Source organism: Dipteris shenzhenensis, chromosome 30 (genome assembly GCF_047967505.1).
Source record: "Dipteris shenzhenensis isolate YYH24624 ecotype China chromosome 30, Dip_SZ_1.0, whole genome shotgun sequence".
Classification (NCBI taxonomy): Eukaryota; Viridiplantae; Streptophyta; class Polypodiopsida; order Gleicheniales; family Dipteridaceae; genus Dipteris; species Dipteris shenzhenensis.
This window is the reverse complement of record NC_141625.1, coordinates 17,717,153-17,789,241: the sequence shown is the minus strand read 5'-3', so window position 1 is coordinate 17,789,241 and position 72,089 is coordinate 17,717,153. Positions and strand designations below refer to the sequence as shown.

General features: G+C 41.7%; 1 protein-coding gene across 3 annotated transcripts; it reads left to right on the top strand.

Annotated features, from left to right (window-relative positions):
• Positions 1 to 13,387: 13,387 nt before the first annotated feature.
• On the top strand, positions 13,388 to 35,436 carry LOC147881793 (mitogen-activated protein kinase kinase kinase YODA-like). Of its 3 annotated transcripts, XR_015543916.1 has the most exons (14): positions 13,388 to 14,218; positions 15,690 to 15,924; positions 16,042 to 16,373; positions 17,309 to 17,396; positions 17,693 to 17,755; positions 17,871 to 18,031; positions 30,517 to 30,592; positions 31,803 to 31,862; positions 31,985 to 32,092; positions 32,296 to 32,520; positions 32,660 to 33,215; positions 33,370 to 33,624; positions 34,001 to 34,127; positions 35,081 to 35,436. XR_015543916.1 is itself a non-coding variant. In XM_087401191.1 (13 exons), the coding sequence occupies exons 1-13, from the start codon at positions 13,635 to 13,637 to the stop codon at positions 35,164 to 35,166; spliced, it is 2,826 nt and encodes a 941-aa protein (XP_087257317.1). In that variant the 5' UTR covers positions 13,388 to 13,634; the 3' UTR covers positions 35,167 to 35,436. The 3 variants fall into 3 exon arrangements, 2 of the variants coding, with proteins under 2 accessions (XP_087257317.1, XP_087257316.1); XM_087401191.1 differs by lacking the exon at positions 34,001 to 34,127 and having other exon boundaries at positions 16,045 to 16,373; XM_087401190.1 differs by lacking the exon at positions 34,001 to 34,127.
• The last annotated feature ends 36,653 nt before the right edge of the window (positions 35,437 to 72,089 follow it).

The following is a 72,089-nucleotide window of genomic DNA, read 5'->3' as shown; positions in this document are numbered from 1 at the left end:
CTCAATATTCCATTACCCCGGCCAGTACTATGACCTCAACCACCACCTCCATGAAATACTCCCCTGAATCAAGTATTGGTGGAAGAGCTACTAGTGATTGGGGAGACCCCAGAACTACCTTCAATGGACACAACTATCCCTGAAATGGTGACAATGCAAATTGGTCTAGCATTATAAGTCACTACATTATACAAGATGACCAATACATTTCGGTCTACCAGATGGCACCGATTCCTCAAAAAATGGGAGATAGGAACAACTTCACCAAGGCACAACCCATTCAATGCCATATGTGTCAAGGGCCACACCCTGCCAATGAGTGTCCATATAAGGGGCAATCTAAGCAACCAATCACATGTGCACGAGTGTCTAATACACCATCGCCATTATGCCCTAGGTGTGGTGTGGACCATCTTTTTAAGGATTGCTCGATGAGAAGGCCATCTAAGTCCACAAGCCTTAACTTGTTAAGCCTTGAGAGAGGCCAAGTGTCATCAGTATCCTTGAATGTAATCACGAGGTTACAAGCTAAAGCCCTTAATAAAGAACTTTGTAAACAAGCCAAAAGAGATAAAGCTAGCACGTCATAGCCTAGAGATGCAACTGAATCTGCATGAGTAAGCACCAAGGGTGCAATGAAGATTGGGAAGGGAAAAATTAAGGTCATCATCCAAGATGGGTCCGATGAAGATACAGCCTCCCTAGCAACATCATCTTCCTCTACTGATACTCTCTCAAATGGTACCAGCAACAACCACTCGCATGAGGCAAATGAGGCAATGCTAATGGCTTCAACCCATGGCCAAGCTACAACACCTAAGGGTCACGGTGAATATCCCAACCCATGGGTGGGGAAACAAGGTCTCATCGAGGTGCATAAATTGGTACACAAGTGCCAAGAGGAATGTTATCAGAGTTTCAAGGCAAGCAATAGTACTGATACAATTCATCCTAAACATGAGATAAATGCTCGACCCTCAAAAGCCTTGCAAATACCTGAAAGGGTAGAGGAAGAATGTGTGTCGTGCCCTTCAACAGAGGGATCCACTCTATTGCAATGGATGTTTGAAGAAGACGCTGCCTTGCAACAACTAAAGGAGGATGGTAACATGTCCTTATATGGCTTAGAAGAGTCTAAATCAATAGGCATGGAACCTATCACTAGTCCTCGAGACATCATAGGATTAGCCTCATTCTTGTCCACTGAAATCAAGATGTCCATCGCAACACTATTACGGGGTAATCCTACTCTATGGAGATACCTCTCGGATTGGATGAATGGGCAAATAGTGACACCCCAACCCATAAATCCTGATAATGTTGAATCTCCCAATCATGCTCAAGACCTTCCAAGGGTGCCAGTCAACAAATTGGGCCAATATTTTAAGAGTGATGACACGAATGCAGTGTTACCCATCTCCTTCCATAATAAAAAAGCTATGGCAATCTTAGACGAAGGAGCACATGTTAGCATCATCACAAAACAATGCTGGGAAAAGTGGGGAAGTCCTGACTGAGAGAGTACTTCCTTGGTAGTTAAATTAGCCAATGGAGGCATGGCTCATCCCATAGGAGTACTCAAGGACATTAAAATCAAAACCTGTGGTCTCACATACCGAGTGTGCCTTGTTGTAATGGATTTCCAAAACAACCCTGGGTATGAGGCTATTCTAGGGAGACCTTTCTTACGCATAGAAGGATTTATCCATGATTGGCGCTCCAACAACATTTATCTAAGGAAAGATCAACAAGTCCTGAGGGTTGATCTACAAACATGGAAGACTCACACTATGTCTAGAAATCTATTTGCAGCTGAATTGGATACCATCGATAGGTCTGTGCCAGTAAAGCTGGTTAAAAAATATGAGAAAGAGGATAGTGAGAAGAGTCTTGATGAACCTTGGTGTGCTCCTTTACCAAAACTAGAAGACTCACTTGATTGGATGCATACACTGGTGGCAATAGATCTAGTAACTGCTGAGGGCACTCAAATGATGTACCTTGATGATGAACAACTTAACTCCATTACACCTTTTTACACCATAAGAGCGGTACTCCCTAATCAAATTGAATTAGGAATTGACAATTCCCTTGATCCTAATGAGATAGATATGACTCCGTCTCAACTTTGGATAGAGCTCACATCAGCAGGTGTAACATGCCAAACTCATGCCATGGTAGATGGGCGAGCAGGCCACAACCTCATCTCCTGGGAGACATTAAAGCATCTTGGCCACATACACCTTCAAGTATGTGAATCTAAAATTCAATCCATAGAGGGTACCTCTATTAAGGTTATTGGTTCTTTAATGTTGAATGTTTCCTTGGACAATTACATTGTGCCTTGCAAGTTTTTTGTAGCTCCTACAGATACCTTAACGAAAGTTGCCATTCTTGGTAAAAGCTAGATCCAAGACACTTACAAAGGGTTATTTGGTGATGAATCATCCCATCAAGATACACCGATTGCTAGCCAAGGATCAACATCAGCAACTACTTCCATCTCCCCACCTCGACAAGGAATCCACCAAGGAAGAAGACAAAGACAAAAGGAAACCAAGCAAATATGGGTCCAAAAGGATCTATTAAAGGCTCAAGGATACATTGAGGGTGGATCATATTTTTGGATTCCAAAGAAACCTCAGCATATGAAGCCATCCCCTCCTCTAAACATCAAGCCTCACCATTGCCAACCACCCCCTCATGTAAACAACAGATCTCAACATCAAAGAAGAAGATGATGCCATCCAACAAGGAAGGTACATTACCAATGGGTTCCCACAAGACTACTCGAGGCCCAGGGATATTACCTTGGCAACTCTTATATATGAGTACCCAAGCCTCACCAGAGCAATCAATAGCCCGCACTAAGCCTAAATGTACACCATCTCCATCGTAAAAGCAAGAGTGGAGCCCCAAATCTATCAATACAAAAACATCAACGAGTGCAAATGCACCAGTAGTAGTCACACAAGAACCTACTTTGCAAAGATGCCAAGAACAGTGAGAACTTGCTTTCAAGGATAAGGGAAAAGCACCAATGCAGGAGGATCATACGCAAAGGAATTCATCTACCTCCTCTTGAGTAGTTACACAAGAACCTATCTCAAAAAGGGAGACAGTAACACAAGAACCTACTCAACTGCAAGTCTATCAGAAGGGATGTCAATTTATTGCATCATCTTCAAGGTAACTAGCAATAACACAAGAACATGTCTTGAAAAAAGAGATAGTAACACAAGAACCTGCCAAGACAAATGTTGAATCAACCACACAAGTAATGCCCATCACAATGGAAGTCCCACAAGAACCTTCCAATGTGAACAATGAATTATCTTCATCCCTGACAACTTTCTCAACTAAAACTTGGGCTCAACAAAAACAAAAGATCTCTTAGACATTGCAATCCTACTCACATTTAATACATAGAACATATATCACTTTATTACGATGAGTATCATAGAAGTGGTACATGTGGGAGATCATAATGCTCAATGATGCAACATTGACAATGAGAAATATACCAATAGTAGATCCACAAGAACCTACTTCTAAAAATGGAGTAGCTCCACAAGAACCTACTGTTGCAATCAAGGATCTCAAAGAACTCCAAGCAACGTTGCTACCAACGGGATGACAACTGCTCGTCAACAAAGATCTCTAGTAATGTCTTAGAAACTCTCCTTCAAAGTGATTATCAGACTTACTGGGGTCTACAAAATGATGTTCTTGTTAGGTCTGGGTCACAATTGGTCAATATGTCACTGCAATCACCTTCTGATGTACTCATAGTAGGCACTAAGGCCATTTAGGTGAATAGTAACTCAGTTCCAAGTTCTAGGTCTAGGTGTGTCCATAAAGAGCACTCAAGTTATGACATGTGGAAGTCCAACCTCTCTGCTCACATGTGGAAGTCCTAGGTGAAAATAGGTGATCAGTCCTCTTTAGGTTCTGAGCACGGCACACTCAGCAAATCACAACTACATCAACCCAAGGGCTCCTTGATCAGGAAGATAAGCCACAAACACTATGGAAATTCAATACACCAATCAACATCAACAACAAGTCCCATCAGTAGAGCCAAAACAGAACAGGGCACAAACTTATGCCTAAGTCATCAGGGTCTTGAATTTGAGTTCACACATGGAATGACAAGTGGTTCTCCACAAGTAGCTCTCGAGGATGCATTCAACTCCAAGATAAAGGTGATTACACTAATATGGGTTTGGATGAGTTTCTTGTGACCCTCAAAGCTTTTTTCACATTCCTTTACTAACATCACCATTAACTATCTAACTTCTACTCATCCTCTTTTCTTTATTTTTATTTTCTTTCAATTCTAGCTTCGAAGCCTTTCCTAGAATACCCTTCTATAAACTTCTTCAGCCATAGTCCTCATTTTAGGGGTTTGTATGGTGTATTATCAGACTCCGCTCGATTTGATGACACAAAACAATAAAGCTCCAAATGGTGCCATAACCTTATTGGGCTCAAATACTTCCAAGCAAAGCCCTCAATGGAATAGATTTTAAAGGAACTTCAATGTTGAGAAGCAAGACAAAATGTCATGCACAACTCCGGATGTTCAATGGCATGTCAAAGACATAGTCTGATGAGAATCCATTAGAGTCCTCACTCCAATCAAATATGGGACTTAAGAGGAGCATGAGAATGTGCTTTACTTACATTGCTAACACTAATACCACTAGGATCCTACATCAATCCCTACTAATACCTTCTTCCTAATAACTACCCCTTAGATTTTTCTTTTTCTTTTTCCTTCTTTGAATGGTCACAAGAACTCAACTCGGCTCATTCAAACCCTAAGGTGCTAGTTCCAGAAGAATCACTCATCCATACTTCCAACAATCATTCCATAACAAGGAGCCACTACATCCTCTGCTGCAATGGACCAAAACAAGATTCAGCCCAGTGCACACGAAAGACTACTTTGCACGATCTTCATTGACAATGCTCCAACAACCATGAACATTGCATGATCCAGAGGACTGGCAGGTAGGGGGGCATGTTAACAGATTAGTTAACAATATGCCACCGCTGGTCAAGTGATGTGATTAGATGGATAGTAGCAAGTTCATAGAGCCACAATTGTGTCTTGGAGCTAGATGGGCCCAAGAGGATGGTAAAATTATGAGAAGGGAGAGTGGTTGGCCCTCCCTTCAAAAGGTGACTTGTATAAAAGGTAAAATGGTTGAGTTTGGTCTTCATTGTTGTTTGCACAAGTTTGAATACAAGCTCCCTCTTCTCTTCCAAGAGTGTTTTGGGTGTTCCCTTGTTTCCATTGTAATGCCCTGTGTTTGCCACTCCATCCCCCTTCACTCTCCTCTTCCCTTCTCCTTCTCCTCCCTTCTCCCCTCTCTTCTCCCATCTCCCCCTTCCCTCTTTCTCTCATTGCAACACATTGCAACAATCCGAAGGCCGCTTGAGTGAGTGACAATTGCGGATGGCTCATGCCTTACATTGCTCTCACAAGGAGTAGCTTCGAGTGGAGGCTCCATTGGCATCTCTTCAACATCCCCACGACACGTGAGTCACTGTGAGACCACATAAGATTTCTAAAACGAATATATATATATAAGAAAACTCGAGGCGAATGGACCCTTAACAACTTCCCAATCAACATTTGTCAGCATCAGATTACTGAGGCTTGGATCTGCAAGTTGGATCCCCAATCTCATTAGTGCCACCCCAAGCTCTTTGACGTGGCATTCTTGAAAGAACACCTCAGTGCATCTCATGCCCCAAGTTCTATGTAGTTCCACGATGACATAAATGGGAGGCCAACATACACAATTTGGGGAATCACACCATTAATTAGCCAATGATTGAGCCATACTCTAGAATACAATGGAACATCCAAGGCACACTGATCCGAGCACTTCAACAAAATGATGCAATGTTCTACATGCAAGCTCTACATGTGATCCCTACATGCATATTCTAGATGCAATTCCTACATGCACATTCTACATCCACTTCCTACATGCAATTCCTGCATGCATGTTCTACATGCAGTTCCTATATGCATGTTGTACATGCAAGTCCTACATGCAGTTCCTACATGCAAGTCCTACATGTAGTTCCTATATGTGACTCCTACATGCAACTTCTATATACGCATCCTAGATGCAAGTTTCACATGTAGAGAGAGAAAGTCTTACAACTCCTCTCTCTGCATGTAAGAATTGTACATACGATTCCTACATGCAAAGAGAGAAGCTCTCCAACTTATATAAATATCTCATGATGGAATGAAGCCCACACACTTCAAGGCATTGCATTGAGTTCTATTTTGGTGTTCTATGCAATTGTCTCCAAGTGTCCATGCTCCCTTGCACTCTCAAGTCCAAAATCATGTCCTAACCTTGTCTCCTACTCCCCTCTCTTCCAACCTTGCAACTCCTCCCCCTCTCTTCCAACCTTGTAACTCCTCCCCCTCTCCTCCTCCCCTCTCCCATCTTTCCCCTCATCCCCTTGCTCTTACACCTTCTTTGTCTCCCACTCTTATGCTTCCCCAAAACCCTTACCCTCTTATATTAGTCCCTCAACCATTGACCTCAACCCTTAACCTCCAAGATCTATGAGGGAGATAAGTTCTCCACCATGTACTCTATTTTGGACCCTGGTTCCCCCTTCTAACTTGGAACGTCCTTCTAAACCTTAGAACTCCTTCTAAATGTTAGAACCCCCAATGGAGGCAAAAGCCTTCATTCCCCCAACCATGTTGATGAATGTTCCTTTCATGCAAGCATGCATGATGTCTGCTTCACACACTTGAGCCTACGTCTCTCACCAGAATACGACCCGAGGTCCTAAGCTACACTTATACTAAAACAATGATGATATCTATATATCTATAGGTGACCAAAAATCTTAGAGCCTTGCACACCCTGCACATCCTATGGAAGCCATGGGACAACACCCGTAATGGGAGAAGACTTGATATGACTCTAAGTCACTAAGGGGCCACACTTTATACCAAACCTTGTCTACAAAATTGTTCTGCACATCCTTTTTTTAAGAAAATTCTATCCATGGTCAAAATGGAACCAAAATGGCAAGCCTCTAAAATATGATGGTACAAGGATTCTAGGTGTTATTGCATTTGGAGTAGCATGAGGGTCCGTTTCCCTTCTTTTATGTGGTAGCTTGCATCACTGAATTTTTGATATGGTAAGGCTAAATCCATGACTCCATGACTTGTAATGGGACAAGACTTGGTATGAATCTATGTCATTGAGTTCCCAACTTTTGTACCAAATCTTTTCAAGAAAATAGTTCTACACATCCACTTTTTTTAGAAAACCCTATATGGCATGTTACTATGGGCCTAATCTTGGTACAAATGTTTTTTTCTTCACAAAATGATTTTGCACATCCATTTTTTCAAGAAAAACCATGTGTGGCATGCACTAGGAAACTTGTAGAGCATAACATCGCCCGATGCATTTACAACCATGCAACTGTTACCCGCCGATGGGCATGATACTTTCCAAAGTCCTTAAAATAAGTAATTTTAAGTATCATGAAGAGTATCATGCCCATCTGATACCATTTGCATGCAAAATGCATCAACATTGAAAAACATGCATCAGTGTGCTTCTAGCCATGCAAACGGTAGCCAATGGGCATGATACTTTGTAGACAAATTAAACTAACTGATTTTAAGGTTCGTGCAAAGTATTATGACACTCCGATATCATTTACATGGCTTGGAAAGAATATTTTCTTGTTCTTCACCATGCATCGCATCCGAAACTATTCATTAGTGTGATTCTAGCCATGAAAACAGTACCCAATGGGTATGATACTTTGTGTGAGCCTTAAACTAATTGATTTTAAGTCCCATTAAAATTACCATGCCCATTGGATATCATTTGTTGGCTTGGAAAGAGTATTTCCTTTTTTTTCACCATGCATCATGCATGAACATTGGAAAACATGCAACAGTGTGCCTCCAGCCATGCGAATGATACTCAAGGGGCATGCTACTTTGTGCAAGCCTTAAACTAAGTGATTATAAGGCTAATGCATATTATCATGCCCATAAGATATCATTTTCATGGCTTGGAAAGAACATTTCCTTGTTTTTCACCATGCATCATGCATGAGCATTCAAAAGCATGCATTGGTGTGCTTCTAACAATGCATTGAGCATAAAAAAACATGCATTGGTGTGCTACTAGCCATGCAAATGGTACTCGATGGGCATGATACTTTGAAGAATCCATAGACTAAGTCATTTTAAGGCCCGTGCAAAGTATTATTCCCATCGTATATGATTTGCATGACTTTGAAATAATATTTCACCATGTATCATGCATGAGCATTGAGAAACATGCATCGGTGTGCTTATAGCCATGAAAATGTTACTCAATGGGCATGACACTTTGAAAAAGTCTATTGGCCTCCTCTCTTGCCTCTGGCTTGCAACTTTCCTTCTTCAACTTAGCCTCCTCTCTGTGCCCGGCTTACAACCTTCCTTCTTTAACCTCCAACTTACAACCTTTTGAGCTTAAAATTTTCTCTCAGCGTCATCCAACTCGGCCTCCTCTCTACCTGAATCTTGTGTCCTCGAACTCAATCTCCTCTCTACCTTCGGCTTGCAACTATCCTTCTTCAACTTGGCCTCCTCTCTACCTTTAGCTTACAACCTTTCTCCTTGAGCTTATCCTACTCTTGCCATCATCCAAGTGGTTTAGAATCATGGGTGGTGTACTATTAGGACTACTCATAGTAGCCAAATGGTTTGGCTATAGTTCTATTGTTGATCAAAGGACCCCTTGACAACTACTATTCTTCTACCTCTTGGTTATGATCCTTGTGTATGTCACCCCTCACGAGTCATAGGAAGAGCCTTTGTGACTAGGTTCTTCCATCAACAGATATTGCCAAACCATTTGGCTATTACGATCACTCTTGAGGGTACACCCATGATTTTGAACCCATTGGCCTTGGTCCAATGCATGCTCCAATGGCTAGGAAACAAAGTTTCACCCTCCATTGGAAAATAGTCAGTGTATTCATTCCTTACCGAGGGATACCATAATGATATCCAATCTGCATCAAACTCTATGAGTACACAGTATGGTTTCCTCCACCAGTCTCATAAGGTAGGTTTGGTCATCAAACCAAGATTATAGAGTCCTAGTAGATACCAGTTTTAACACTTTTATCGATGCTATTATTGATGGAAATACCAACTCTGGTAAGTTTCCAGAGAGCTACAAAAATATTAATAGAATTAGAGTAGTGCCAAAAAATTTAGCAGTTTGGATCCATCTTATGCATTTCTTCTCATTGAGCTAGGATAGTGTAATAGAATAGTGTTGTAACAGGAAAGTGTTCTTTTTGTAGATTTCTTTAAGATCATCAAAATTTGAAGAAGAGACTAGTAGAGAAAATCTTTGTGAGATCTATATTGACAGGTCTTGTATGGTAGTGTACAATGCAAAGGACAAATAAGAAGACTATGCACCATATCAATCACACACATAAAGAGACATGGTCACTTCCAACATTCAACTGAGTTGAGTGATGAAATACAAATTCTATTTGGCTAGTTTGTGAGTAGATTCATTGAATTATTTTCACGTACTACTATAATTACACTCTTGTATGTGACTTTTTTGAGTCGATTCACTAAACTCTTTACATGTGGGGAGATGTACTTGTTCTGGGAAGTTTGAGAGCACATGCATGGTATAAGCATCCTCATAACTCAATGTTAACCCAAGGATATCAAAATGCTCTAAGGAAAGATTGAGAGACAAAAGAGCAATAGAATAGAAGCATTGAACAGGAGGATGCACTGAATTAGGATGATATAATGTAGGACACGACAAGCACTTACTTTGATGCTCCCTCACCTCAAGATAAAAGATATAAAGATGTGAAAGTGATTGGGGAGGACCCAACCCCAAAGGATAACATGATTCCTAAAGAGGAGAGCTAACTACAAGAGGGGGGTGCACCAAATGAGGATGATATAATGCAAGACATGATAAGAACTTACTTTGATGCTCCTTCACCCCACGATGAAGGAGATGAAGATGTCGAGCTAATTAGGGAGGAACCAGCCCCCAAGGATAACATAAGTCCTAAAGAGGAGAGCTTATGATGTGAAGCAAGGACCATGTTATATTAAGGGGCAAGCAAACCTCCTCTCACATCCATTCTTCTAATCTTAAATTTACAAGCAACTTATGGATGGTCAAACACTAGCATTTTGTCCCTCTTTTGATAAGAGTTTTGATGTACATCAAACTATAGTTTCATTGCATGTACTTCCAATTTGGTGCTTCAAATTCATTGAATGGATCAACTTCTTAGGTTACTTTCAAATACTAATTCAAAAAGAGATACCATTCCAAAAGGCTTCAAATAAAATGCTTGCATCCTTTCCAGAGAAACATAAGATTGTATACAAGTCAATTCATGCATGTCCCAGTGATTACATCCTTTCTAGAGGAGCATAAGAGCAATTTACAACTTGTCCGGTCGACTTGGATTCTTTTGGCTAACTTGCCCCTCATGGGAAGCCACTAGTGGATAATCTTCTAGAGAAGGAAGCTTGCTTTCCCAATTTCACACTCCTTTCAAATTCCTCTGAATTAGGTTTTCCACCACGTGGGCCGTCGTCTTAGCATCCATTTTTGTTGAGGTCCGAATTCACTGGGGCATCTTGGGTCAACTTTCTGTACACTGTTCTGTACACTATTCTGGCCACAAGTTTCTTAGCTGTGTCTTGCCCACCCTCTATAGGGTCACCCTGTTGGTTTGGGAATTTGATGTGTTTGTAGGCCAGTTTTGGGGGATCCTCTCCATTACGGCCCTCATTAGATCTGTTTCTACTGTGTTGAGCCGGTACCTGTGCTGAATCTCCTCCACCGACAACCAATCAGCTTTGGCGTTATTCCAAACATCCAGCCACCTCCTTATGCCTTTCTTGCTGATGCTACGTGCTTTGCGAAGGTCGTGCTTAGTGAATGGGGTTTCATAGCTCCCCGATGCATGGGTCCACCAGATTCCTTCTTCAAGGCTGGTGTCTCCTCTTAGCCCTGACCTTCCGGACCATTTGGCCAAGTGAATGCAACCCTTCCACGCACCTACTAGCCTTGCTATTAGTACTGACTTGTTGATTTTCACTGGGAAGAGCGACAATAGTTTGTCATACCATGAAAGATGCGGCCACACCCCGACCTTACCACCCTTACCGTTCGACAAGGAGTGTACAATCTCTCACAAGCTCCTTTTGACAAAATCCTATTTATTGGCATTATGGCTTCAAGCAAGCTCTACTTTTGTATTATGACAGGAATGACTACTTGAAATGATCAAACTTCCAGTAGATGAATGTTTATGTCTCTTTCATTTCCATTGTTCAAGAATCAACAATACCAATTATAATGTATATATATATAACACTTTTGCCTTGATGTTGTAGAGATAACTAAAAGCTTGTATAAATAATGCTTTTATCTTGATTTAGACAACTTAATCCATAGACCATGCTTATTGTCCTACATAGTTGTATTTCACTTTGTTATAGATAGTGTTAATAGGTTTTTTATACAACCAATTACATGTTTATTTTTTTATAGAGTACCATATGTGTACTTATGTGTCACATAACCAAACAATTGTAACATCAATTTGGTAGATTCATTGGAAGGACCTACAATTTAATTTTTTGTGTTATGAACATAATATACATACGTACATTTTCCTTTTGGTGTTATGCACACAACAATATAGAGTCATTAATACTTCATGGCCTCACTTTCCAAGTGGTCTAACCTTCCAATTGTGAAACGTAAAAGGTGTTGCCACCTTTAACTTTACAAATTAAGCATCTTGTAACTCTTAAAGCTTACGGATTCCAAACGTAGGACATCTTTGGTATCATTTAAACAATCATGACATGGAATGAGGGAAACTAGATAAGTTGGATGTTTATATGGGAGTCATTTCACTATCTTTTACGACGATGATGACATGCAATCACCTCACACTTTAAAAACATGACATAAACATGTTAGAATAACATCACATACATTCTTTTTAGAATAATTCACCAATAGCATGCATATTAATTACGTTCTAGTTGTTATTAGAAGAACGTTGAAAGAAGCTCCATGCTCTAGGTAGTAGAGAGTTAGCCACTCTAAAAGGGGAGCATATTAAAAAGTCCCATCATGATGGGGACAAGCATTAGTTACCGATGCTATGAAGTAATGGGTGGAAATTGCTATGAGGATCTTGTCATGTAACCCACTTAAGCTTTGAAGAGAGAAAAAGAAGGCTACCTAATTGGAGCTTGACATGTAAGACAACCAAGCTTTTAAAGGGTGGATGTCATGTAAAGGAATGAAAGGTTGTCATGGTCAATTGATAGACCATAGGCATCTTGAGGCTTATTTGTGCATGAATGGGATGGGAACGTGATAAATGGGGTTGGATAGTGAGGAGGCACCGAAAGTAGAAGAAAGGAAAATGTTGCCACCACGAAGTAGTGCCAAACGTTGGTGGATGGTTCAATTGTAGCTAGTAGCAAAGCAATAAAAGGCAATGTGTAGCTACTACAAAGGCTAATAGAGTAAATCGATGCAAGTGGATGGTGTCACGGTGGGAATGAGGTAGTCAAAATGAGATCTTTAAGGGAGAGCTACGTGGGAAGTTTGCTGAGGAGAAGAGGTGGTCCGAGGTAGTTATCAAAAGAGTGGAGTCTTGAGGGGAGAGTTCTGAGAGGGACAAGTGTGTGTTTGCATGGAGGATGGGAGGGATAAGGTTTGCTACCGTGCAAAACATGCACCAAGGCGAATTAGTAGGAAACTAGGTATCAAGAGCTAATCTAAAACCTTAAGAACGCGGGTGCAAGGCCTTGGGCCAATAGGGGAGTGCCACGGGTGGGGCAGGCTGGAGGGAACACGTGGCGTAAGTGGCGCACGTGATTCAGGAGGCGCACGTGCGGGGCGTGGGGTTTTTAAAAGTTTCAATATTGGGAATGACGGGATAAGAGGGGAAGGGAAAGAAAGGGGAAAAATAAAAAATAAAAAAAAGCGGAAGATAATTAATTTTCTCTCTCTAAGGTGGGCGTTGTCGTGTATAGGTAGGTAGTGTAGGGGGGGGGGGTTGGATTTTCTCTCTCTTCGGGAATGATGCGTATTGGAGGATTTGAGAGTATTCTGATGAGGTTTTGGGGAGAGAATTTTGGTTTTTCCCTGTGCCTGCGCCCGCTCAATCGCCATAGCCATCGCCATAGCTTCTGCTCGAGCTTCTCTCCCCGCCATGCCTCCCCCTCCCCTCCCCCCTCCCCAGCCCTCTTGATCCTTCCTTGCCGCCCGCCCCCCCCCCATTCGCCCATGTAGCCCCCCGACTTAGTCTCGCTCTCCTGCCCTTCTTCTACCCCCCTTCAGCTCCTGGATTCGCGTTGGACGCACCCCCATCGCCCCGGTTTCCCGGGCCGGTTGCCTTCGGCGTCATGGGTGGGTCTTCGCTTTTCGGACTTCGATCCGAGAGATGCGAAGGAATGGAACAATGATCGTCCGCGCTTAGAGGTCTCAAGTCTTGCGCAGAGATTAGCAGTGTGCAGCTTTTGACTCTTGTTCCATATGGAATCGCGGGGCGATCAGAAACCTCTGGGGAAGATGTCGTCGTGGTTCGGCCATAAGTCGTCTGCAAAGGATGTCAAAAAAAAAAAAGGTTTTGAACATATCATTGACGGCGCCAAGCGAAAGATTAAGCAGATCAGAGAGGACAGCAGGTCTTCAAGCGGGTCGCGCCATAGCTTAGATTCGGCATCTGATGGTTCAGGCTTTTGGTCAGGATCTAGATCACCTACCTCCGCGGCGGCCTTGTCCAGCCCAGCATTCGATGAGGCCCCGCAAGCACAGCCTCATCCGTTGCCCTGCGCCCCTCCTTTGGCTTCGGGTCGAATGGATCCGGGAAGGACCGGTTACCTCCTCAGCTCTCCGTCACTGCCTCTTCCTTCCCCTGAACAATTAATAGGTAACGAGGACGTGATAGAAATCGACGGACTAGTTTCTGTATATGGTTCAACTTCAAGTGCGAGCTCTCAGGATAGCACGTCGGTCGTGGAGGCGTGGTCGAACAACAGGGTTTCTGATTTACAGTTTCCTTCACTTAGGACTTCCAACGAAGATGCAGCTGAGGGGTTCGAGCACAAGGGTTTTGGGTGAGTTAGTCTGCCCATGGGATGCTGATTTTGCTGCTGCCCTTCTGTACATATGTACTAATATGAGTTATGTCGTTTTTCCCGCTTGCAGTTTGTCATAAATGTACTCAATACAAAGGTTTATGGGGCTGCAATCTCGTCTGCAACGCCTTTTTTTTTGTAGTGTCATGGGAATGCTACTTTAATACAGTGTTTCACAAATTTTCTGTAAAAATCTTAGCAGTGATGCAAATCGGTACATTCTGTAATGAGGGGGCTACTTTAGTGGCCCTTTAGGTGGGAAATGTGGAGGGACTATATAATTATAGTCTCCACCACCACTCATTGTACGCTTTGTGATGTGACATCTAATCCTGTCTACTCCCTCCTTGCAGAGCGCTCTCTCTCTCTCTCTCTCTCTCTCTCTCTCTCTCTCTCTCTCCCCCCCCCTCTTTCCACTCTCTCCTACCCCTCCTCCTTCCTTCTCTCCCTCCGTCTCCTCAATCCCCCTTTCTCCAATCTGTCCCCTACCCCTTTTCTACATTGGTATCAGAGCCAGGTATTATGGTCCTTACAAGATCATCCGTAAGGTTGGAGAGGTAGCATATCAATTGGAGCTACCAAGCACCTCAAAGATTCACAATGTGTTTCGTGTGTCCGTGCTGTGTGCACATACTTTTAGAGCTACCACTTATGGGTCATATCCTCTATGTTCCCGAGCGCCTTGTGGTTTTCAGAGATCGAGTACTCCGCAACAGGGTATACATTGAGTTACGTCATAAGAACATAAGATGCTTCCAGAGGATGAACAGTCTTGGCAGCCAGAGAGTGTTGTCCAGGAGCACCCTTATCTTTTAGCATCACTTTGATGTCACGGCACCCTTGTACATGTAATTTTGAGGGCAAAATTCTATGGGAAGGGATGGCTGTAATGAAGAGGGAAAAAGGGCTACGCTAGTGGCCCTTAAGTAGGAAATGTGGAGGGACTATATATAAGTCTCCATCCACCACTCATTGTACACTTTTTGACGAGACATCTAATCCTATCTACTCTCTCCTCCTTCCTCCTTGCAGCCTACGCTCTCTCTCTCTCTCTGTGTCTCTCTGTCTCTCTCTCTCTCCTCTTCCCACCTCTTCCCCTCTATTTCTCTCCTACCCCTCCTCCTTCCTTCTCTCCCTTTGTCTCCTCAATCCCCCTTTCTCCAATCTGCCCCCTACCCCTTTCTACACATTCGTTCTCTATCCAACAAAATCCTATGTTTTGTGGCTGCTATTCCTTCAAGATGGTTTAGAATAGTGTCTATAAGCATTTTCTGGTTTCATTTGATGACCTTCCCGACCTTTAACAACAGAGTTGCCATGCTAAGGCTCTCCCCAAGCTGTTAACATGCTGCACTCTCTTTCTAAGACAATGCATTCACGTAGGACATTGTTGGACCTTCTTCATGTCACGGTAGTTTACCAACAATAATTAATGTCAACTTGGGTGCAGGATTGTGCAGGCAGGTCTCTCCCCCAGATACAGCAACATCAGTGCTAGACAAGATTATTCTCAATCAACAAGTCCCCTTTTCAACCTGCATGCTTCCAAGTCTCCACGGAGAGCTAGCAAGAACGCAGATGTAACTGCCCTAGTGAAGAATGGAATCACAGGCAATTTGGATAGCCCTGCAAGAAGCCCTAAGAGAATGTTGAGCTCAGACCAGTCGTTTGGCACTCCGTTCAGGGTAAGCTTTTATGTTAAAGTTTTCTGTAATTTTTTTTTGTTGAAGTTGAAGGACATTTCAGTGTTCACTTGTTAAGGATTTCAAGGTCTTGTGAAGCTGAGCAGTTTAGTGTCTCAGCAGGGCAGAATAAGTCCAGAACCATCTCCTGCTCCCTCTCCAAGGGGAAGGAGCCCTGGTCCAAGCCCAAGAGTATTAAGTGCTGCAGTATCTCCATTGCATCCAAGGGCAACTGCTGGGGGGCAAGATTCTTCAATTGGGCGTCATGAAAGTGGAGCTCATCCCCTGCCATTGCCCCCAAATTCACTTCCTGGCTCTTCTCTTGCCACTTCGGCATCATCTCCAGCTATTCTTCGCAGTCCAGAGAGACCTGTCAACCTTAAAACTGGGTGGCGCAAAGGGAGCCTTCTTGGCTCGGGGACCTTTGGGCAGGTGTATACTGGCTTTCACAGGTGCATATTTCAGATGAAATTAATATTTCTTCTTTGTTTGCTTGTCCAATCCCTTTTCTTTTGGCGTTGTGATGTTGAAAGCCCCAGAATTGTGAGTGGAGCAAGAGTGATTATGTAAAGGTTGGTGGAGGTAGGTAGGTTGTTTCCTTATTGACCTAGTTTCAATTTGCCTGACGAACTAGTAGGAGACGCCTTGCACTTTGGTTGCATGGGATTTTTGCTTGTAGAATCAGCAATGTTAGTTGGATTTGTTTTATGTATGCTGTGTAATTATGATATGTGTACCAGGAAGTTATCAGTACGCCTACATCTGCTAGGATCAGAACAGGGCCCAGGTTGCATTTGTTAACAATGGATCAGAAGGGTACAAGAGCTTTATGTAAGGTGGTGTGCAACATGAATATGAATTTTTAAAGGGCATCTTTTTTATGTCGAAAAGGAACCTCTCATAAAAATATGCTATTCAAGGCAATGGTCTTATGGGCATTTCTGGATCCCTGCTCTGATGTTGTAAATTTTTTGATTCGATTGAGTCAAGTGTTATTCATCACTCTATGTCATTGCATCACACACTGAAATATTACACAATTGGAAACAGTCCCATCCTGGCGAAGTTTTTCTTTAGTGTGGATGTACACGATGAGATGCGGAAGTTTTAGCCCTAAGCTTTGAGGATCACCATCTGTGTTGACACTGGAACCATGCTGTCATGATGGAATGAGTAATTGCAGATGATGTTTTTGTTAGTATTAATGTATCTCTTAATCGAGATAATTGTCTAGCATCTGTTTTGTATTTGTTGAGCATCTTGACTTTGGCCTCTTTCCTGGGCTATCAACTTGACTTTCAGTGGAGATCTGTGATAAGGCATTCTAAACTGCTTGTAAGATTATTATATATGAGGGATTTGAGCTAAAATTAATTTTAATGTGTAGTGAAAGCGGCCAGTCTTGTGCAATAAAAGAAGTGGTGATCATCCCAGATAGTGAGAAGTCTATGGAGAGCGCCAAGCAACTTATGCAGGTGCCTCATAAAGTGCTCTTTGTTTGGTTTCATATTTCAGTCAAGATGTGGCCTGCTGAGGTTTTGCGAAGTTTTTCTTAATATCTAGTCTTGCTTCTCCTATTTGCTCACTGGTCTAGGCTTTTTTTTGATTGGAACTGCTTATTTGCATAGGTATTTGCTTGATGTATGAAGTCATGATCGCATGTCTTTTAACCGTTCTGAAAAGTCATGAGGAATGCTTTTGTAGCCATGGATTGTGAGCCTGTACGTGATTCATCTTCTGTTCATATTTTGTGGTTTTATGCTTTGGGCAGGAAGTTTCTTTGCTTAGTCAGATGAAGCATACAAACATTGTACAGTATTATGGATGTGAGATGGTACATTATCCTTTCAATATTCATTTGATTGTTTTTAATTTCTTGGTTGTGCATGGAACTCAAGCTGAACTCATGTCTATTTACTAATTTGGATGCCATATAATTGATTTTGTAGATTGGAGATCGCTTGTATATATATCTGGAGCTCATGTCTAATGGCTCTATTCATAAGCTGGTTGAACAGTATGGCCCACTGAGTGAGAGCTGCATCCGTGTATACACGCGGCAGATTCTCCATGGTCTATCTTATCTTCATGCGAAAAAAACTGTGCACAGGTATGTATGGCTTTGTTATAGGACTTAACCTATATCATCATAGTTTTTTGCTGGTGCACGTACCACACTCTTCCACATGGGTTCACACTTTTTGATTCTTATGAAGTCATCACTGAATGCATGCATTTTAACGTACACGAGAGCTGTTTTGCACACAATAGAGTGTCATGTTGTTTTGTGTATCAGTTAGAATACTTCATGACTGAGTTTAGTGATGTAATTTTCTTTTTATGGAAAGGGCTATAAGGCATAAAACATGGACACTTGTTTTGTTTTGCATGTATGAGTGACATTTGTTATATTCCTATATAAGGTTAACGATAACCGGAAGCAAGATTTGAAAACAGAAGGGGCCTCAAACACCAATTTTTAATTAATGGATCTGGTGCTATTTGTCAGAAAACACTAGAGCATGCCACGTGTCGCCATTGTGATGCGCCGGGTGGGGCATCCCCAAACCCCGCCCCATAGCCATGCATAGCCTCCAAAATCCTCAAAAGGTCTTAGGAGGGGATTACTCTATAGGTTTCACCACTTAATATATTGAAGGTCCTCCATGTCATATTATTGCTTATGGGATTAGGTCCCAATGCCCTCTTGCCACATGTCGTTGCGTGCGTCAATGCCCCCTATTTTCCATATTACCCACATAGTTCCAAGGTGCTACAAAGGGGGTTAGGGCCAAACCAAGGGCCCAAAAACCCACATTTTCCAACATCCCCATGGTCCAACTTTTACTTCTGCCAATTGCATCTTTAACTCTCTCACCTCTTGCTGCAAATAAAAATTCTGTTCACGATTCCCAGTGATGGGTCGATTCAGACCTTCTAGTAGGTACGTGTGCGCATATGGAGAGGTGTCGCAGCTGCAACTGTGGCATATTGGGTCTGTTTGGACGTCATGACCTGACAGATCCAGAGGGGGTCTCCTTGTGTTCTGCTGCAGCAATTGCTTGAGCTCCTGGAGATCCAGATGGGTTAGATGATTGCCAGTGCGGGAATCCAGACACTGCAGATTGATCCTTGTGAGCTGTTGTATATCCATTGTTTCTGGAGCATCTGGGCTCATCGATCTGGTGACAATGCACCAGTTTGGACTTGAGGAAGGGCTTCAAAGGAGGTTGTATAGCTCTGAGATATAGGTGCCCATGCAGGAAAGCTGACCTTGCATTTACGGCAATGTGAGACCAAGAGAAATGCAAGGTCTCTTAGGACAAAACCCCCATAGGGCTAGACAATTGCTGCACGCTGAGATGAGAAATAAGTGAGGGAGGGGGGCCAGTATATATGGGAACCCCCCTTCCCCCCCCTTCCCCTTTTCCAGTTGACTGGTTTGTGGGCAGATCCTTGCTGTAGTAGGGCCGACCCCCTCATCTACCCATAGGGGCTGCGTCACAGTCCTATAAAGGGATCCCCTCTTGCCCTATGTGGACCTACCAACAGCCTTATGGGCTGACCTCCTCAGCCCTATGAGTAGGGGCTTCCACAGTTCTACAAGGACCTGTAGCCCTAGCTCTAGGTCCGACTGGCCTGCACCAGCCACACGTCCTATAAGAAGTTTGCTGCACAGCCTGTAGGGGATGATCAACATGCCCTATCCTACCTGACCATCAAAATCGTTTACAATCAATTCTGGAGTCACAATACTCCCATGTATGGAGCTCAAACTGCCTGACCACCCTCGAGCTATTCTCACTCTCATTCTCAGTCGCATCAGATTTCTCACTCACTCACACCAAGGTGTTGCAATTAATCTCACTCTCACTCAAGATGATACAATCATAGATGGAAGAAGAATCTCACTCACTCGCACTCTCACTCTCAATCTTGGAGCTTCTAAAATATGCTGCCTTGCTGCCTCTGCGTGTTTTGAGTTTTTGACTTAATACATCGTCGAATTTGATCACGATCGCTTTTGTAAAGTTGTAGATCACAATCTCAGCTTTGCAACAAAAAAAAGAGCTTCTCAATCCGAGTTTGGAATCAAAAGTTATGGTCAAAATAGTGGCTGTTGTTTTTATCCCAGAAAGGTGCAACCTGCTTTTTTCCACTTTTAGCTGGCTTTTCCACTTTGTCTTGCTTTTCTTGCCCTTCATGACCAATTTGCTTCATTGTTGGACCATTAGAGAGTGGGAGAGGTAGAGGCTCTGATACCACTTGTGAGGGAAAGAGTGAGGGAGTGGAACGATGAAAGAGAGAGAGGGAACACAAGAAGTGTGGGTGTGTCAAAAAAAGTGTTGAGCCACACCACAAACTCATAGGTTTTATTAGGATTAGGTTTTTCACCCTATGACTGTAGTCATAGGTGTCATAACTTTAACAAAGGGTGGCAATGTGCCTTTACCCCAACAACTTGGTTTGTATATCTAAAATAAGTTGGGGTTCGACCTTCAACGTTCTATTTTCTTGAATTCTAGATCTGTCCTACAAAACATGAGAAGGATTAGCAACATAACTTTTCAATATGCTCACATGAAAAACATGATGTACTTCGATATTCTGAGGTAATTCAAGTTGGTAAGCCAATGTTCCAACTCGTTTTAATATTTTGAAAGGTCCTGCGAAATGAGGTGAGAGCCTTCTATCTCTGGCAAGAATTAAATTACTTTTCTTAGGAATGAATTAAAAGAGGGTCCAGCTTTGCGGATTCTAAAGGAGAACTCGGAAAGGAGTGATTGATTTAAAGTTATTGCTAGAATGGTCTAAGAATGGAGCAAATTGGTCGTGAAGGGTAAGAAAAGCATGATAAAGTGGAAAAGCCAGCTAAAAGTGGGGAAAAGCAGGTCGTGCCTTTCTTGGATGAAAACAGTAGTCACTATTTCGGCCATAACTTTTGAATCAAAATCATTTACAATCAATCTTGGAGTCACAATACTCTATGTATAGAGCTCAAACCGCCCGACCACCCTCGAGTTATTCTCTCACTCTTACTCGCATTAGATTTCTCACTCTCACTCACACCAAGGTGTTGCAATTAATCTCACTCTCACTCAAGATGATACAATCATAGATGGAAGAATCTCACTCTCACTCGCACTTGTACTCTCACTCTCCATCTCGGAGTTTCTAAAATATGCTGCCTTGCTGCCTTTGCGTATTTTGAGTTTTTGACTTAATACATTGTCAAATTGGATCACGACCTCTTTTGCAAAGTTGTAGATCGCAATCTCAGCTTTGCAAGAAAAAAAAGAGCTTCTCAATCGGAGTTCGGAATCTAAAGTTATGGTCCAAATAGTGACAGTTGTTTTTATCCAAGAAAGGTGCGATGTGCCTTTTTTCACTTTATCCTGTTTTTCTTGCTTTTCATGACCAATTTGCTCCATTCTTGCACCATTCTAGCAATAACTTTAGTTCTTTTTAAATCAATCACTCCTTTTCAAGTTCTCCTTTAGAATCTGCAAAGTTGGACTCTCCTTTAAACCTACAAACTCTCGATACAACTCCCATGCATATATATATATATATATATATATATAGATATAGATATAGATATAGATATATTGGGATTTGTTAAATCTCAAATCACTTATTAGTATTTTCAAAACTCAAAATTGACATGAAAATAAATTTCACAAATAACTACTACCAATAAAACTGAAAAGAAATTTATACACAAAATATGGAGCGCTCCACAAAAATGTGGAGCGTGACACTACAGCATCAAGGGGTGGCCACGCAAGCCCCCCCACAGTCTAGCACACATTGCCTCAACCTCGGCTGCCATGCGGTCCCAAAGAGTCCTGAATAGTGTTGTGACCCACTAGGGAACTGTCATGTGCATAGATTGGTATCTGACGTGTACTAGGTACACAAGACTAGCTCAGGTAATCTGGGGAGGTCTTGAGCTAGGCAGGCTTGATTCTCGGGTTGAGTGGCAAGGGTACGAACTATTTATAGGTCTTCGCTATTTTTGGCGCTCGGGGCCCGAGTCTATAAAAGGGGTCCAGGGGGTTCAGTTCTCAGTGTGCCGATGGGAGCAGGTGCTAGGTCTGTTCTTGGATTGAGTCGCGGACGCGCGCGTGCATCTTAGCGTAGCCCAAGGCCGAGTGGCAGATCCCAGGCTTCACAGTGCCACCTGGTGGTATGGGACACCAGGCTGGTTTGGATCTGATTTGGAGTTCGTGCCAGTAGCTCAGCTCGTGGCTCGGAGGGGGACATCTCCTGATTCGGGATCACATCTTGTAGATGTCATGGTTGGGTGGTGAGCAGCTTGCTCAGTTCTCACGTTGTGTGTTTGTTTGCAGATTAGAGGTTTCAGGTGCTGGGATGTGTCAGTTGGTATCAGAGCCAGCTCTTGAGGTAGGAATTTCTAATGCGAGTACTTTGGACGATTTCTTCCTCCAGGTATGCCCTAAATTTCGAAATTTGCTGCTGCAAATTCTGGTGGATTCATGGGTTAGCAGGGGTGGTCAGGATGTAGGGAAAAGGTGGAGAAAGAGAGAGTCTAGATTTCGAAATTCCTGAAGGGTTGGGGTGAGAAAGGGATGAACGTAGCTGGGAGAGAGCAGAGGTGTAGGAAGGAGAGACGATAGAGTAGCTGAGTGGCAGGCGAGCAGATCGAGGTTGATCGGGGCTGCGTGGGGGTCGAGAACGCAGAGATGGAGGCTGTGTTGGTGCGCCATAGCTGGAAGGATTTTTGGCCAGGGCAGGGAGAGGCGCAAGGTGCTGGAACAGGGTGCGGCCACCCTGTGGGAGGTGCTGCTTTTTTCGAAAAAGCACCACCCTCCAAAGTTGGGAGGGTGAGCCTTTTTTGGGAGCAGGGCTTCCTAATTTGGCTGCCCTGTTCCCTATATAGTTGGACAAGGTTCCAAGCTCAGCCATAGCCTTGCGAGAAGCCCTCTTTGCCTAACGTCTAGATTGTGCCATCGGGATTCGGGACAGCCTGCGACAGGCTGCCGTACAGCCAGCGTAATCTATCGTACGCCCGTGCCAACGTCTGTACACTTGCGTCATCAACTGTACGGACTGCGTCAGCACCCGTACAGCTTGCGTCACCTACCGTACGTCCACGTCAGCAATTGTACGGACTGCGTCAGCGTCCGTACAGATTACGTCAGCAATCGTACGGATCGCGTCAGCAACCGTACAGTCACGTCAGCCATCCGTACGGTGTGCGTCACCTGTACGGTCAGCAGGAGGGTACCGTACAGTACGGTTTGCTGCAGGAATCCGTACACTGCAGCCTGCAGCGAATTCAGTAAGACTCCGGGTTTATTGCGTCCGCGGTTCGCCAGTTTTCAGCATCTTCTTCCGTCAGCATCTCTTGGGACGGTTTTTCTATGCTCCACTCCCCTTTCAGTTTCGATTCCCCCAGTTATTTCTCTCAGTTTATATTCGTTCAAATCAAATTTCAGATATGTCTGATCCTGCAAATCCCGAGTTCACCATAGGAGATCAGGATTTGGATTACACTCCTGTGGGAGAGGAAGACCAGGGTCTTTATGACGATCTGATTATGAAGAAGGCCTTCAGTGAATTCACCACTGCTCTGGATGGCAAATTCGAGCAGGTTAATGCGAATCAAACGGGGTTGACACAACAACTCCAAGGGATTCAAGCGACTCTCACTCTTCTGGCTAGCACTGTGCAGACACGCACGCATGTGGATGCCATGGCTTCAGTGCTAGGTCCGAACATAACTCCATATCCTTTTCCGGGAGATCAAAAGTCTCGAACTAAGGAGGTGGTTGGCACTTGGCTACACAAGTGGCAGGTACACTTCCAGTTCCACCCGTACCCAGATGAGAAGAAAATCCAGCTTGCAGCCGGTTTCATGTCAGGTAAAGCGTTGCTATGGTCGAAGGAACTCCAACCTAAGCCAGATACATGGATGGATTTCGAAGGGGTCTTCAGGAAGGAGTTCCTGAAGAAGGAGGACGATTATGATATCGTTGGCAAGCTTAAAGCCCTCGATATGTCAAAGCTGAACTTGTCATTTGAAGTTTATCTTCAAAGATTTCGGGATTTGCAGACTAGGGCCACAAAGATGGATCCAGTGACCTTGTTAGGTTTCTTTGTGGATGGTTTGCCAGATTCGTACAAGTTGCAAATTAAGAACAACAAATGTACAACGTTGCAAGAGGCCATGAATTACGCGCGTATTTATGATGATACCATGGCCGGTGGAAAAGCAACTACAGTTTCCGACACGAGTGGAAAGAACAAACGCAAGTTCTTTCAGCCTACGACTAGTACCGGGGAGACGAAGTCTACGGACAACACCTCTAAGAAAAACTTGATTTCAGGCAAAGAATGGTCGAGCCCGTTTCCTTCGCACATTCAAGCTAAAGAGGGAAGGACGTTGCTTCTATTGCGAGGAGCGGGGCCACACGAAGAATGAGTATCCAAAGCGCAAGAATCAAAAGTTAGTGCTTGGACCGAAGCTCTAGGCGGGTCCAGGTACCAAAGCCAAGGGAGCGAATGAAGTTTCGATGACAGGTATTTCTGTAAATGTCATTACATGCCCACTTTCTTGTAATTGCACTTTCAATACTTCGTTGTTTAGCTCTCACAACTTTGTTAATTACAAATTTGTGCAGAAGATGGGCTATCCACAGTACCTAGCGATCACACCTATGAGATGCAGCTTCCAGTGGGAAGCAGTTTTGGGATCGCAAGGTTGAAGCGCTTCCTATCTGGATTCAAGCTTACACAGGGGCTCTTACGTGTTATGTTATGCACCTAGAGCATGTAGACTTGTTAATCGGAATAGAGTGGTTTAAAACCCACAATATTCAGATTGGATGGACGGAGCATATCCTTTCTTTTGTAGATAAGGACACCTAATTTTGTATTCAGTGTGATAAAATTCCCTCTTCTCAGGGACCTATTGTATCTGCAATGCAACTTCGGAATATACTAAACACTTCTCATTATGATGTCTATCAGTGTGTTTTGATTCCGTTTTCTTCATTTGTTGTCTCTGTAATAAACAAAAATGATTTAAGTGTGTTTGAACACCGTGAATTGACAATGTTGTTAGATAGTTTTAAGGATGTATTCCCTGCTCAACTGCCGGAAGGTTTACCTCCAGAACGGGAAATAGATCATGGCATAGACTTAGTCGTAGGGGCTCAACCTATTAGTGTACCACCTTATAGGATGAGGCAGGTAGAGGAGGATGAGTTAGCTACCCAGCTACAGGATTACCTGAATATGGGCTATATACGCCCAAGTAAATCACCTTGGGGTGCACGTGTCCTCTTAAGAACGAAGAAAGACTCTACATGGAGAATGTGTATAGATTATAAACGACTAAATAAAGTGACAATTAAGAATCGATATCCTCTACCTTGTTCCGATGATCTGATAGACCGTTTGGCCGGAGCGAAGTATTTCACTAAGATTGATTTGCGTACGGGTTATCACGAAATCTGTATCTATGCTAAATACATAGATAGAACCGCATTCCGAACTAGGTATGGTCATTACGAGTTCCTCGTATTACCTTTTGGTTTGACCAATGATCCTACCACCTTTCAGTAGATGATGAACGATTTGTTGAGGGATTTTCTGGACAAATTTGTTGTAGTGTTCTTAGACGACATCTTGGTTTATAGTCGAACGCTTGAGGATCACATAGGACACCTCCGGATTGTCTTAGTTATTCTCAGACAGCATAAGCTCTATGCCAAGATGAGTAAATGTGACTTCTTTATGAAGGAGATCATTTACTTAGGACACAAGATTTCTTCTGAAGGTATTAGCATTGATCTGGATCGTATCCAGAAGGTTTTAGAATGGCCTATTCCTCAGACTGTGAAACAACTTCGTTCTTTCCTAGGATTTACGGTATTTCTATGGAAATCTGTGCGTGATTATTCACATATCACGGCACCCCTGATAAATATATTGAAAGGTCGCGGACGCAGGTCTACCCAGCCAATCTCTTGGAATGATGCAATGAACAAGGCTTTTGAAACCTTGAAGTTTTCTATCAAGGAAGCACCCATTCTTGCATTACCCGATCCTATCCGGCCTTATGTTTTAGAGGCCGATGCGAGTGATTATGCGATTGGGGCAACTTTATTTCAAGAGGGCAGACCTGTAGCTTTCGAGAGTAAGAAGCTAGACGACACTCAATATCGTTGGCCCACACTCGAGAAGGAACTTTATGCTGTAGTATATGCCCTAAAGGTTTGGAGACACTACTTGTATGGTTCAAAGTTCCTTGTATTGACTGATCATCAGTCAATTAAATATGTGTGTGACGGATCGGAATTGAGGGGACGGAAAGCTAGATGGGCAGAATTAATGCAAGATTTTGATTTTGAAATACGTTATCGTAAGGGTTCGTTGAATAGTGTGGCGGATGCCTTAAGCCGAGTTAAGTTTGTAAATGCTCTGTCATTTACAGAAATATCCTCCGACCTATTTCAATCCTTGAGAGGGCTATACGCAACTGATAATCATTTCAGTTCTTATCGGCAGAGAGTCCAGGATGGGAGCTCCATGGTTGACCAGGACTCAGGGATTGTGCCACCTACGGTACAGGGGCGGGAGGTCAGTGGATGATTAGGAACGGCTTGCTGTTCCGGAATGAAAAGATTTGTGTGCCAGATGTTCTGGACCTTAAATCCAAGAGTGTCATGATGCTCCTAGTGCTGGACATCCGGGTATAGATAGGACTCTGTCTCTTGTAAAGCATACCTTTTATTGGCCTAAGATGCGTGCATTTATTGAGAACTATGTAGTAGGTTGTCGGGTTTGTCAGGTTACGAAGGCAGAATGCCTTAGAAGTGTGGGCTTATTACAACCATTACAGATTCCAGGTAATAAATGGGAAAGTATTTCCATGGATTTTATTACTGGTTTGCCTGAAACGCGCAAGGGTCATGACTCCATTTGGGTCATAGTCGACCGTTTAACAAAAATGACTAGATTCTTACCTACTAGAACAACTATTTCAGCTGTTTAGCTGGCTCACGAGTTTGTGGATCACTTGTTTAAGCTGTATGGTTTGCCATCTGACATAGTCAGTGACAGGGACTCAAAGTTTACAAGTACCTTTTGGACACTTGTTTTTGAGGAGTTAGAAACTACTCTAAGTATGAGTTCTTCGGATCATGCACAATCCGATGGTAGTACAGAGAAGGTTAACCAGTTGGTTGAAGACATGCTTCGCGCATATGTATCTAAGAGACAGTCTTCATGGGAAGATTATCTACCTATGATAGAATTTGCTTACAACAGTGCAAAGCATTCTAGTACTGGTTACAGTCCTTTTATGCTTATGTACGGGTTTCAACCTAAGTCACCAGTTATGGTTGGGTTAAAAGGGATTCAAAATGATGCTGCTAAGAACTTCTTGCTAGACATGCAGGCAATGTTGCAGTTTGCCAAGTAGTCTATTAGAAGTGTCCAAGAACGGGACAGATTTTATGCTAATAGACGTCGTTCACCTAGAGAGTTCTCTGAAGGAACGATGGTATATTTACGAATTCCTAAGGAATCCAAGAGCCTAAGTACTGGTTTGGTTCTGAAATTATCCCCCAGATACTGTGGTCCGTTCAAGGTTATTAAAAGAATTGGACCAGTCGCATATCGACTAGAATTGCCTCCTGATGTTAAAGTCCATCTAGTCTTTCATGTCAGTAGACTGAAAGAAGTCTTGGGTGCGGATGATTAACTTGTTTCTCCTCACGAGATAATAGAAGTTACAGATTTGACTTTTATTCCACACGAACCTGAGTGTATTCTTGAATTTCGTGACAGACAGATTCGTAATCAATTATCACGGAATACAAGATCAAGTGGAAGGATCGTGTTGAGGAGGATGCAACATGGGAGACATTACAAAACCTCCAAAGAACATTTTCGGGTTTTTTAGCGAACTCAGGAGTGAGTTCTTAGAGGAGGGGGAGTATGTCATGTGCACAGATTGGTATCTGACGTGTACTAGGTATACAAGACTAGCTCAGGTAACCTGGGGAGGCTTTGAGCTAGGTAGGCTTGATTCTCGGGTTGAGTGGCAAGGGTACGAACTATTTATAGGTCTTCGCTATTTTTGGCGCTCGGGGTCCGAGTCTATAAAAGGGGCCCAGGGGGTTCAGTTCTCAGTGTGCCGATGGGATCCCAGGTGCTGGGTTTGTTTCTGGATTGAGTCGCAGACGCGCGCCTGCATCTTAGCGTAGCCCAAGGCCCAGTGGCAGATCCCAGGCTTCACAGCACCACCTGGTGGTATGGGACACCAGGCTGGTTTGGATTTGATTGGGAGTTCGTGCCAGTAGCTCAGCTCGTGGCTTGGAGGGGGACATCTCTTGATTCGGGATCACATCCCGTAGATGTCATGGTTGGGTGGTGAGCAGCCTGCTCAGTTCTCACGTTGTGTGTGTTTGTTTGCAGATCAGAGGTTTCAGGAGTGCTGGGATGTGTCAGGAACATTCACCTTCTTGAGCCACCATGGGCTGCCCACAGTGGGCCTCCACAAGATCTACCCTTAGCCCTATCCTATCTGGGCAGGCATATCTACAATAAAGGCCCTCACTCTATTTACCCTAACCTTTTATTTACAGCTCACAAAGCATATATCACAACCATTGCATGATCACCATTTGGCATTTACCCATTTGTTCACAAACAAAACCACTGAAAAAGGCATGGAGGCTAAAATGCCCCTGCTCAACAAACATAGACAAGTGGACCCGATTGGCTCCAAACACCGTGGTGCCCCTTTCGGTATTTCTTTATATTTCACATTGAAATGATTACAAGTTGCATCTGGGAGACCTTCCCTACAACTGAGCACGTAGCTCCAATTCACTGAGCCTTCGCAAGGTTTTCAAGCATAGAACACCATCACATAAGTGCACTTAACCCATAGGCTCAATCCGAAGGCATTCTCTTTTCCAAGTGCAATTCCATTGGCTGTCCAGATGCAATCACACTGGACCCCAGCTACACTCTCTTTGAGTGGTTTCCAGATCGCATTCACAAAGCTTTTCAAAGCTTCAAAATAAAATCAATAAAGTACCCAACTAAAGAATGACTCATGTAGCACACTGCCTGGGCACCTGTGAACCAAGAAAGAGGCGGCACACGAGGCCAACCAATAGCTTATGGCAAAAAGAAATTGCAGTGGAAAAAGCACAACTCACCAAGCCTTGAAAACTTGAACCAAGTCCTCAATCACCAAGAGGACATAGTAGCCAATGCCCAATTGCATTCTCAGCCAAAGAGGAGTGCAAAGGCATGAAGAAAGAGCATTTACAAGAGCCGACCAACAAGAATTTCACTGAATAATGCGAAAAGCATTTCTGTCGCGAAGAAGTGGGAGTTCTTGGACTCAAAAGAAGCGTGCTTTAGAGAGGAATGCATTGAGGAGGTTTTGGAGAAGTTTTATCGCCGGAAAGTCCTCCAAAATTGAGAAAAATCAGTCAATCAACGCGTGGGACCACTCGAAATTCAACAGAAAGATGTAGCTTTGTAAGAGGAGAGGCCCAAGAGGTTGTAGAAGCAAAAAGGTCCAGAAAAAGCCACTTTTGCAAATTCAACCAGTAAAAGAAGTGCTCAGCTTTACCCGTTCTACCAAACACACGGAGGGAAAAGCATATCATTGCGAAGGGGAGGCAGAGGGGAAACCATTGGGCCAAACGGAAGTCGATGAATCCAAACGGGTGAGGAATTATGAAGAAAAACGGAATTCAGCTGAAGGAGGCTGAAAAACCAGTCCAAAATCTCAACAAAGAGAGAAGATGAGAGAGAAAACCACACGTGAAGTTTAGAAGGCCCAGGAAGATCCAGGAATGGCAAAAAAGCATGTAGAAGGCACTAGAGCCACTTGGAACTCTAGGGGGGCCAGTGAAGATACATGGTCCTCTAGGGGGCCCATTAAAAATGCCATGTCATCACTTCCCAACAACCACTCTTTTAATTCCTTGGAATGCTTTTGGGCCTAGGGATTAATTACGCTTATGTGCTAGGTACCATGCCGCGTTTAATTACACATTATTAAGCCCACGCTTGGACTTTTAAAACCAAAGTTGTCACAGTCTTGTAGTACATTAAAGTACTTAGAATTTCACGCCCCCGTGACACACACCTACAAGCAAGGTCCTCACTCACATATCCATTGGTCCCTACAACCCTTCATTTTCTCTCCCACACAATTTAGAGATAATGAACACCATGCCACGAAATTGATCATACAAACTTGTACCAAGTCACATGGATTGTGTTGTTGAATCAGCCAAGGGGAAAATTTTAAGCTTGGAGAGGTCTGAGGGTGGCAGCAACTACGTTCATGACTTATGATACATGAATTGGTTGGAACTACTATCATGAATAGTTCTTGTTAGATCAATTCTTAATAAAAGATAACAAGCTCGTGTGTTGTTACAACTTTGATACCTTATGATGAAGAGTTTCTTTGTGGCAGTATCTGTCCGCCAACCTGAATGTTGTAACTTAGAGAGAGCATGTTATCTCCAAGGGTTTCTCTGATGCATTTTACCTCTAAAACTTTAATTCTTTCTTGTATCTTTGCAGAGATATAAAGGGTGCCAACATTCTTGTCGATAAAGGAGGAGTTGTGAAACTTGCGGATTTTGGAATGGCCAAGCATGTAATCATTCTTCTTTGGACTAAAAGGTTTCATAGTTTTGTTGTGAAGTGTGAGCTATTTGGACAGTAAGTACGATTTTGTAGCAGAAGAGAGATGTCATTGATGGACATGTGTTTTTCTTGAAATGCATACATTTTCTCTGAGCTTGATGCATAGAATTTCTTTGAATTCAAACTCTGTATGGATCTGGACGGTCAAGCATATAATTGTTTTCTTCCTTTATTCTTTATTTCTTGTTATATCTCTCTTTCCCTTTTGTTTGTTTGACTCATTTTAGTAAGCAGTGGGCTTGCCCAAGAGACTCCGGGGGTCTTTAGAAACCCGATGTCGACATAAGCTTTGCTTTAGTTGCTAGGTATGTCTACCTTTTGTTTTTTGATTTTTTTTTTTGGTTAGCTCAGTTTTTTCCCTTTCGGTTTCTCTTTTATTTTCATTGTTGAATTTAGGACTTTAGAACAGCAAAAATCTGAATTTGTATGATTGAATATATTCTAGTCTTACATTGTTATATAATTGTTTTCAATCAGTTGAAAGTTCCAGTAATTTGTTTTGTACTTAGTAGTTGTGGAGCTCTTCGGAAACTGATTTTAAAGGCAGTATAATTGCAGGGCAGAAGATAGTATGCACATTATTGGTGGGAAAGTGCGTGTGTTCTTGTGCATTCACCTAACCTTTTTCTCTCGATATCTTCCTGGGATCCTCCCTCAGTATGGGTTGGGACTTTGCCAGAGTCGATTATAATAATATTAAAAATAACACATCAGCTGGTTACATATTGGAAGCTTTCCAGTACTTTTAGCATAGTACTGCTTGGTACTTCTAGTTTTTGCAGGTGGCATAGTCCAGGTCTGTGCCTGTGATTCCAAATATTTGACTGCAGAGGCAACATTTATTTCGTTATCTGTGATTGAACTGAATCTATATGTACTTTTAGAGTGCAAGTCACAGGAAGCGGAAGCTTGATTTTGATTTAAGTGTGACCATCTTTTTGTTGGCTATATTTACCACGTGTAGGTCCTTGTTGATTGAAATGTTACTTTTGTTTTTGGAGTTGATTGTTCTTATTTGCAACTTTATTTAAAATTTTGACCGTCATGCGAAGTGGATTATGAAATGGCTAATTGTTATAGCTTTGAAGAGGAAAGCTAGATCATTATCACTCAGTGCATACTAATGGACACTGAATGCCTCTGCCCAATACATTTTCCAGATCTCTGCTCAGTCGTCCCCTCTTTCATTCAAGGGGAGTCCCTACTGGATGGCCCCAGAGGTATTTGTTGTCAATCTTGTACTTTAGTTATCATTTATGCTCAGAACAAGACTTTTTGTGTGGGTAAATTCTGTAATATTTGAAGCAGCTCTGTTGAAGGTGGAAAAGTTGCTGTATTATAGGTTATTAGAAACTCAAATGGCTACGATTTTGCTGTGGACATCTGGAGTCTTGGTTGTACAGTGATTGAAATGGCCACGGGTAAACCGCCATGGAGTCAGTTTGAAGGGGTGAGGTTCTTTGTCTTTTCTATCTTTTGACGATCGTCTGACCATGTACAGCGCAGTTGTGTTCTCAAGAGTGCGGCATGGATTTCCATCTAGAAGCAAATTGTTAACTGTTCTTCTTTTGTTTCTTTCAATTCTAGCCTTTCATTACCCATCTAAGATCTTCAAGTTTTCAGTCGGCTAATAAGGCTCCTTATGCTGAGCAGATAGCAGCTATGTTTAAAATCGGCAATAGTAGGGAGGTTCCTGGTATTCCTGAGTTTTTGTCAGATGAGGGAAGATCGTTTTTAAGGAGTTGCCTGCAACGGGATCCACATAATCGCCCTTCAGCTGCTCAACTTTTAGAACATGCATTTCTTAATGTCAGTGCATATCGATCCGATTCTCAAGCAGGTGTATCAGAAATAGCGACTTCTGGTATACAAGGACTGGTACACGATAGTTTCTATTACTTTACCAAGACGTTTTAGATTCAGTGGATACAGAATGTGGTTCAGAACTCTGTGCTCTTTGACAGTCCTATGTAAAAGAAATGATACTTACTCTATCCTCATGATTCTTATTTGTCAGAGTGTAACAGAAAGCAACTACCACTTGAGGACTGCATCTCATGTTACCAACACACAGAAGCCCCTATCTCCTGCTTGTCCTCAACCTCAGTCCCGGGCTACTCATCAAAATTCGACACCTTTTCCTCCACCAGCATTCATTCATATGCCAAATTCTGGCTGCTCGACCCCTTTGGCTGGAGGCAATGGAGGGTCTCCATTTCATGGCAACGGTCAGCTAAAGTCTTCACCTTTTCATGAAATGCACATCAAGTCCCCAAAGTCACCCAGGTCACCAGCTGGAACAGATGAAAGAATGCATCCGGACATTAGAACTGGATCTCGCCGGGGTACAAGTCAGACTCCAGATAGCAGTCCAAGATGTCGTGAGTTTTCAATGTGGGACGAGGACATTTTGACTGCTTTGGGTAATATTCCAGGAGACGGAACAGAAGAGCCTCAAAGATTGTACTCAGGCAACGTGTTATATGGGGCTGAAAATCTTTCTCAACGATTTGCTCGAAGCCCTCGGCAATACAATGTTATGCCCTTGCAATCAGGATCTCCCACTCTACTTGGTCGTGCCAACAGCCATTATTTTGCAGAATCTAGACTGTGGGAATGAACATCATAGGGTGAAAGATGTTCTAGCTATCCTGATGTTGGAACAAATGCACTTGCTTTGTCAACATCCTGCTCATGTTTGCATCATAACTCTTATGATTCTTGTAGGATGTGAAATCAAAGGTGGTGAAATTGTTGAGCAGAAAGCTGGAGATGTGCGACACCTGACTGTGAGCCTTGTCGGTAGTGTAGCACTGAACGACACTGGCAGTTGCGTAGGCTGTGCTTTGAGCGTGAAACTCCCTGAAAATTGTGGGAGATTGATCATGGGAATTACCAGTTCGGTTGAATGCTGGTCGAAGGTAGTCTTGGACAGCAAGAAAGTGCTCATGACATTCTGCAATCTCAATGCAAGGCACACAGGTGAGGGCCTACAGTTCTGAACAAGTGTTTAGGCATTCTAAGTATGCCAATTTTTAGCTTTATCAGGTAATTTGTTGCTTGCAAAATTTCTGCCTTTTCTTCTTTGATGATTTTTAAACTTTCAGAAAAGGTATATTTCTTAAGCTGGTTTACAATTTTACTGATTCGGGTTGAATAGCTGCCAATGTGCCTGTGTGTACCAGCACACATGCATACGTCGATGCACACACACACTGCTCAGGCTTTGCTGCACACACCTCCCTACTAGCATTTGCATAGGGTAGGGGTCTTCATACTGAGTATATTTTGAAATGCTTTGTCCTAAAGCGCATTATCAGATTGGCTACCACACTCTCTGCTTGTGCTTTGTTTGCAGATGGCCTATCAGTCCCATCAAAGCATGCATCCCCACTCAGTATTTGCAAGTCAACCTTCACAGAGAGAAAGTAGCTGCCTACACCTACTTGGTGCCTATCAAAACATGCAAGAACATTCAGTTGGAGGTTGTGCTACCCCTAGCGGAATCTTTGATGCCCTGGGAAGATCTTTTCTGCTATACCATCCTTCACCTTCATGTCCTCTATCCACTTGGGATCCTTGCCCTATGGAGTTACTGGTGTTTAATAACATCGATTTCATGACTTCACCTGTCCATGTCAGAATATAATGTGTTGCTAAGCATATGTGAATGGATTCTTCCTTCAAAATTTCCCATTTTGGTAACATGGTGTGTGTGTGCATGCCAACATAAGAGAGAGAGAGAGAGAGAGAGAGAGAGAGGTCCTTGGAAGGCCTCATGGGCCTATGGGACAAAGTATATTAAGAGAAGAAACTCATTCAAAGCCTGTGTGGGCTGAACTTTGAAGTGAAGGGCACGCTAGGAGCCTAGGGCCCTTGCTGAGTGCTATGCTAAGCTAAAGTGCTCGAGAGCTCAAACTCAAAACTTAAAACTCAAAAATTGAAATCTGAGACTCAAAATCCGAAACCTGGTGCCGTGATGGCTCTCCCGTGGCCTGCAAAGATGTCCTGGATCTGTGTCTGTCGAGCTGTTTTTCGCTGTGGCAGAGGATGTTGTCTCTCGACCTCTGGATCTGATGGGCTATGTCAAGAGTGACGCCTCATCTTCGGTGGTCTCCTGTGAGGAGAGCTGAGATAGAGCAGATTATCATCATGTGTGCTTTGGTCACTCTATGTTGTGGTCTTTGCGTCTCTGGCTCGGCAGCGTCATGTCGTCTCGCCCTCTGATCCACATTGCCCTCATTTCAGCTAGCTCCTCCTCCACCTCACTATGTCTTGGAGCTGACTCAAGTGCATAGAAATCTGTGACATGTCCCTGTGCTTGGTCTGCCTCAGCATCTTGCGGCCCTGTCACCTCTTGCTACTGTCTGAGAGAGAGAGAGAGAGAGAGAGAGTGAGAGTGAGAGTGCACTCAACTAAGTTGGCTTCATGCATGCAGGGTTGGTGTGGTTCTCCCATAATTGTACATTCTTTGAACGCAGATTGGAGGGAATCATAATTGGGGAGTGGTCAATTGGTTCATAAAGGGAAAGTTTACCCAGCAGCCAGTCCTCTTCTGAGAGGCACTCTGTGTAAATGATTTAACATTGTTTTTTATTATCTGTTAAGTTGCAGCTGGATCCTTAATTGCAGCTAATAGGTCTGTGTCTAAGGTTTTGGCTGCTTGACTGACCAAGCCAATGCTGCAACCTTGGCCAATGATGCTCTCATTTTTAGAATCAAGAGCAAGATTTGTAAGATAAATTTTAAACATTTTTGCATAAATGTAGAAGATATGGAATCTCTCTCTCTCTCTCGTGTCTTTTCCCTACTTAATACATGTACCCTATTTGTTTGGTAATTTACATGCTGGATTTCCTATAGTAGAGCAGAACATAACAAATTTGTTCGTCCTGTGACCGTGAGTCGTAGAGAAACTTCAGTCCATGCTGTCATATGCCTTCTCAAGGTCAAGCAGAATGACCACAGAAACCCTTTTTCCCTCTACTTGAGACTTGAGAGACTAGAGAGGCTGACCTGGGGTGTGAAGTGTCCATAGTAAGGGTTGTTGTGGTGTCTACAGGACCTATGAGGCATGATTTGTTAATCGCTGGAGTAGGTTAGGGCAGGAATCTAGTGGCCATATGCCATTGGAAGCCTATTTTGTGACCCAACATTGGTCAGTCAACTGAACAGGCATTGGCCTGGTAAACTATGCTGCTTAGGTCGGCCCAGCAGCAGTCTGGCGTGTTGGGTTGTCTAGTCAGCTAATCCAGCCACCTTATTTGACTACCATCATGTTGGGCAGCTACTGGCAGATTGTGAGGCATTCCTTGGCTGTTTGAAGTACATATTGCATTCATTTTCATCACTTTTTTAGCATGCCAAAGGCAAATGCGAAAGCGTTTGTTTTCCTTTATCTATGCGGATTGTGTAGGGGCTTTGAACGAATGCTATCATGGAATGATAATGTGAGGGGATTCAAAAGTTGTCCTAATCTAAGGATGAGGTTGTCCTTAACCAATGCTATCATGGAATAACGGGAGGATTTTAAGTTTTTTCTAATCTAAGGGTGAGGTTGTCCTATGGCCTTTGCCACGCCTAGTGAAATTTTCATCTTGTTCTGATTGTTCTTTGGAGAAGGTCTAGCGATGGTGCACTTACAAGATCCTACCAATCTTTGAGCCATGTTTATCTTGCGTGATTAGTGAAGGATCCGTGGGATGACTCTGAGTAAGCAATACCTTACAAGTTCTTGTCTTACGTGGTAGTGGAAGGTTGGTAGTGGAAGGTTGGAGCAAGCATCCAGTCACTCTTTGAGCCATGTTTATCTTGCAGGAAAAGTGTAGGATCTCTCATTGACTCTGATTTAGCAAGACACTTGAAAGATCTTGGGTTCTAGGAAGCTTGGAGTATCTACAACAAATTTCAACATTTTCGTTTGCTTTAATTGATCTACACTTGAAAGTTCTTGGGTTCTAGGAAGCTTGGAGTATCTACAACAAATTTCAACATTTTCGTTTGCTTTAATTGATCTAGTCGGTTTTGAGAGCTCATGCAGAGTAGGGAAGCTTCACGTTTCCCCATCTTTCTTCTGTTCGTTTGTTGAATTGGATTGCTATTGGATTTTAGTGTAGAAATGCCGACTTTTTGAGACCTATGATCACAATTATTGGTAGAGTCTAATTTCTTGATTGAATGTTAGCGTAGTTGTGGTAAGAGTGTCAAGTTACTTGTTGCACTATACAAACCCATACTCACTTGACTGTTCGTTTAGTTTGTTCGTTGCATATCATCCCTATGAGTCGCAGCTTTTGAAATGTGGAAGTGGAACATGACGGTCAAAAGCTTCCTTGTAGCTCAAAAGCTTTGGAAAGAGTTTGTGGAAAGAGCTTGATGGTTTCGTGACAAAATGCATTGTAATCGGCCTTTGGCTGGCAAAGGGTATTATATCTTATTCTACTTTCTCACAACACCAAAATACAACCACCATGTTCCATTGCCCTTGCTCAAACACAATACTAGAGCATACAATTCCACAGCATAGCATCACTGAATCATACAAAACAAGGGAGGCTAGAATGCCCCTACTCAATAAGCATACACAGTGATACCTATTGGCCTCAACACTTGGCGCCCCTTGCGGTATTTATTTATTTGTTGGTTGGTTCAATTTACATGGGACTCCATTCTTGAACTCACCTGTAGGTGCAACCTGGTACAATGCCAATTTGTGGTTGTGCAAGTGACCAACTCCTAGTGCTATCCTCTTGGTTTTCTTTAGTAGCCAAGCATACCACAAGTAGAATAACCCAACAACATGCGGATAAATCAAAGCCATCATTGAGTCCAAGGGTTGCCATTGCTTCTCTAGGAAGAGAGTATCACAACCAACGCCCCAATTCTCTTTTAGGCCAATGGCAAGGCATCAAACCTTCCAAAATTCAGCAAGAATAGCAGTCGCACAAAGCGGAAGAAGATTTTGACTAGTCGGGAAATTTTGAGCATGGCTTTGATTACCATCTCCACCCCCTCTACCACCATTGTTTCTGTTAACCTTCCCCTCTCCACCTCCACTTTTTCCATTCGATATCCTCCTCAATTCTGTCAAGCCTTCAAGGTATGCCCCTCCCTCTTCTCTCCCCTCTTTTCCATCACCTCCATCTCTTTTCCATTGCCCCCTTCTCTTTTCCATCCGTCTCTCATTCCGTCATTCCCCTCTCACCTTCTATCCATTCTCTAACTCCCTCTTGCCCCCCTTCTTTTAGTCATCCCTATCATTCCCATTCAATCCCCCTTCTCCACCATTGCCTCACTCCCTTTGAATCCCACTCCCTTTACCTCCATACCACCTACCCCTTCCCATCCTCTCTCTCTTTTTTTCTCCTCTTCTCTCGCTGCTCACAACCACCCTCCACCTCCCACCCATTCCCTCCCAACCACCTCTTTCATCTCTCTCCCACCTTCCATTCTCTTTCCTCCCTCTCACACACCTCTGTTTTCTCTTCACCCCTCTCACTATCCCCTTTTGCCACTCTCTAACACTCTCTCATCCCCCCTCACCACTCTCTAGCACTCTCTCTTTATGCCCCCTCACCCCCACTCCTACTCATCGAGGCACTTGTGCAACCCTTGGGTGCTACAGTGCACCTCAGGACGAACACCCTCCATGGTCGGACCTCCCTCCACCCCACCTCCTTGGGTAGTGCATTGGTGATTGCCATACTTGTCAGTGCCATCGGCACTTGCCTCAAACTCCCTCTGGCGACATGCCCCTGGGTACTGCACTGGCACATCATCCTTGTCTTCCTTGCTCGTCTCATGCATCATGCAAGCCTTGCCCACTGGTAGTGCTCCTCTACTCCTTGTCTCATTACCCAGACCATTGCATGGTGGTGGTTTTGTTGATAGTCTCGTTAGTCGTGCTTCATGTGTGCCCATGCTTCCTTCCTCTTTGCATGGACCCATGTACTAACCATCCATGCTTCTGCCTCATCATTTGTGTCGCCCAAGGCTGCCACCTACCACCCATACCTGTTGACACTCGGCACCCGCCACCCACACCTGCCACTCGTACCATGTGATCTGCCATCATTTAGTCGGCCCCACGTGCCTCCATCCTCATTATCAGTGCCATCCATAGCATGCTGTGCTAGAAGGGACTCGTTAGACAAAACAAAAGCAACCTAGTTTCCCATGGCCTTGACTGATGAGGCCTTTGAATGGTATCTAGAACTTCTTGTAGAGGAAAGAGAAACATAGGCAATTCTCTTTGAGCAATTCAGAAGGAGGTTCCAAACCAAAAGGTTACAAGGTGATCCTACTCTACAACTTGGGAATGTGCACATGCACAAAAAATAGAAAGTTAGAACATACTTTGGGAGGAATGAAAACATTGATAGCCCAGTGTGTCCCTTGGCTTGTTGATAACTACACATGGTTCATTTTAGGATTGAAAATGTCCATTCGTAAAGAAATGAAAATGCGCATTTTAACGATGCTTATGAAGTTGCAATTGACATCGAGGATGGCATGACCAACTCTTACGTCGATAGTGATGACCAGAAATCAAGTCATCATCACAATAAATCTTCCAAGAAGGAAAACACTTCCACCAAGGATCACACCACTGAGGATCAAGTGCAAGCCGTGCCCTTAATAGTAAAGGAAGAAATGATGTAGTCTCTCAACCACCACAATTCCTGAGAAGGTCGATTGGTGGAGTCAAAGCAAGAACGTTTTTTACAAAACCACAAAGAGAAGGGAAGCTTTGTATGGTGTCCACATTGTATGGCCAACTACACTGCAAATGAGTGCTTGATCCTAAGAAGTTGACTTAGTCACCAGAAGTGGCCCATCCATTAAGCTTATGGTTTGCAATATGTAGTGTTTTAGGCCATGATGTGAACTCTTGTTCCTATAGACTCAATCCCATCCCTATGAGAACACATGGCACCTCAACTATTGAGAAATCCCAATCCTCCACATTATCCTTGAGTTCACAATCTTGCTCCAACAGTCCTCGTTCAACAACTCCAACTTGAAGAACTAGAGCTAGAATATGGGTATGAACCAGAGTATCCCATGTACTACATGGATGATGTAGAAGGACTCATCCCGGTATATGCAAATCAAGTAAGACTGATCACAGATCAAGCACCCATCAAGTGTGGAGAAAACCACCAAATTACAAAGTGCCAACACAAAGGCAGCCGAGTAAATTTCAACCTGTGTGTGTAGACATTGCGGAACTGGGCATGCTTGCATGGATCATCCACTGAGTGCAAAGCCTCAATAGACCAATCAAGCAAAACTGAATGTACCCCCCTTGGAATTATTGGCAGTGAAAGTCAGAGTGTGGCAACAAAAAGTGTTGTATCTCAGCCAATTATTATGACAACAAGGAAATATAAGAAAGCAACACCACAAAAATTGTATTCTACTCAAAAAGCAAAGAGTCCAAGAATGAACAAGCCTTGCCAATCCAAGGACAAGGTGAGGCAATACCAAGCACATACTCAAGAATCAAAGGAAGTCTACCCAAATTCTGTAGTTGAGAAAGCTCCTTATCAAGCCTTGAAGGTATGGGTGACACATGAGCAAGAGAAATTTGAGGTAGACTAGATAGCAACAACAGAGGCCAGGGAACCAGCCCCACCCAATATTGACATGACAATTGAAGCCACCACCAACTAAAGGGTAATGGACCTACGTGCAACTCAGTCCTAATTGGATGATGGCGCAAGACTAGTCAGCTTAATTCGCTACCTGTCATGAAGCTAATCATAACCTTATTGAGAAATTGCCCTACAATGTGGGAATGTTTCAAGGGTTGTATAGAAACTTCACAATGTTTCCTGCTCTCCAAAGAGGAGGATAAGGCTATTTTAGTAAAATTTGGTGCTAGGGATGATATAAAAAATGTAACCTATTGGAGCATAAAGTCTTTGGCCAATACCCTACAATAGTGGACAATGGGGCTGGTGTCAATATTCTAGCAAAAGAAATCTATGAAGAATGGAGACTACCGTAAATGAGGAATGACACATTCAACATACACCTAACTGGACACAGTGAGATGAATCCATTAGGCATCATTGACAATGTGTCAACAAAAATTGCTGAAGTGAGGTTTACCAACCATATTGGATCTTCCCAAAGGATTGACAACATACCAAATATTATTGGGAAGGACATGGCTTAGCTTGAGCCATCAATACTCCATGATTGGGGTATAGATAAAACGACAATCTAGAAGATAGATACTATTGTGAAGATAAATTTGGGAATAGGGGCAATCCAACCCACTATTCCTAGGAATATTGATGACACTTATTTCACCACAACACCAATCATGCACCCCTTTTAGTATGAAAAGAGCTCAAGCCCATAGAAGAGGATACACAAAGTGACATCAAAAATTGGTTACAAGCCTTGGCCACAATTGAGAATTGCAAGATAACACATCCAATTTTTCCAGGTGGATGCACATACGATACTAGCAATTTGGGATGAAGAGTTAAGAGCAGTGGAAGTGCCAATCCTCATGGCAAGCATTGAATGGGACAATGATCTAGAAGAGGCCATAATGGAAGGGTATGGCATGGAATTTATCTGGGACTTGGAAAGTGAAGAAGATAATGCAACATTGGAAGGTCTAGTATTTGATAATGATTTCGAGACCCTACAAGAGATAATGATAGTAGAGTACCCAAGCTGGACTCTCTAGCACTAACAAATAGCAGGCACTTAAAAATGAAGGGTATGCAATGCCAAAAACCCAAGGTGGAGCACTTTAATGAGTTTGAAAGGATGCAAGCTAGAGTGGTGGAATTGTATTTGAGAAATCCCACCCAAGCATCGGAACCACCAAATTTGCATTCAATTTTTTGAGGTGGATGCACATACAATAGTACTAGAGCCGCCAATTTGGGATGAAGAGTTAAGAGCAGTGGAAGTGCCAATCCTCATGGCAAGTGTTGAATGGGACAATGATCTAGAAGAGGCCATAATGGAAGGGTATGGTGTGGAATTTATCTGGGACTTGGAAAGTGAAAAAGATAATGCAACATTGGAAGGTCTAGTATTTGATAATGATTTCGTGACCCTACAAGAGAGAATGATAGTAGAGTACCCCAAGCTGGACCCTCTAGCGCTAGCAAATAGCAAGCACTTAAAAATGAAGGGTGTGCAATGCCAAAAAGCCAAGGTGGAGCACTTTAATGAGTTTGAAAGGATGCAAGCTAGACTGGTGGAATTGTATTTAAGAAATCCCACCCAAGCATCGGAACCACCAAATTTACATTCAATTTTTCGAGGTGGATGCACATACGATACTGCTAGAGCCACCAATTTGGGATGAAGAGTTAAAAGCAGTGGAAGTGCCGATCCTCATGGCAAGGGTTGAATGGGACAATGATCTAGAAGAGGCCATAATAGAAGGGTATGGTGTGGAATTTATTTGGGACTTGGAAACTGAAGAAGATAATGCAACATTGGAAGGTCAGGTATTTGATAATGATTTTGCGACCTTACAAGAGCTAATGATAGTAGAGTACCCCAAGCTTGACCCTCCAGCACTAGCGAATAGCAAGCACTTAAAAATGAAGGGTGTGCAATGCCGAAAAGCCAGGTGGAGCACTTTAATAAGTTTGAAAGGATGCAAGCTAGAGTGGTGGAATTGTATTTAAGAAATCCTACCCAAGCATCGGAACCACCAAATTTACAATGGGATCCAAAGGGCCTTGAAGGTGCTTGCATGGTAGAGGAACCACTAGGAATTCGCTTTTCATGCTCCTCCCTCATGGTGTGGCTATAGTCTCGCATTGTGGAGAGGTGGTTGGAGGCAAGTAAGCAGAAGGTAGGGGAGGAGTGAAAGGGGTTTCAGGTACTGAGGGGGTGAGGCTCAAATGGAGCAAGAGAGTGTGACAAAGAGCGTGATGGAGAGAGCCAATGTCAGCTTGTACACACAGGAGTTAATGACAACATCTACATGAGTCTCCCCATTGTGTACTTCCCATCATGTAGCATTCATGTTTGCACAGTTACCATTGAAATGCCCATAATTAGGACATATATAGTGTAATTATCTATCCTTACACATAGGATTCCCTCAAAAAAAAAATCATGTATTCCTCATGAGCTTATAGGGTTATCTAGGACTTATAAGCCAAGCATGTCCATTAAAATTCCTCCATCCCTCTTAACAGTATCCTTTATGGTCCCCTCAATTTCTAGCTCCCACATGTCATGTTTAGGAATCGCTAGAAATGGTGTATGAGAAACCATTATCCACTTGTTTTCGTTGATTAATAACCTTGGGGAAAAAAGACATTCCAAATTTATCAAATCTCATAGTACATATAAAGGACCACAAAATATACCACAAAGTGAAGGCACCTTTCTCTCCAACTTCCAATAATAATAATATCCAAGGTCATCATCGTGTTGAACAAGTGCCAGAATACTTATCTCCCATACCAATGTGGGGCCATAGCATAAAAATCGTGTGGACCCATCATGCACATCTGGGGCCACAAGGGTCCCCAAGGGGAGGAGTGTGTGTGTGTGCGTGTGCGTGTGTGTGTGTGTGTGTGTGTGTGTGAATGTAAAAGGGAAAGCGGAATGTAAAGGGGGGGAGAAATGCAGTGTGTGTGTGTGTATTTGCACTTATGGATTTTGGCATTGTGGAGTAGAACAAGCTAGAGGTTTCTAAAACCTTGACTTTTGTCTTTGTTTTTCTACTTTCATGGCATGATAGGATACTAGCCTCATGTTTTTATGCTTCTCTAATAGATAGAACCTTTCTTGGAGGGACTCATAATTTCCCATTCATTCTTTCTTGGTATCACAAATTCTATTGGAACCACTGCCTTAAGTCTGTAAATGCATTATAAATCGTGTACTGACCTTGAGTGTGATCCAATATTATGCCCACCATAAGGCTACATTAAGCTTTCCTACCTAGTTAGATCTCCTTGGTTCCATTGAGGTTCCACTCTCTTGCTGAGAACAATGCATAGTATTTTATTGGTGGACCCTTCTTGTCCATTTCCTTGGAGATAATAGGTGGTGTTTTTTCTATGGAGAACTATAAAGCCATTCAAGAGTCCCTTGATTACCTCATTGATGAAATGTGTGCTCTTTGTGACATGATTTCAATATTGGAGCATTAATACCATGTAATTATATTTTCATACAAGGACTTTGCTATGCCTCTAGTATCTGCTTTCCTTATTGCTTTAGCTTTAGCCCACTTGGTGCCACAAAAGAAATCCCCTATTTTTCAAATGGTTTTGGTGCCACAATCATTGTCAAGAGCTTGAAGTGTTTGCGTTGGGGCTTAATTGTTCTTTGGCATACATCACATTTCTTCACATAGTCGCAGGTATCTACCCAAAGTGTGGGCCACTAATATCCTACCAAGAGGATGTTCCTTGCTGTTTCTTCATTGGCAAAGTGACCTCTTGCTATGCCTTCATGGGCTCCTCTAATGGTTGGCATAATTTTATGTGGCATAACACATCATCTAGTATTTGATCTCTACCCATCTCATATAATTGACTTGCTATCAATTGGTAGCGGTAGCTTTTAGGATCAACTTTCTAGCATCCATTGGTTTTAATTTACGTTGTGGTCTTCCTATCATTAAATACCCAATTATATTTATGCACCAGTTAAGAATGGCATTAATTTGAAATAGTGTTGCATCTAGCAAGTCATCCTCTACTCCATCTAGATCTTCTTCTAACATCAAGCATGACATTTGAGTTGGTATGTGATGCTAAGCTCCTTTTCTCACCATTATCTTGAAATTGAATCCTCGTTATAGTAATAGAATCCATCTGGTTATCTGACTTGTGGTACATGGTGGTTAATTGACAAGATACAACAAGGATTGATGGTTAATATTTTATTGCAATATACATCAAGTCAATGGCCAATAGATAATGTCAAAATTTCTTGACACTATAGACCATTTCCAATGCTTCTCTTTCTGTGGTAGTGTAATTCACCTCTACATCATTCAAGTGCTAGCTTACAAAGTATGTTTGGTATTCTTTGTTATATTTACCAGGTTGACACAAGACCTACCACATAGTTGTAACCATCAATATGCACATGGAATTCAATTTCCTAGTTTGGAGCCATTAGTATTGGAGCTATGATCAATTTCTCCTTTAGGGTTTCAAATACATGCTCACATTCTTTTGTCCAAGTGAATTTTACGAATAACTTAGATAGGGGTCTTGCAATCATGGGATACTTGAGGATGAATCTTCTATAGTATCCTACATTTCCCATGAATGCTTGGACACCCTTAGCATTTTGTGGAGGGTAGTTCCATGATGATCTTGACTTTATCCATGTTGGTAGCAATCCCATATCTAGAGACTATGTGTTCCAAGTGACCAAGAATTGGAATTTTAGAGGATTCAACATACTCTCTACATTTTTTTGGTACATCTTTGATACCCTTCAAGTAATCCTTTTTCTTGAATGCATGCACAGGTCGTCAAGGAATACTTGTGGAAATTTTTTAGGAATTCATTGAAGGTGGTGTACATGACCCTTTGAAAAGACACTAGGGCATTGCATAAACCAAATGGCATGACTTGGTATTAAAAAAAACCCCATTATGTGGCAAAGGCTATCTTTGGATGATCTTTAGGAGCAATCGTTGAGCCTACTAAAACAACCTACTAAAACAAGAAGCTGTATACTTCTGACCTAGTTACCCATTCCAAAACTATTTCTATAAATGGTGATCTCTAAGCATAGCTGCATTGTCGTTCTTAAGATTCACACATATTTTGAGCTTCTTATTCTTCTTTGGCATAATCACGATTGGTGACACCTAGTCAGTGTGCTTATGAGACCTGAATCCAATGGTTTTTGAAGTTAACCATACTTCCAATTTGTCCTATAGGGACTGCATAACTTAGGTTTGGATCCTTCCCTAATATGTATGGTATGTACTACAACTTAGGGGAAACCTCTTTCATTTCCTTGTAGGACCAAGCCGTACAATCCTTATACTCCATCAGAGCTCTTTCAATTATTTTTCTTTGTCTTATGTGAGTTGTTCATCGATGTACAGAGGCTTTCCTTCAAGGCAAGATTGAATTTTCTTATCTTGGCTGGCCCCTCATAAATTGGGCTTTTCCGTATTCTATCTATTTTCTTGAGCTCTAATTCCTTGATTGGTTTGGAAATTGCTATTGTAGGATCTCCCCTTGTGAAGTTTTTCATGTGAGGTACTTGCCTGACTAAATTGCTATTGATTGTTGTAGAAGATGGTTGATCCATTGCTACGGTGTTCACTTGTTCCCCTCGAGTCATATTCCGATGAGAGACGTAGGCTTAAGTGTGGTAAGCAAACATAATCCATGCATGTGTGAAAGGAACATGCATCATCATGGTTAGTGTAATGAAGGCTTTTGCCTTCATTGAGGGTTGAAGGGTTTAGGAGGAGTTTAAGGTTAGAGGGAGGTTTAGGGTTTAGAAGGAGGTTCCAAGGTTCAGAGAGAAGTTCCAAAGTTAGAAGAGGTTCAAGGGTTAGAAGAAGAATCCAAGGTTGAAGGTAGAGTACATGGTGGAGAACTCGTCTCCCTCGTAGATCATGGAGGTCAAGGGATGAGAAACTAAGGGTTTAGGGGGAGCATAGGATTGGGAGAGGAAGAAGGTATAAGAGCATGGGGGGAAAGGAGAGAGAGGAAGAGGGAGGAGGGAGAAGGAGGAGAAGAGAGAGGAGAAGGGAGGAGGGGGGAGGAGGAGGAGGGAGGAGGGGGAGGAGGAGGAGGAGGAGGAGGAGGAGAGGGAGAGGATGGGTTGCAACGTTGGAGGAGAGGGGAGGAGGAATTGCAATGTTAGGACATGCTTTTGGACGTGGAGTGCAAGGAAGCATGGACACTTGGAGACAATTGCTTGGAATACCAAAGTAGAACTCAACACAATGCCCCAAAGAGTGTGGGCTTCATTCCATTTTGGGGTATTTATACAAGTTGGAGAGCTTCTCTCTTTGCATGTAGGAATTGTAAGATGTTCTCTCTCTACATGTAGAGCTTGCATATAGAAGTTGCATGTAGGAGTTGCATGTTGCATGTTGCATGTAGGAGTTGCATGTATAAGTTGCATGTAGAACATGCATGTAGGAGTTGCAAGTAGAACTTGTATGTCGGAATCGCATGTAGGACTTGCTGTAGAACATGCATGTAGGAATCGCATGTAGGACTTGCATGTAGAATATGCATGTAGGAATCACATGTAGGACTTACATGTAGAACATGCTGTAGGAGTTGCAAGTAGAAGTTGCATTCCTAAGAGAGATTATTCCTAGCCTTATGCAAGTACAAGTGGAGCTTTGCGGGGCTACTCTACACACACATTCTGTACTACTTAAGTCCATGTTGGTAGAGAGAACAAATTTAAAGGGAAATATAGAGGGAAAATATATAAATAAAGAGGGGTGGTTTGAGAAATGAAGAGTGGATTTTTATGAATGAAGTAGTGGGAGGGGGGAATATTGAGGGGAAAATATAAAATTAATTTATAAAGGGCTTTCATTATAAATAGAGAGGGGGGTTTGAATTAAATGAAAAAAAGGGGGGGCAAGTGATTTTAATGAATGAAGTAGGGGAAGGGGGGTAGTAGAGAGAGAGCATTTGGAGAGAGAGAGAGAGAGAGAGAGAGAGAGAGAGAGAGAGAGAGAGAGAGAGAGAGAGAGAGAGAGAGAGAGAGAGAGAGAGAGAGAGAGAGAGAGAGAGAGAGAGAGAGAGAGAGGATATTTTAAGGAGAGAGGAAAAGGAGAGAGAGAGAGAGAGAGAGAGAGAGAGAGAGAGAGAGAGAGAGAGAGAGAAGTTTGAAAGGAAGAAAAGGGGAAAAGGGCCACTAGGGGGGGCAGGAGCAACCATGTAAGGTCAAAGGGAGAGCAAAGGACCTGTGAGTCCATTCATGTGAGGGGGGTGGATGGAAGGTCATGCAATTAGCAGCGGCGAAATAGACATGAGCGTCAAAGCTTTGTGGCGACACTGGCGGGTCATGGCAATTGGCTGTTTGGAGTTAAGGTGCAGAGAAAAGGAAGGTTGTTTTGTTGTTTTGGAGTAAATGCACATGGTGAGGCAAGGCATTTATATTTCAAGGCCCGTGAGTAGCAGCAGTGTATGGCAGACTATAGGTAGGTGCACATCGTGCATGTAGGGAGAGTCAGAGGGGGGTAATGAGTATCGGTGATGGGTTTGGAGGTGGGCAGAGTAGAAATGTGTTTAGGTTTAAATAGGCTTGGATGGTGGGCAGTCAAGGAGTCAAGGAGATAGAGGGATAGGGAGGCAAAGGGGTAGAGTAGGTAATGAATGTAGAACGACAGGGAGGCATGTAGTTAGTTAGTGTGTAAGCAAGGTAGTCGAGGGAGAGGAAGATTTAAAAGGGTAGCCAGGAGTGTGGTTAGGGAGTGTAGTTAAGTTAGGGAATGAAATGGGAAAATTAGGACTAGTAGGGAAAAAGTGAAAGAAAAAAGGGGGGTAGTGTAGTTTAGAATTGAATGTAGTTTAAGGAAGGTAGTTGGAGTAGAAGCAACAAGATTTAGAAGAAATGACGAAAATTGAAAATGATTAGAAAACATTGGAAAAATAGGAAAAAAGGGGGAAATTAGAGAAATAAAAAAATTAGGGAACACTTAAGGAAGAGTTTGAGAAAATGTAGAAAGAGGTTAAAGTGAGATACAAAGATAGAGGGAAATGAGAGAGAGAGAGAGAGAGAGAGAGAGAGAGAGAGAGAGAGAGAGAGAGAGAGAGAGAGAGAGAGATGTAAAGAGAAAAAAAGTAGGTAAAAATTAAGAGAATGTTAGAAAAAAAATTAGAAAATTTAAAAAAAAAGTAAAAAAATTTAGAAAAAATGGGAAAAATAGGGAGAATTAGGAAATAATTAGTAGAATTAGAAAATTATGAAAATTTTAAAAAATAAGAAAAAATATGGGAGAATAGAAAAGATTAGGAGAAAAATATGAAAATTAAGAAAAAAAAAGGGGGAATATAAGGAGGTAGAGTAGGGGAGAAGAGAGGGGATAAGTTGAAAAAGGGAGAGGGTTTTAGGGGAAATTAGGTAAAAGAGGAGAAAGATGTAAGAAAACAATACGTCTGTGCTCAACAGATAATAGGATCTCATATGCAAGAGAGAAAAGTATATAGTATGGAGAATCAAAAATTTGATTACTGTAAAACTGATACAATAGATGGCGCTACCTCCCAGCCATGCGCTCCTGTGTGAGAAGCTTATTGAAAAGTTGTTCTAGTATAAGGTCTCTGTGTGTGTGTGTGTGTGTGTGTCTCTCTCTCTCTCTCTCTCTCTCTCTCTCTCTCTCTCTCTTATCGTACTAGCTTGTCACGATGATAGGGTAGCAGGCGTAGTAGCAAGGAGAGCTCTAGGGGATGCATCACACAATACTTTGGGGGTAATGGTGGGGGCAAGGAAGATTCAGATGATGTAGACATGCTAGAGGGTGATGGTACAATCTTCAATGACATCACTAAGATGGGCGGCATCTTGATAGATGCATGGGGGAAGGACATAATGGACTTCATGCACTTTGTAGTTCATAACAACTATAGAGATTGCATTATTCCATTCAAAGAGCAGAAAAAGAGTTTGGCTAATGATACCATCAATGCTATACCCTCTAGGTATCCCAATCCATCCAATGTTGAGTTCACAGACAAATGGGCAAAGTCAAAGATTACCATTATCCTTGCCAATATGAGATCTTTTCTTAAGAGACACACACTAGCCGAGATTTATAGGAGAGAGGGAGGTCAACCACCAAGGGGCCAGCCCTACACTGCTCATAAGCACAAGTGGAAGAAAGTAATGACGGCAGCAAAGGTTGGAGCACGTGGAGGCACAAAGGATCTAGAGGGAGAAATATGGAAACGTGCATTTTGGAGTAGGGGGTATTGAATCATGGGAGGCCCAATTTGTAAGTATTGATCTCAAATTATATTGTGCTTATGTGGTTTATTAATAGGTTGTCCCTTTTTGTACCAACCCCTTTGCAAATTGTGTCATCTTGCAGCTTGATATCGTGGGCAGATACACTACTCCTGCTGAGACTGCCTACCATCATGGATGTCGCAGGTGCCATACATGGAGGCACTTATATGATGAGGGGTTGATTACTAAGAAGTAGTATATCCGGGCTACTAGAGCACCCTTGCAGGTATTTAAAAGTAGTTTTAAAATGTCAAGATTGTAAATAAAGATTTGATTTTTCATACATTGATACATGTTGTCCCTCGTTTATAGGCCCCTAGGGATATTCAGGATGAAGAAGGCAAGGACATAGAAGGAGGAAGAAGGCCATGAAGAAGGTGATGAAGAAGGCGATGAGGAAGGGAGCGAGGATGCGGATAACTTAGATTAGTCATAGGAGTATTGCTAGAATTAGTACTAGCTACTCTTTTTTGTACTTGAAGCCATTGGCTTGGCTTCGTGCCTCTCTTGTATATACACTCCTCTTATTTTTTGTACTTAAAGCCGTAGGTGGCTTGGCTTTGTGCTATATGTATATACAAGCACTTTTTGGGCTATGAATTACTATACACTCCTCTAATTTTTTTGGCATACAATTTCCTTGTGCAATGTTCTATCAATGAATGCCTTGTGAACTAAACGTTTTGGAGTTGTAATGTTTTATTTAGAATTGTAATCGTCAGCTATAGACGTGCATGGAATCATGCAAATTAAAATGCGGTTGGCTGTAAGAATTGAATTGCACAATGTAGAAATGGGATTCCTGCAACCACATAGCATACACAACATTCTGTTCAACCACACAGAATTCTGATTTTTTTTTTTCCAAAATTCTGCTAAGTGTCCATTAGAGCTTCTTTTTTGTTTTTATTTTATTTCTAATAGCACGTCTATAGGAGCATCTCCCTATTATATAGACATGCCTATAGACGTGGGTCTATAGATGTGCAAATAGACACGCCTGTCACTTTTTTTTTAATTCAAGAAATGCGTCTGTACACACATCTATGGATGCATTGTGTTGTTGTATTACACTGAAAGTTTGGCATGCTGGGGGATGCATTTCCTCTTCCTTGAAATATCCCTCTATTGGAATGGTTTTGTCTAGGAGTTTGATGTTGATGTTAGTGAGAATGTTGATGCTAATCTAGATTCTGATGACCACTTCTTTGATATGTTCTTCCTTTGCCTCTACTTCTCTCTAAGGCAATGCTTGACCATTGCAATGACCTTTCTGTGCTTGAATGGCTCGAGTCCTCTGTTCTTCACCAAGTAACACTAATTGTAATTCTTCTAGTCCTAGAATTTGTCTCTGAATTTGTCTCTAAATGGCAATACTCTAGACTAGATTCTTGTATCCCTCTCTTAGTCCATTGAGAATAGGCTTTAAGAAGACATCAACCATTTCTTTAGGATTCCTCCAGGATTCGTAGTCTCTCTAGTCTCTACTGCAAGTTCATGTTGTAATACTTGATCATGAGTACACAAGCATGACCAGTTTCATTACTATTTGTAGAAACTCTGGTTGATCTACTTTCGTAGTGTAAGAATCCTAGATGTATTCTATTGGAACGTGGCAAGAGGAGTGAGAACACAAAAGATGTAGCAATGGGTGTTCTATTCATTGTGAGATGGAAGTCTATCTTTTATAGAAATGGAGAGAGGGTGGCCTAAATAAATGGCACCTTTCCTACATCAATGGAGGTAGCTCCTAAATCATAGGAACTCCACAATCATAAGCACCACCCTGCCTTTGCATTACATCATCACCTATGTCATGGTCTATGGCACTAAGTGTGACTCTTCTACACACTCACACACAACCATATGACTGCTAGTGGATGCACACATGCACCTAGCAAGCCCTTGATCACACATATCCCAACATACCCCCCCTCAAGTGTTTACCTCTTTCTATGTCTAGGATACATCTAGTCACATAGTTTCTCATGCCATCTCATGGTGGTCACACATGCCATCTCATTGTGGTCAAGGATAAATCTATGGCTAGGATCTCATGCTAGCAAAGGTGCTTAAGGCTCAAGGTTTACAAAAATGGGATAGACCCCCCCAAAATGGTTATCTCCCTTGCATGTACAAGGATGAATCTTAGGCCTTTGTGTGGACCTAGTTTCTCATGTCTGCACGAGGTATCATGTAAGTAAACACATATCACATGGCCTACATCATATGGTGACCATAGGTGATTTACAAAAGACAAAACACATAACATTGTTTTTGGAGTACTATTCCAGGCAAAGAACCTGAAAATTTGACCAAGTAATGATAAATAAAGTTCAAAAGACAAAGTGCTCAAAAAGAATAGTCTTTATCTTCTGCCACAAAGTTTGATTCTTCATTTGTTGATGGAGTCTTTTCTTTAGAAAGATTTTCTTTGTTGTTGATGTAGCTCTTTTTCACAAGATATGCTTCATTCTCTTTAGAGTTATAGTACGAGCCATTATTGAAACCTTTGTTGATGTAGTTCTTTTCCTTGTTCTCCTTGATCTTGTTCTTATCTTCAAGTTCTTCCTCAATGTGGCTGGTCTTCCCACAAAAGCATTCTAATATTTTGTGAATAAGTATCTTCATCTTTGAGTTCTTTACTTTGGCACCAAATATCGTGTCAAGTGTCTTCCATGCATCATGTGAATGTCCTTCCCATCAATGTGATGAATATATTCATCAATAAATATTCCATAGACCTTTCTTCATGAGAATGAACTTGACCTTGGTTTGCCAAGTATGGAATGAATGACCATCTATCTTACTCATATTAGCCATTAGGAATGGCTTACCTCTTACAAGGTAGTGTCTATTCTTTCACAAAATAGTATTCCATATTCAATTCAAAATATATCATAAATGCATCGTAAGCATTTACCAAAACTATCAAATTGCAAAATAATGCTCCAAAGATAAGACTTAAAAATGCCTCAAATCACTTCTAATGGTCAAACATCCAAAAGATCAAAGATAACGGAGAAATGATGAAACTTTCTAGCACTTAACCATATTCAATGGTTCAACTTAGAAGCGGATATCACTGTTACCCCCAAATTGACCAGACTGAAATTGGAGGGTGCAATTGAAGCTAAAGAGAAAATCTTGAGAGGCCTTTAAAAGGAAAATGGAAGCTCTTATTGAGGGCTACTTCCAACAGAGAGGAATGGCAAAATTTCACGTTGTGTCAATGTGGAGAGATGCACCTATTCTAACTAGTTTTTTGACATTTTCTCCTTATTATAGCAAGAATTGGTGTTTAAATTTCATCAGCAGTAAGCTCATAGTGTCACCCAACTATGACTAAGAGGTTTTTGCAAAATTGTCTCCCAACGAGCAAAATGTTGAGCTAGATTGGAGAGTAAAGAACGAAGCGGCACGACTGCTCATAGTAAAATTTTGTCAATCTCAATAGTGAAGAGGTGAGCCCCAGCATGGGGAAGATGGAGCCAAAAGTATTTTGAAAGTTAAGTGTTGGATCTAGAGAAATGGATGTTGCAATATTCGGGCAAAATTGGGGAAAATGGGAGAGATATAGAAGAAGGTTGAAGAAGATGATGAGGTGGTAGCCTAGGAGTCTAAAAGGTCAAGGAGGATCATGGCTCTAATACCAAATGTTGGAAAATGGGGGAGAATAGATGCATTGTGGCAAGAGGAGTGAGAACACAAAAGATGTAGCAATGGGTGTTCTATTCATTATGAGAGGGAAGTCCCTCTTCTATAGAAATGGAGAGAGGGTGGCCTAAGTCAGTGGCACTCTCCTACATCAATGGAGGTAGCTCCTAAATCATAGGAACTTCACAATCATAGGCACCACCCCATGTGGGGACCTTTGCATTACATCATCACCTGTGTCATGGTCTATGGCACTAAGTGTGCCTCTACTACACACACACACATACACAACCATATGACTGCTAGTGGATGCACACATGCACCTAGCAAGCCCTTGATCATACATATCCCAACATATTCTTAGACTTATAAAGAGTTGCAAGCATATCCCATGCTTCTTTAGATGTCTTGACTTTGTTGATCTATCCAAGCATGGCATTTTACACATTTTGCTTAATCAAATGATATGAATATTTGTCTTTCTTGTCCCATTCTTCCTATGCTCAAGCAATGGCAGGATCTACTGTAGGTGTGGACATAGTCAATGTGGGCATAGACCCTTTTGCTTGTGGCCTAGAAATGTTGGGAGTTAGTGCAGGTTCACTAGATGGCTAGGAGTAGACCCACTTGCATACTCTCATTTTTCTTGAACTACAAGAATGTTATGCATTTGGTATTTCCATGTGGCATAGTTGGATTTTTCTAAATCAGCAGATGCCTCCAAATTGAGGTTGCTAGTACTAGGCATGATGTGAGAAATCTACTCAAAGTGCCTAGGAAAAACCCTATCTGAATCAACTCTAATTTGAAATGCTAGTGAAGATAGAACTACAATATATTCCAATTTGTTATAAGGCTTATGTGTCAAATGATGCTGAGAATAGTTGTAAGGCTCAAAATAATGTGCACAAATGCCAAAACGTAGCCATTAAGTCTTTATAATAAAGGCACGTGAGTGCAATGTCAAATGATGTGCAATCTGCCCAATGAACAATCTTCCAATACCTAGGAAAACTCTAAATTCTACTCATTAAGCTATGGGCACTACAAGGCACAAGCCCTTTTTCGATGGAAGTACCAACCTTTTTTACACAACCATTTTTTTTTACAGGCGCAAAGGTCAGTTTTTATGTCACTATTAGCGTCGAAAAAGAACGGTCACTATATAAGCGTCCCTATATAGTGATACTAAAAAACGTCGCTATATAGTGACACTAGTAAATGTTGCTATATAGCGACACTGGTAAACATTGCTATATAGCGATGAGTAATAGAAGCTTTAAAAAAACATTACTGGGGCTCAACAGGGCCACAACATGCCCTATTTTGCCCCACTAATGTTTTTTTTTAAGTAATTACAAAAGAATGTTGTTTGTTACAAAATTTCCCTTGTGAAAAGCATGATACAAAATCACTCAAATGAGCTGAGTGACAGAAGCATATACATGTCAAAGATATACAACATTGTTTGTTACAAAATTATCCTTTCAAAAAGGGTGATACAAAATCACTCAAACGAGCCGACATATAGAAGCATATACATGCGGAAGTATATACAAACTACTACTAATACTACTACTGCTACTGCTCATCCGAATCATCCTGCTCATCCTCATCCTTATCCTTGTCATGGTCGTGCTAGCTTGTTCCCTGGCCGTCATGAGCTATGCGTGAGATCCTTGGCCCTCATCGAAGCAGTGTAAGCCAAATCCCTTGTCATCACTACTCACCTTTGTTGATGGGACGTTCGAGCTTGCACTCTAAGAGTGAAACCATATTATTTGGAAATTAGATTGGAACTTAAACAATAAAACAATTTAAAAAGTGAGATTACAAGTAGGAGTAGACTTATACCATGCGAGCAGCCACCTTAGCCCAATTGACCGTCACTCCCATGGCCTCCATCTCAATAAACCACGGCTTTGTTTCTATGCAGAATGCGTGTCTCGCCTCTTTGACTATGGGAAGGCGATTCATCGCATAGGAGCATAAGCATAGGCAAATACATATGCTTATGAAAAGAAGAGAAAAGATGATGAAAGAGAGGAAATAAGAGAGGGGAAAAGCATATGAGCATATGAGCATATGCTCATGCATAAGCATAAGCATAGGCAAATGCATATGCTTATGAAAAGAATAGAAAAGAGGATGAAAGAGAGGAAATAAGAGAGGGGAAAAGAAGAGAAAGAAGAGAAAGGAAGAGGGGAAAAGAGAAGGAAAAAAGAGAGGGGAAAAGCATATGAGCATATGCTCATGCATAAGCATAAGCATAGGCAAGTGCATATTCTTATGGAAAGAAGAGAAAAGAGGATGAAAGAGAGGAAATAAGAGACAGGAAAAGAAGAGAAGGAAGAGGAAGGAAGAGGGGGGAAAAGAATGAAAAAAGAGAGGGGAAATGAGCATAAGCATAAGAGAAGGAAAAACAAGAGGGGAAAATAAGAAAAGAGAGGAGAAAAGAAGAAAAGAGGGGGAAAAAGAGAAAAAGAGAGAAAGCATATGCTTATGCTTATGCATGAGCATATGAGCAGATGCTCATGCATAAGCATAAGCTTATGAGAGAGATACATAGACAAATGAATATGCTTATAAAAACAAGAGAAAAGAGGATGAAAGAGAGGAAATAAGAGAGGGGAAAAGAAGAGAAAGAAGAGAAAGAAAGAGGGGAAAACAGAAGGAAAAAAGAGAGGGGAAAAGAAGAAAAGACAGGAAAAAAGAGAAAAAGAGAGAAAGCATATGCTTATGCTTATGCTTATGCTTATGCATGAGCATATGAGCATATGCTGATGCATAAGCATAAGCATATGAGCATATGAGCATATGCTGATGCATAAGCATAAGCATATGAGCATAAGCATAGGCAAATGCATATGCTTATGAAAAGAGGAGAAAAGATGGTGAAAGAGAGAAAATAAGAGAGGGGAAAAGAAGAGAAGGAAAAGGAAGGAAGAGGAGAAGAGAGAAGGAAAAAAGAGAGGGGAAAAGCATATGAGCATATGAGCATATGCTCATGCATAAGCATAAGCATAGGCAAATGCATATGCTTATGAAAAGAAGAAAAAAGAGGATGAAAGAGAGACGAATGTGCTATTGTGTGGTCATTCATGCGATCGAGTTGAGTTTTGGAGCTTTTGAATTGCTTGTTACTTGGGTCAGCAAGTCTTTGGCTTGTAGTTTCTTGGTATTGCATGTTGCTAGAGACGTATAAGTCCCATGGGCTTAGGTCATTCTTTGTAGATGAGTTGCTTCTTTGGTCTTGGCTTGTTTATTGTAGACCACAAACTCTCTGACCAACTCTTAGGATAGGCTCTCCCACATAGAATGTGATCTTGGAAGGTAAGAAGGAGATATATTTTTCTTTCAAAGAAGACTCTGCAGTTCTTTTGCTCTCTTTTAATGGATATCTCTTGCTCTCACAAAAGTCTCACAACATAAAGGGCATTGAATGCAATAAACATCTCTCTCTCAAAGAAATAAAACTCTCACATAGATTCTCTCTATATATATATATATATATCTCAGAATTAAGGAAAGAATGATCACTATAACTCTCTCATGATAGAATGAACGAAATAAAGAACAGTCAATGGATGGAAATCTCCCACATGAATGGAAATTTCCACTCAACCAAAGTGAGAAATGTGAAATTGCAATCACTCAATAATTCTCAATCTCTCACACAAGGATATCAATGCCTTAGTGGAAGGCAAGGCATCTCTGATACAATGAACAAATATGGGAGGGAGAGGAGAAGAGTGGAGATGAGGAGAGAGGGCATAGATAGAGAACACACCACAAATGATTCACTATACAGTAGTATTAATTGAAAAGAATGAATATATAAAAACATCTTCAGGGTTAGGGTTAGGTATTCCTTCCCTTGTGCCTTTTAGCACTCTTTTGTGTTAGTGATATGCACATATGATCAGATGATGGTGAGATGAATCCTTAGCATGGTGGAATACCCAATCAATATTTTGGTGGCCCTCTATTTTAACCTTCCATTGAGAAATGCAAAGCACTTAGAGTTATGAAGTTAAAGAATCAAACATTAATAAATTCATTATGCTTATGGAAAACATTTGAAATCCAAGTGTATTCTTACCTCAAATGCACCTAGCCCCCAAATGTGCTTTCCTAATTGCACACTAAAGTGTTATGGGTCCCACATGATGCAAAATAGCGAGTGCAAGGGAGAAATAAATGGTCGAGATTTTGGCTAAGATTCTGGCGGGTTGATAATTAATTACCAGCCACTATAGTGGCCCACAATTACTCACCTACTAGTTACCACCACTGGGCCAATTGCCACCATCAAGCTTGCATACATGATTAGGAGAGTGTAGTAAATTACCAATCATCAGGCTTGCATGACCGGTAGAGTGCATGGTAATGAGAGATTAGAGGTGATTAGCTTCATGATTTATGTTTGTGGTAATTACTGCCTGGTGGTGGTGGCTCTCATCAGCTACGTCTGCGGTGGCTATGATTCCACCGGGTTACCATCCACCGCAGTGTAGAGTGCAATTAATTACTAGTAAACAGGCTTGCATGCTCAATAGAATGTAGTTAATCACCATAGATAATTACCAATTAATTACCAAGATGGTGGCATCTGCAGTTAGTTACCACCACTGGGCTTGCATGATTAGTAGAGGTGCACTTAATTACCAATCATCGGGCTTGCATCTGTGAAGAGAGTGGGAGAGAAGTAAGGAGTCTCACTTGCAGCTTTCTCACATACACAATGGGGGAATATACACAAAGGTGGAGGCTGAAAACAATTTTCCTCTTCTTAGTTGTGAAAGCCAAAAGAATTCTCTAAGTACAAAAGGAATAGGTGAACCCTATATGTGGGTCTCAAACCAAACTCAACTAACCTAGCTGGCATACTAACTGAGCCACTAGCTAGAGTACATAAAGATAGCTGTCATCCAGCTATTATTCATGGGAGGTGTACTAACCACATCTGTAGCTAACAAGTCGGTGACATAAATGTACAACGGTCACTCTGGCATATCATGAGTAGAGCTCGATATCTCAACACTCCCCCTCGAGCTCAATCCCAATTCTTGCACACCAAGCAGGTCTCTAAACTTGCACAGCTTCTCTGCACCCAATGCCTTCGTGAATATGTCAGCTACCTAATCCTCTGTGCTGACATAAACTAGATCAATAAAACCTACTAGAACCTTCTCCCGCACATAGTGATAATGCACTGCAATGTGCTTTGTTCTAGCATGATAGACTGGGTTATTTGCCAAGTGTATACTGCTCATGTTGTCATGATAAATAACAACTGGCCCATCTGCAGACTTATGCATAGCATAAAGTAGCTTATGCAACCAAGCTACCTCACATGCAGCCATTGCTGTACCCCTGTACTCAGACTTTGTGCGCTATTTCTTGCTACTCCAAGTGACTGCAGCACTCCCAAAAGAGAACACATATCCACTAGTAGATCGTCTATCAGAAATACTAATAGCCCAATCAGCATCAGTGTATCCATGCAACTCTATCTGAACCCCAATCTCATAAAATAGTCCATACTGCAATGTGGACTTCACATACCTCAATATGCATCTAGCCGCATCCAAATGTGATTTCCTTGGAGCTTGCATAAACTGACTTACTAACCCAATAGCATAGCTCAAATCTGGCTTGGTAATAGTCATATAAATCAAACTTGGATAATTATAAAAAGTTGCATATGATAAATGGATTGAATTTTTTAAGAACACTAAATTGAAGTAACTTTTGACAATATTGCAATCCCAAAATTAGAAAAGAATTTGAATAAGAGTATTGGCAATATAATTTTCCATAATATTGAGTTTGCAAACTTAAGCAAAGAATTAATACAAAAGTGTCAAATACGTCATGTAGTTTAGGCTCTAAGGTCAGGGTCCACTTAATATCCAACATCCAGACAAAACAATGTGTTAGGACATCATAGTTTTTGAGGAAAGATTGGTAATGCCTGTAAACCCCGTCATTTTCTTTCTTATACCACAAAGCAAGACACCTATCAAGATTCTTAAAAAAATACGGAGCATGAAAATATTAAAAATAACAAGGGGGGATCCCGCATCCAAACAATAATTAGATTCTTTTCTTTAAACAAGATACCAAGGGATGGGTCCACCTCTCTATGTGAGAAATTATTCCAAGGGCAGTAGTCCACACCTTTGTGGATAAGATAATTGTCTCTTACTTATTTATTAAAACCAATTATTAATATAATGATGATGATGCATCACCCTGTCTACTAGAGGATGCATAATTGCCTTGCTGCAATTTTCCAATCATGATGTCATTCTGCTTTTTATAGCAGTCTTTAACCATATGACCCATTTTACCACAGTAGTAGCATTCAACATTGCTGTTTGCATTTTGGCCTCTCTGCCATCCACCAGGATCTCTTTGGCTCCCCTGCCTCTAAAATTGCCATGTCCTCCTCCATAGGACTGGTTTTCTTGAATTTGCTACATATTTTGATTTCTACCATGGCCTCCAAATCAGCCTGCTCTACCTCTACCTCTGCCTCTACCTCTTCTAGCATTTGAGTAGAAGACAGTTTCTTTTGAAGTTCCTCTTGAAGAAGATGCACCACCATTTCTCTACTCTTTAGAAATTAGAAGAGCAATCAACTCCTCAAAATCAAGAAAATTCTCACGGATGGCAATGGATGTCCGAAATTGTGCATAATCCTTTCCTAGACCATTCAAGGTCATAGAAACTAAATCATCATCTTCCACTGGCAACCAAATAGAAGCAAGTGCATCTGCAATCTTCTTCACCTTCATGTGGTAGTCATTGATGCTCATATTTTCTCTCTGCACATTATGCAACTCCTACTTGAGCTGCATTTTCCTGGTTTGTGCATTTATGCTATACATTTTTGTTAAAGTATCCCATGCCTCCTTCGGCGTGCTTGCATCCTGAATATGCACAATCATAGAATCTAAAATACTGATAGACAACCAGTACATAACTTTTCTGGATCTCTCATGCCAGCCTTTAAATGCCTGCAACTTCTGTTGATTGGGAACATTAGGAATAACTCGTTCTTGTTCAGCTCCAGTAATGAACTCCCAATAGCATTTTCCCTTAAGGAAATTTATCATTCTAAACTTCCATGCTTGGAAGTTGTTCTTATCAAGCTTTTCAGTGGCAATCTGTGAAAGAGCATCAGATGCCATTACATATTCTATCACTGCAAAAAAAAACACAACTTCTGTCTCACAAGGGCAAGGGGCAAATGTGCAAAACTGACGAAAGTGGCATTTGACCACACAGTCACTTCCTAGTGACAATTTTGCATCAATAGGCAATAGGAATGATTGTCACTCCCAATATCTCTACACACAGGCATACGATTCTGTGGCAACTTTTCACCGACCTGTAGAATAGTGGTTGCACAGCAAAAACAGGGCACTTTTTTGAGTGCCTATGAAAAATTTCCACCACCAAAGCGGCTCCGAAATGGCCTCGAATCAAAAAAATAATGTCACCAAGGGTGTCCCAATCTGAGACAGTGCACTCTTACTGCACTGCGAAGGGCGTCCCAAGTGCACTCTTGCACTTTTCGACTGTGCTACCTGTAGAGATTTGCTCCCAATCTCAAAAAAGGAAAGCAACACTGATCCTCTTACCAAGACACCATGAACTTGGTTTGCTTTCTTGAGCTCCTTACCACGAACCAAGCTATGATACCATGTGAAGAGAGTGGGAGAGAAGGAAGGAGTCTCACTTGCAGCTTTTTCACATACACAATGGGGGGATATACACAAAGGTGGAGGCTGAAAACAGTTTTCCTCTTCTTAGTTGTGAAAGCCAAAAGAACTCTCTCAGTACAAAAGAATAGGTGAACCCTATATGTGGGTCTCAAACCAAACTCAGCTAACTAAGGTAGCATACTAACTGAGCCACTAACTAGAGTACATAAAGATAGCTGTCATCCAACTATTATTCATGAGCGATGTACCAACTGCATCTGCAACTAACAAGTTGGTGACATAAATGCACAACAGTCACCCTGGCATATCACAAGTGGAGCTTGATATCTCAACAGGAAAGAAGTGAGAAAATTGCAGCTTATATAGTGATAGCCAGAGTGCTATTCATCTCGCAAAGAATTCAACTTTCCATATAGAGAGAAACATACACAGCTTAGATACCATTTCATCCGAACTATTTTAGAGGATGGGTAGTTGAAGCTAGAAAAGATACATACTAGAAAGATACATACTATTTTAAAGGATGGGAAGTTGAAGCTAGAAAAGATACATACTAGAAAAAATCCTACAGACATGTTGAATAAGGTGGAAACCAGGGAGAAGTTGAGCGCTTGCTCAATTTCAATTGGTCTTCAAGTCTGAGGAATAATATGAGGGACATCCAAATCCAAATCATTTGAATGAATGTAGTAATAGTGGAGTTACTATGATCAGATCAATCTCCAAGGGGGAGATTATTGTATGTGGAGCTTGATCTTTTTTCACAGATTGTTTTTGGCCCTGCTTTGGACCCAAGTGTTCTCATACCCATTCTATGAAGGGGGGGTACGAGGGATAATGCCCTCCTTAGGACATCACTGGGGGGTTCCAAGGGGGGGTAGCAACATGCATTAGGTCCCCCTTGGTGGGGGTTTGGGGTTAGTGCCCTTGAAACCAAAAATACATCAAAATTGGTGCATGACTTTCTTATGAGTTATGTGGTCAAAATTGTAAGATAAGGGTGTGGCTCACATAGCATAACAATAGTGGATATACTACTTGTATCTTGTGTCTTCTCGCTTGGTGCATAAGAAAGACGCAGGACTGGCTATTTCTCCATGGACATAGCCCACACTGAGTGAACCATGTAAATTAAAATTCATGCTTCACATGCAACATAGCAATTGGAACGATTTCACAATATCATTCAAAACGTTAATCCCATAATTTTTTATCACATATTCAAGTTTGTGTAATATTTCTTGGAGACAAGTCTATTGAATTTTGTTGGGCAATGGGTCAGGCAAGCTACCTATATACAATAAATACCTACACCTCATAAAAAAATGGCTGCACCAAGGCTTGCATTGACCCATCATAACTTTGTCTCTAGACAAGAAGTGTTGGTAGTTCTTTTTTGCTTGTGAGAATCTTTGAGGAGATGGCCAAACTCATAATAAGAGTGTGACCCCCACCATTTGCTCTAATGGAAAACTGGATGAGATGAACTGCACCCTCTAGAAGTTCAAGATGAAGGCTATCTTGAGATGGCAATTGATAGCAACTTCATCTCATCAAGGCTATCTTGGATGCCGATAAATTAATGCTGATTTTGACACCAGATCTCTTCAATGCAACAAGGACATTAGGAAAAAAGGGAACTCATTTTGGGGCCTTTTAGCCAAAAAAGAAAATTGCCCTCCACCAATCAAATAAGGGCCAGTGTAACATTGAAAATTTTAGAAAAAGGAAAACAAAAGAAATGTGGTCAAGTTTGCATTCAATGAGGACACTTGAGCTACTTTATTATATTTGACATACAGTACATAATTTGGTATTTTTGACATCATCGGCATGTTTAGAGCAAGCCAAAACCCTTGGAAAGTCTTTTGAAACTCCAAAAACGGGCCCTCGAAGGCTCGAAAAAGGAAAAAAAGGCCCGAAAAGCAACCCGTACAAATGAAAGAGATTCGACAGGTTGGATACGTCAGTGGGGTTATGTCATATTTTATTTTTTTAGAGGAAAGAAAAATGAAGAAATTGTGAATTTCTCTCAGGGCCCCAAATGAGCTCCCTTTTTTCCTAATGTCTTGAAGAAGTCATCTTCTGAGACTCCCCTGAAGTTCACAAAAGCTTTCCAGACTCTGCCGTAACCTCTACATTGAATTGAAAGATTTGGTGCATATCTGTCGGCATCCTTATCTCGCTGATTAATCTTTCCACATATGCAACCACTTGTTGTGGGATTTCTTAATCTCATATAAGAGGCTTGCCCATAGCTTTACCTTGGGTGTTGACAAAGAAGGTATATGTTTCACCACATTATAGTCAATGTTACAATGAGTAAGTGGAATTTGTTTCTCTGACAGCAAATACTTAATGGCACTATGCACTGCATCACGCCTCACCTGTACATTGATGCATTCTTCCATGCAGTGATCTTTGTCTTTTTTTCCAAAAAACCATTCTTTCTTTAAAATTTTTTGTGCTGCCATGGATGCATACTTGTCAGGTAAGTACTTTATAGGCCTCCACATCCTTGCCATCAACTCCTTCTTATCCATTACCTTTGACTTGCCGGAGATAAACAAAGGATCTTCATAGGTCAACTGTCCACGCTCACAAGCAATGCACGTTTCAAGCATCTCATTGAACACTTCAACAGGACAAAATATGATAGAAGTGTAGTCGGCATATCTGTCCCTCACCACATTGAGGCTTGTCATACTTTCTTCTCGCTCTTGAGTTCCCCTAGGCACAACTGCACTCAAAGAAGTATAGAAGTTCATGAGTGTGTTGGCGTCTGTTTTTGTGACCTTTCACTTCAAATCAGGATTTGGAGAACCAAATGTTGTCCACATAACCCTTGCCTTCTATAGGACCTCTGATGTTGAGGATATCTTATGCTTTCCATGGACATAATGATTAAGTCTTTCGGACTCAATCAAATACTTGATCTCATGCTTGAATATACAGATTGTTGTAGGATAATAATGGAATGAACTTATCTTTGCAAATTGTTATGGAGTGAGTCTTTTGCCCTCCTTTGCTTCCCTTGCGATCTGATTACAAGCATAAGCCCAATGTTGACCATCAATGGGCTGGAATCTGCAATGAAGGATGAATTCCTTCTTTACTTCCTTTAGCATATCCTCACCTTGTGCCTCTTTGCCTTGTTCATGTCGAATATTTTTAAGAGTGTCTTCAAAGAATTGACTAAAGGTTTCCTCGAAATGTGTAGGCCCTGTAAATGTTATTTGATCCAGAAAACTATTTTTGGTTGGACAAAACATTATTGGGCGCAAGACCACATTGCTTGCCACAGGTTTCTTACCATCTCTCAAAGCCTCGTATATTTGCATTGCATAGAATATATCAAGGCTTGGGCTATTAGTAAAGAGAGCTGTAGCTTCCACATCTTTGGCATTCACAAACCACGTCCTTTGACCCTAGATATATCCTACATCATCATTTGTAACTACTTCATTAAGATGCAGATTAAGATTTTTGATTGATGTGAGTTCATCCTGATCATCTTCAGCCTTGGATTCTGAGTCTTCTTCATCTTTCTCTTTTTTTAACCGTTTTTCATCCACATTATCTCTCTCTATAGTGGGACGATGTCTTTTTTTACTGCTTGGAACCGTGGCTCTTGCAGTACTAGCCTTTTGCATTTCACGTCGTGGTTTGCTAGCAAGAGCTTCTAGCATAACTGCAGTGGATCGACCTTGATCTTCTTCAAATTTTTTAAATTCCCGTGCACTCAAGGCTTGTTTTTCATCATCCTTAGTTACATCCACCATTTCTTGCTCTAGAAGTTTGCGCTCATGTTCTACATGTTTGTGACAGTGTGCCTGTTCTTCTTGTCCCTGCATCGAAGTTTGAGCTTTTTGATTTCCTTCATGTGAAGATCCTTGAATATGAAGAGCATATTCTGCATCCTGAAAGTACTCAAACATTATCTTTGCATGCATCCTTTTTGCCACCACACTAGGAAATTGCTCCCAAGTATATGAAAGAGTCTCCAATGCACTTTGCAGCTTTGGAAACTTTGATGGTTGAGGAGGAGGCATCACAAAGGTCTTTGAGTCTCTCCTTGACACAATAAAATGAATACCGCCAACTTCAAGATCTGAACTCTTTGTTAAAATATCCACAAAGGTGTCTTTTCGCTGTATTATTATGCCTACCACAAGGCTTGAAGTCATATCTTTTTTGAAGAAAGTAGCATCCCATGGATCTTCAACATTGAACTCCCTTTTTAACATAAGTAGAAAGAGTCTCTTTTCCTTTTGATGAAGAAACCAAGCTCTTCTACCCATGTGATATCGAGTCCACCTACAAAAGCCATTGGGTCTATATTCCTTTCCTTTGAAATTCAAAGTGACATCAGAAACCCATTCTCTGATCTCAGAGTCATTTAGGATAGCCATCACATTAGTTGATTGCTCCATAATCCTACAAGAAAAGATAATGAAGAATTTAGATACATACAAGTAAAGTACAATATACAACCCTTGATACAATTAATGTGGGAAATAGCCCAAAAGGCTTTACAAGGCTTCATATGGCAATAAATGTGGGAAATAGCCTAGAAGGCTTTACAAGGCTTAAATATTTGTACAAATGTAAAAAAATTAGCCAATAAAGCTTTACAAGTAATATAAAATGTTGTCTAGTGATAAAGCTTCAATCTTCGTGAAGACATGTAATCTGTCCATCCATTGATTTGCCCTCTAGTCATAAAGCTTCAATCTTTGTGATGACATGTAATCTGTCCATCCATTGATATCTGTGCACTGATACCCAACTGATGCAATCTACCCACTAAAAACTGTTCCACTGATATCCACTTATGCAGCCCACATGATATCCACTTATGCATCCCACTGATACTCATTAGATAGTGAATGGTTGGGATGGTCGGGTTTTTACAAGGCGCTTCATATGACAATAAATGTAAAAAATAGCATAGAAGGCTTTACAAGGGTTTTTATGACAATAAAGGAGCTTAAATATTTATACAAATGCAATAAAAATAACCAATAATCATCAAGCTCCAATATGTCCCATGACATGTAATCTGTCCACTGATATATGTAATCTGTCCATTGATATCTGCTCATGCAATCTACCCACTGATAAACTTCTTGGTAAATGGTTAAACGTCTTATTTAATAGCATGTTATGAGTGTTAAACTGCATGTGAGTGAAGGGACTGACAACGATTAGGAACTAGTTAGAAAAATTTGAGCATGGCTTCGATTGGCAACTTGGAGAATTGTCTCTCCTCTAAGGCAATCTAATCTATGCTAAACTATGCTAAACCAACCGTCGAAGCGAAGAAGAGCAATAAATAATTTCTTTTTCTGTGTTCATTTTAATGTGCTGGGGTTTAAGAGGCTTAAATATGCAAAAGAAGGGGTTGTGATGTAGAGGCTAAACCTGCATGTGAGATAAATGAAGAACAAGTATCTAAAGAAAAGTTAACATTTTTCAATTCAAAAGATGAATATATATAAAAATATTATCTCACCTTCAAAACAAACCATAAATTCACTCTTTTATAATTTTTTAAAAGTATAATATAAAACATGTAAATATATAAAACTCTCTTTACTTTCTCTCTCTCTCTCTCTCTCTCTCTCGACTCCTAAATCTCTCTGTAGCCATAGTCAAGACACCTCATTCTCTCTCGTAGTCTCTCTCTCTCTCTCTAACAACTCTTATGTGTTTCCCTCTCTATCCTCATCCCACTTATTCTCTCTCTCCCTCTCCCTCCCTACTCTCTCCCTCCCTCTAGCACAGAAGTTTCATTCCTCCCTCTCTCTCCCTCTCTCTCTTTCTCTCTCTCTCTCTCTCTCTCTCTCTCTCTCTCCCTCTCTCTCTTTCTCTCTCCCTAAGTCTCCCTCTTCTCTTCTCTCTCTCTCTCTCTCCCTCTCCCTCCCTCTCTTTCTTTCCCTCCCTACTCTTCTAGCAGAGAAGTTTCATTTCCTCTCTCTCCCTCTCTCTCTTTCTCTCTCTCTCTCTCTCTCTCCCTCTCTCTCTTTCTCTCTCCCTAAGTCTCCCTCTCCTCTTCTCTCTCTCTCTCTCCCTCTCCCTCCCTCTCTTTCTTTCCCTCCCTACTCTTCTCTCTCATTGCTGCGAGGAGACTCTCTTCTCTCTCTCCCTCTCTCAGCTCTCTCTCTTTCCCTCCCTACTCTTCTCTCTCATTTAAGGAGCCCCTCTTCTCTCTCTTAATCTCTTGTCTCTCTCCCTCTCTCTTTCTCTCCCTCCCTACTCTTCTCTCTCATTTCTCATTCTCTCTCTCCCTCTCTCTCTTTCTCTCCCTCCCTCCTCTTCTCTCTCTTAATTTCTTGTCTCTCTCCCTCCCTACTCTTCTCTCTCATTTCTCATTCTCTCTCTTCCTTTGGCAGCCACGGCCCCTCTTCTCTCTCTTAATTTCTCTCTTTCCCTCTCTCCTCTCGCCACGTTTCATTCTGATAAACATCTCTCTCTCCCTCTCTCTCCCTCTCTCTCTTTCTCTCTCTCTCCCTCTCTCTCTTTCCCTCTCTCTCTCTTTCTCTCTCTCCCTCTCTCTCTTTCTCTCTCTCTCCCTCTCTCTCCCTACTCTCTCCCTCCCTCAAGCAGCCACGGCCCCCAGGAGACCCTCTTCTCTCTCTTAATCTCTCTCCCTCTCTCTCCTCTCTCTTTCTTTCCCTCCCTACTCTTCTCTCTCATTTAAGGAGCCCCTCTTCTCTCTGTGAATCTCTCTCTCTCTCTCCCTCTTTCCTCTCTCTCTTTTTCTCTCCCTCCCTACTCCTCTCATTTCTCATTCTCTCTCTCATTCCTATTCTCTCTCTCCCTTTGGCGGCCACAGCCTCCAAGAGCCCCTCTTCTCTCTCTTAATTTCTCTCTTTCCCTCTCTCCTCTCTCCTCTCTCTTTCTCTCCCTCCCTATTCTCTCATTTCTCAAATTTACAAACTCAAATATAAATAAAAAACTAATTAAAATAGAACTCAAAAACTCAAATAAGAAACTAATTTAAAAAGAATTGTAATGCCTTTTAAAAGACCCCCCTCCTCAAAAACTTTAACAATAAACTAATTGAAAAAGAATTATAAGTAAAGAAAAAGAATTACAAGACGAATTTTAAGAAATAGAACTCAAAAAATTTAACAAGAAACTAATTGAAAAAAAATTGTAAGTAAAGAAAAAGAATTATAAGACGAATGAAAAAGAATGCAAGTACCTAGAAAAAGTGAAAAAAGTAAGGCTCCGCTTATCCTTTCTCTTCCGCTCTTGGTTGCTTCAATGAAATGAGGAGAGAGTTAGAATGAATGAATGGAAAGAAAAGTATATATAAGAAAAACTAGCCCAAGCTCTTTCTTGCTTTCTTGCTCTTCCTTCCTTGCTCTCTTGATCGTCCTTGCTTTCTTGCTTCAATGAATGAAATGAGGGAAAAATGAATGAAGAAGGAAGACTATATATAAGAAAAATTAGGTTTTCCTCCTCCTCTCCTATTGGGAGTAATGGGAAGTGGAAGTGAGAGTGGGGAGGGAAGAATGGAATGGGAGAGGGGAAGGTAATAGGGGAGTAGGATAATAAGGGAGTGAAATGAGTGAGGCAGTTAATAGGGGATGAAAAAGAGGAGGGTGAGATGGGGAAATATGGGATTTTGGAAAATGGGAGGAGTATGGGATGTGGTGGAAATGTGGGATGGGAGTGGTGGCAATGGGGAGGAAGAAGAAATGGACGGATGGGGGGAGGGCTAATGGAAGATTGGGATGAGGGATGGGGGTCCAATGGGAGAGGGGGAGTAATGGGAGCCAATGGGAGAGGGGATAAATGAAAAGCCAATAGGAGATTTGCCATTTGAAAACTATTAATATATTATTATACTATTTTTTATACTTATTATCATACACGCCTATTACTTCCCTCTCCCATTCCACTCCTCACTCCCACTTCCACTTCCCATTACTCACTTGCTATACACATTTGCAAACTATTAATATATTATTATATGATTTTTTATACTATTTGCAAACTTACATGTGGGCAAAATCACAGGTGTCAAAGCTATCCTATTGTGGTCATACAACAACTGTGCTTTTATTCAAGAACATATTTATCCTCATCAACAAGCTTATTTAGTCAAGGTATGAAGTGCATGATTTGTGCACTAGGTGTTTACTTTGTTGTATCAAAAGTGTTTGCTACATACACACACATATACACATACTCCGATGGGCACAAAACTTTGTACACGCCTCAACCTAGGTCTTATTGACTTGCATACAAACTCGTGCACCCATCCCATAAGTACTTGTTCAGATAACACACCTCCAAACGTATTTTATGACGATTGTGCATAACACTAGGAACAAAATGGTGTATCATGTGAGATCGACTATGCAAAGCATATCCAATGGACACAAGACTTTGCACGTTCCTCAACCTAGGTAGTATTGACTTGTGTGCAAAGTGGCATCCCCATCCGATAAGTACGTGTTTGAAAAATACACCTACGATCATGTTTTTTGACCGTTGTACATGACATCATGTTTTTTATTGGTTGTTGTCCATGACACTAAGGCAAAAACACTGATTTATGCTTAATCGACAATGCAACGCATATGCGATCATCACACTACTTTGCACACATCTCAACCTAGGTATTATTGACTTACATGCAAAGTGGCGTGCCCATCCCATAAGTACTTAGTCGAATAACACATCTAGGACCGCTTTTTTTGATGATTGTGCATGACACTAAGGCCAAAATAGTGTTTAATGCTTGTTCGACAATGCAAAGCATATCCAATGGGCACAATACTTTGCATACACCTTCAACTAGGTTGAATCAACTTACATGCAAAGTGGCACGCCCATCCCATAAGTGCTTGATCGGATAACATACCTAGCAGCGTGTTTTTTTACGGATGTGCATGACACTAGAGTAAAAATAGTATTTAATGCTCGATCGACCATGCAAAGGATATCCGATGGGCACAACACTTTTCGTACACCTCAACCTAGGTGGTATTGAAATGTTCTCAAAGAGGCACACCCATCCGATAAGTACTTGGTCAGATAACACACCTAAGGGCGTGTTTTTTTGTGGATGTCCATATCACTAGGGAAAAAATGGTGTACAATGCGTGATCGACCATGCAAAGCATATCCGATGGTGACAATACTTTGCACACACCTCAACATAGTTGAAATGGACTTGCGTGCAAAGTGGAGCCCCCCTCCGATAAGTACTTGTTTGAATAACACACCTAGGACCGTGTTTTTCCATGGTTGTGCATGACACCAAGGCAAATACCGTGTTTTATGCTTGATCGACAATGCAAAGCATATCCGATGGGCACAATACTTTGCACACACCTTCAACAAGGTGGAATCAACTTACATGCAAAGTGGCACGCCCATCCCATGAGTGCTTGATCGGATAACATACCTAGCAGCGTGTTTTTTTTACGGATGTGCATGACACTAGAGCAAAAATAGTATTTATTGCTCGATCGATCATGCAAAGGATATCCGATGGGCACAAAACTTTTCGTAAAACTCAACCTAGGTGGTATTGGAATGTTCTCAAAGAGATACACCCATCCGATAAGTACTTGGTCAGATAACACACCTAAGGGCGTTTTTTTTGCGGATGTGCATCACTCGGGAGAAAATGGTGTATAATGCGTGATCGACCATGCAAAGCATATCCGATGGTGACAATACTTTGCACGCACCTCAAGGTAGTTGAAACAGACTTGCGTGCAAAGTGGAGCCTCCATCCGATAAGTACTTGTTTGAATAACACACCTAGGACCGTGTTTTTTCATGGTTCTGCGTGACACTAAGGCAAAAACGGTGTTTTATGCTGGATCGACAATGCAAAGCATATCCGATGGGCACAATAATTTGCACACACCTTCAAATAGGTGGAATCAACTTACATGCAAAGTGGCATGCCCATCCCATAAGTGCTTGATCGGATAACATACCTAGCAGCGTGTTTTTTTACGGATGTGCATGACACTAGAGCAAAAGGAGTATTTAATGCTCGATTGACCATGCAAAGGATATCCGATGGGCACAAAACTTTTTGTACACCTCAACATAGGTGGTATTGAAATGTTTTCAATGCGGCACACCCATCCGATAAGTACTTGGTCAGATAACACACCTAATGGCGTGTTTTTTTGTGGATGTCCATATCACTAGGGAGAAAATGGTGTATAATGCGTGATCAACCATGCAAAGCATCTCCGATGGTGACAATACTTTGCAAGCACCTCAAGGTAGTTGAAACAGACTTGTGTGCAAAGTGGAGCCCCCATCCGATAAGTACTTATTTGAATAACACACCTACGGCCATGTTTTTTGACGGTTGTACATGACACCAAGGCCAAAAATGGTGTATAATGCATGATCGACCATGCAAATCATATCCGATGGTGACAATACTTTGCACGCACCTCAACTTAGTTAAACGGACTTGCATGCAAAGTGGAGCCCCCATCCGATAAGTACTTGTTTGAATAACACACTTAGGACCGTGTTTTTTCATGGTTATGCATGACACTAAGGCAAGAATGGTGTTTTAGGCTTGATCGACAATGCAAAGCATATCCTATGGCACAATACTTTGCACAAACCTTCAACTAGGTGGAATTGACTTACATGCAAAGTGGCACGCCCATCCCATAAGTGCTTGATCGGATAACATACCTAGTAGCGTGTTTCTTTATGGATGTGCATGACACTAGAGCAAAAAGAGTATTTAATGCTCGATCGACCATGCAAAGGATATCCGATGGGCACAACACTTTTTTTACACCTTAACCTAGGTGGTATTAAAATGTTCTCAATGAGGCACACCCATCCGATAAGTACTTGGTCAGATAACACACCTAATGGCGTGTTTTTTTGCGGATGTGCATCACTAGGGAAAAAATGGTGTATAATGCGTGATCGACCATGCAAATCATATCCAATGGTGACAATACTTTGCACGCATCTCAACCTAGTCGAAACGGACTTGCGTGCAAACTAGAGCCCCCATCCGATAAGTACTTGTTTGAATAACACACCTAGGACCGTGTTTTTTCATGGTTGTGCATG

What these genes read in the sequence shown, in the direction of transcription:
- LOC147881793 (XM_087401190.1), top strand. Translation starts at nt 13,635, where the DNA reads ATGGAATCGCGGGGCGATCAGAAACCTCTGGGGAAGATGTCGTCGTGG. An exon ending in GCGCCAAGCAACTTATGCAG is followed by an intron (nt 17,397 to 17,692) that starts GTGCCTCATAAA and finishes TGCTTTGGGCAG; the next exon opens with GAAGTTTCTTTGCTTAGTCA. An exon ending in TCTCAATGCAAGGCACACAG is followed by an intron (nt 33,625 to 35,080) that starts GTGAGGGCCTAC and finishes TCATGCATGCAG; the next exon opens with GGTTGGTGTGGTTCTCCCAT.